The sequence below is a fragment of the Rhododendron vialii genome, chromosome 11a (genome assembly GCF_030253575.1).
Source record: "Rhododendron vialii isolate Sample 1 chromosome 11a, ASM3025357v1".
Classification (NCBI taxonomy): Eukaryota; Viridiplantae; Streptophyta; class Magnoliopsida; order Ericales; family Ericaceae; genus Rhododendron; species Rhododendron vialii.
This window is the reverse complement of record NC_080567.1, coordinates 21,357,869-21,429,788: the sequence shown is the minus strand read 5'-3', so window position 1 is coordinate 21,429,788 and position 71,920 is coordinate 21,357,869. Positions and strand designations below refer to the sequence as shown.

General features: G+C 38.0%; 3 protein-coding genes and 1 long non-coding RNA gene across 6 annotated transcripts; 2 read left to right on the top strand and 2 right to left on the bottom strand.

The window, feature by feature from the left end:
• The first annotated feature begins 13,203 nt into the window (after positions 1–13,203).
• LOC131307440 (uncharacterized) lies at positions 13,204–23,959 on the top strand. Of its 2 annotated transcripts, none has more exons than XR_009194130.1 (2): positions 13,204–14,076; positions 22,236–23,959. XR_009194130.1 is itself a non-coding variant. In XM_058333936.1 (2 exons), exons 1-2 carry the CDS (start codon positions 21,172–21,174, stop codon positions 22,318–22,320), a joined length of 312 nt encoding a protein of 103 aa, XP_058189919.1. In that variant the 5' UTR covers positions 20,907–21,171; the 3' UTR covers positions 22,321–23,959. The 2 variants fall into 2 exon arrangements, 1 of the variants encoding a protein (XP_058189919.1); XM_058333936.1 differs by lacking the exon at positions 13,204–14,076 and adding an exon at positions 20,907–21,398.
• Positions 23,960–25,536: 1,577 nt separating this feature from the next.
• LOC131307439 (uncharacterized) lies at positions 25,537–40,735 on the top strand. 2 transcript variants are annotated; one of them, XM_058333935.1, is made up of 12 exons: positions 25,537–26,030; positions 28,691–29,022; positions 31,025–31,102; positions 31,343–31,445; positions 32,602–32,690; positions 33,683–33,794; positions 36,118–36,171; positions 36,253–36,301; positions 38,138–38,238; positions 38,329–38,441; positions 38,682–39,031; positions 40,164–40,735. In XM_058333935.1, exons 1-11 carry the CDS (start codon positions 25,650–25,652, stop codon positions 39,019–39,021), a joined length of 1,752 nt encoding a protein of 583 aa, XP_058189918.1. In that variant the 5' UTR covers positions 25,537–25,649; the 3' UTR covers positions 39,022–39,031; positions 40,164–40,735. The 2 variants fall into 2 exon arrangements, with proteins under 2 accessions (XP_058189918.1, XP_058189917.1); XM_058333934.1 differs by lacking the exon at positions 40,164–40,735 and having other exon boundaries at positions 38,682–39,168.
• Positions 40,736–42,739: 2,004 nt separating this feature from the next.
• Positions 42,740–45,933, bottom strand: LOC131307437 (putative 12-oxophytodienoate reductase 11). Its single transcript, XM_058333933.1, has 5 exons — positions 45,752–45,933; positions 44,881–45,021; positions 44,590–44,726; positions 43,833–44,009; positions 42,740–43,542 (listed from the first exon to the last, which is right to left on the bottom strand). Exons 1-5 carry the CDS (start codon positions 45,862–45,864, stop codon positions 42,950–42,952), a joined length of 1,161 nt encoding a protein of 386 aa, XP_058189916.1. The 5' UTR covers positions 45,865–45,933; the 3' UTR covers positions 42,740–42,949.
• Positions 45,934–51,218: 5,285 nt separating this feature from the next.
• Positions 51,219–53,317, bottom strand: LOC131307436 (uncharacterized). Its single transcript, XR_009194129.1, has 2 exons — positions 53,141–53,317; positions 51,219–51,335 (listed from the first exon to the last, which is right to left on the bottom strand). It is a non-coding gene; the product is annotated as an uncharacterized LOC131307436 (long non-coding RNA).
• Positions 53,318–71,920: the final 18,603 nt, after the last annotated feature.

Genomic DNA, 71,920 nt, shown 5'->3' with positions numbered 1-71,920 from the left:
ACCTGCGAAAGGATTGTGGAGTGAGTCACGCCATGTCGTATGCCATTCCGTCTAATTAACGGAGGTTGGGAGCATGGTTTGCGGGACACAATGCCTTAGGTACATGGGAATGTGGCAGACGTGTCACTGCATGCTTGTGTGATTTACATTCATGCTGTCATTAATTCAGTTATTGTTATGTGGTTGTTTATTTGATAAGATTGCTATGTTTGGCGGATGTGGTGGTTATAACTAATATACTCATATGGGTATTGCAGTTATGTTGGTGGTGAATATTCTTATTGATATTCCTTCGGGTATTGTGATATCTTATCGAGCACTTCTATGTCTCACACACTCTGGTTGTCCTTTTTGGATTGCCAGATAGCAGGTGGCTTAGCGTGGGTCCACTACTGGTCAACGCCTTGGAGAGTGCTGGGACTCGTGTTGGGTGATGTCTTTAGTTAGATTGTTGTGTAGCTGATTCGTCTAGAAGTTAACCTACATGTTTTGTAATTAATTGAAGAGAGGGATATTCATTATGACTTGTGAGTTGAGTTTTTGGCGTTGACTCATTTCTATTTTATGTGAGAAGTCTTCCGCTAAGTTATATTCTGATTGGTTGTAGAGTGTGGTGTGGTCTTTTGTGTGGAATGCCACGTGGCCGCGCCGACTCGGGCCCACTTTGGGTGTCGTTTGCAGGGCGGGGCGTGACAGCTTGGTATCAGAGCTAGTACGTTCTAGTCTCTGTGTTGAGAGTCGATTAGGGGTTTTAGTAGTGGACCATAAGGTGTTGTTTCTATCGAGAAGGAGTTGGTGGGTGGCTATCGTGGGAGTATTTAATACTTAGCACTATGTTTGTTGGTGGTGGTTTGAGTTGTTAAAGCAGGTTATTGATATGGCTCAGTTCATGGAGCAGCAAATGGTAATTCTTCCATGGCAGATTGTGCTGGCACTGGCGGTGTCTTATGTGGGCCGTGTTTTGTGTGTTAGAAGTAAAGGGATTGGAGGGTTCATGACGTTATGGAGAGTATGTGCTTATGCATGTCAAGAAACTCAGACTTTGTCGGATATGGTTATGAGGTATTTTCAATATTGAATTACGTCGGGTGTAAGTAACGGTAGATGTGGTGTTAAGCTTATTTACTGTATTATCAATGCATAATGTGCACTTGGTTGTATTGTTATGTGGTATGTCAACCTTGCTAGATTGTAAGTTGGCGGTGGGAAGATTCTTGAGAGTTGGAGAGGTACGCGCCAGAGATGTTTCATTTTGAATTTGGAAAGTTAGTGTCAAAGTTGTGAGTTTTGTGGTGAATTTTGGGAGATATTGAAAAAAAAGGGGTGTGTGTGTGTGTGTGTGTGGAAGTAGCATGGTTTCATTAGTGTGTGATTGGGTACGTGTATGATTTGTGCACGCTAAGAGGATGATACTCACATAGAGATATATGTACTGCTAGAAAGTTTAAAATGATTGTTATCCGTTCATGGTGTGAAAAGTGTTAAATGTTGTAAAAACTGAAAACTTTTGGAATGTGTTAAACGTGTGTAGAGAATGTTAAACTTTCTAAATAAAGTGGATAACTTGGGTATGTTCACGTATAGAGTGGTAATATTTTGGGCATAGCACCTAAAGAAATGTTAAGGGGATATGAATACTTCTGTTTAGTTAAAAAGATCAAATACGGTGGAAGTTGAAAATCTTACAAATAGTGGTTTCGTGTTGCGTTGAGTTTGGTGTATTTGGTAACGTTATAACGTTACTTATGAAATTTTGAATAAGTAGTGAGTATGTATCTATGTACTACTTGCATCTGGTTGTGTATGCGCACATGGCTTGTATGGTATTATGGATGTGGTATGTGGTACATTGTTGAAAAGTTAAAAGCACGTATGGAAGGGTTTTGTATTCTTTGGAAAATGTTAGAAACTACACTTGATAGTCATAGAAAATAAATTCATATTTGGTGTTGGAAATGACCGAAATGAATATTTATGTATATGTGAAACATAATGGTTTAGTGTTACGTGAAGATGGTTTTATTGGTTCTATATGAACTAGTATGTGATTGTGGATATCTTTGGGGAGATAGGTGTTGGTGAGTATTTCTATGTCTTATTTCATATACAGATGAGTTGGAAAACTTTAGTGAGTTAGTTGTCAAATGTAGCGATAAGGAATGAGATGAGAAAATTTGGGGTATTAGTTGTTGGAGGTGGAGTAGGTAGGGACGATAGTGTGTTTAATGGTTGAATTTGTGAGTTGGGAATCGCATGTTGGGCGAATGAGATCAAACAGAAGGGGAAATCAGCTACAAATGGTAACTGTGAATGTTTGGATACTACAAGGGTGAGCTATGGTTGGGATTGTTCGGTTAACAAGTTGAAATGATACAAGTCTGGGAAAATACAAATCAGGTCGGGATTGAATTGTGTTGAGAGAATGGGCAATGCCTATAAGCAGTTGTAGTGGTCAAATGGGAAATTGGATAACTTCGCAGAAGTGAAACTGGGGCAGAGTGTTGGTGTTATTGAAAACCATTCGGAGAGAATGGAACAGGTATAACTTTATTGTTGTTTAATTTGATAACATGTTCATGCATTATGGCTTCGTGTCAGAGTCAGTCCAGTCGACTGGAGTATTAGTGGTGTTGTGATGAAATAGGCAACGTGCCTATCAAATCACGACACGTCTTGCATATTGTCATATTCGCATGCCATCAATGATATATATGTTGTGGACTAACCTTGTTTTGAAAGGACACGTTACAACAGAATTGAGTTTGGATTTCTGGAATAGAATTCGGGAGTGGTGCTAGGTTGACAATGAGACGTGGAACAGTGTTGAAATTTTGGTTGTGATGGAATGATGGAAAGGGCATTGGGGTTTATGAGAGAATGCATAGAGGAAGTAGATTAAGTGAAGCATAGGTGAATGTTACGGTCAGATGTGAAATTTTAAGTGATAGTTGAGCTACGATGGTAGTAAGTTTTGTGGTGAGTTGAGGGTTAAGAAGATTAGGTGGGTTGTTGATTCATGTTAGTATGTGTTGGGATGGATCGTATACTAGTATATACAAATTTCTTGAGGTGTTGTTTGTGTGTGATGGATGTGCTTGTTTGGTGTACCTAAGTGATAAAAAGGTTAGTGGAACATGATCATATAATATGCATATAATGTTGTTTTAAGGTTGATGTTCGTTGGTGTATCAAGTAGTGTGACTATGCTAATTGATAGTATGAGGTTAAAACTTAGTTCTCTTACTAGGTCATACTCATGTTTTGAGAGTGTGTGGTGGTATGGGAGTCATGAGAGTTTATTAAGTTGGTACTGATGTTGGGATTGCGTTATATTGATTTTAACGAGAGTTTGGGAGTTTTGGTTGGAATTTACCCTATTAAAGGATAAGCTTATAAATTTCCTACAGTGGAATTGTGTGAAATGATGAAAGTGGTTTTAGCATGTAGGTGTGTTGGGTGCCGTGATGTAAGTTGAGGGTTATGAGTCCTATTTGAGAGGCCGAATTGGTATTGAGTTAGTATTTGCAAGACTCTTTTAATTGGATTTGTCGCGAGTCGATGTGAAACAAGAAAGTTTTAAAATGAGAATCATAATGATGTAATTTTCTATATGTTTTGTTTGCTCTAAGACATGATTAGGAAAAATGAGAGTTTTGGCTAGGAGGTGAAGGTGAGTGAGAGTGGATTACGATGATGTATTTGAACGAGTAGCTAATTTGTGGTTTTGTGCTTATATATCGTCTGTTAAAAGGTGATGTATATATCCATGGGTTATGAAGTTGCGTAGTTTAGCGATTTACTTGCTTGTGATGACGATGTTGCTAGGATTGATCGTGAGTCAAGATTGTTTTGATAACCTATTGGTTTTGGTTGTCGCTGGTGGCTCTAATTTCGGGGACGAAATTTTCTAAGGGGGGGAGAGTTGTAATACCCGTCCCGGATATTTAATATTTTAAACTCGTATTTTAATTGAATTATGTGTTTATGGAGTTAATTCATATTTTGTGAGTATTTAGTAAAAATGCTATTAGTCGATTGCATAAGTTAGGGGTATGGTGGCTACACCATATAATTACCCTAGAGGAGATATTTTGTAAATATCCCCTCACTCTTTCTTTCCTGGCATTAACGTAGAGAGAGAGAGAGAGAGAGAGAGAGAGAGAGCGGCTGGAAGAAGAAGAAGAAGAGAAGGGAAAAACTCGAGGACTGGTCTTGATCGTCTTTGATCGAAACTCTATATGGTAATTCATGTTTTCTTGTATTTGATTTCATATTTAATTTGTTGAGATCATATGTTTGAGGGTTGAATTTGTGCCTAGAATAGATGGGCTTGGGTTAATTTGGATGTGAGTTGGAGTTCTTGGAAAGATTAGGAATCGAGTCTTAAATCTCTTGAATTTGGTGTTTAGAACTTGATTTGATTCGTGGGTTTTGATGTTCTTGAGTAGCTCTTTGTTATGTATGAGTTTGAGCATGATTTTGTGAAGTTTTGGTGAGTTTTAGATGAAATTTAAGTTGAGAAAAGGTTGGAAATCGGAGGATGAACAAGCTGAATTTTCGCTGAAAACCCAGTCGGTACCCGTACCACTTTTTGGTGGTACCTGTACCGACGGATCAGAGCTGAAACATTTGGGTCGATTTTGGGGTGGGTACCGGTACTGAGTTTTGTGGTACCCGTACCTCTCGGGTAACTTTTCAGCATTTGTTGTGGAACTTTGGACGATCATATCTTTTTCATCCGAACTCCTTTTTGGGCAAATTATATATCGAAATTGATGTACTCGAAACGTACTTTCTAATGGTGGAGGTTTCAAAATCCAATTCTAATCCTAAAAGAAGTTATGGTCAAAATATGGTGAAATGGTTATAAGTTTCCATATAGATTTTGGAGATTAAGTGCTACTCTAACTTTATGTATGCTTTGATACACATATGGGTCTTTGAGATGGACATGCTTGTATTTGTTGGGCAATGTTTAATACCTAGTTAGCTCTACAACTTGATATTAAACATTCGTTTGAATGCCTTAGGGATGTTTGGTGACTTGGTTAACTTTTTGGCATGTGTTAGCTTAGTAAAATGTTTTGGAGTGTTATCATACATTTTGTTTGATCATTCCAATGGAGAAGTATGCTAATATGAGTTAGCCTGTGACTAGGTAGCAGGGTGGTCTGATGGGAGGTGTCGAAACCGTAAGTTTGGCATACTCCAGTCGAATCGAAGGTGAGTGTGTCTGATATAGTTCTTCTCAATAAGATATTGCTATGATGGTATGTATATATCTTGCTATGGTATTTTAGCTTTCAATATGATTATCGATATGTAAATAATGCGGTGGAGGTGATTATATATCAATGATATCATGCTAATCGAGGTTTAGCTATTGATATGGATATATGTGGTGGAAATTTGTATATCATGCTATATGTTGTCTTAGCTAATGGTATGCATGCTTGTTGTATGTTGATTGTACCTGCGAAAGGATTGTGGAGTGAGTCACGCCATGTCGTATGCCATTCCGTCTAATTAACGGAGGTTGGGAGCATGGTTTGCGGGACACAATGCCTTAGGTACATGGGAATGTGGCAGACGTGTCACTGCATGCTTGTGTGATTTACATTCATGCTGTCATTAATTCAGTTATTGTTATGTGGTTGTTTATTTGATAAGATTGCTATGTTTGGCGGATGTGGTGGTTATAACTAATATACTCATATGGGTATTGCAGTTATGTTGGTGGTGAATATTCTTATTGATATTCCTTCGGGTATTGTGATATCTTATCGAGCACTTCTATGTCTCACACACTCTGGTTGTCCTTTTTGGATTGCCAGATAGCAGGTGGCTTAGCGTGGGTCCACTACTGGTCAACGCCTTGGAGAGTGCTGGGACTCGTGTTGGGTGATGTCTTTAGTTAGATTGTTGTGTAGCTGATTCGTCTAGAAGTTAACCTACATGTTTTGTAATTAATTGAAGAGAGGGATATTCATTATGACTTGTGAGTTGAGTTTTTGGCGTTGACTCATTTCTATTTTATGTGAGAAGTCTTCCGCTAAGTTATATTCTGATTGGTTGTAGAGTGTGGTGTGGTCTTTTGTGTGGAATGCCACGTGGCCGCGCCGACTCGGGCCCACTTTGGGTGTCGTTTGCAGGGCGGGGCGTGACAGCTTGGTATCAGAGCTAGTACGTTCTAGTCTCTGTGTTGAGAGTCGATTAGGGGTTTTAGTAGTGGACCATAAGGTGTTGTTTCTATCGAGAAGGAGTTAGTGGGTGGCTATCGTGGGAGTATTTAATACTTAGCACTATGTTTGTTGGTGGTGGTTTGAGTTGTTAAAGCAGGTTATTGATATGGCTCAGTTCATGGAGCAGCAAATGGTAATTCTTCCATGGCAGATTGTGCTGGCACTCGCTTCCTCTCAGTCTTCAGGTACGGTCCATCCGCTTAGTCATTTCCTTTCCTACTCACACTTTTCACCGTCTCATTTTGCTTTTATATCGACTTTGATCTAATTCTCATGACCCTACTTCTTATGGTCAAGCCATCAATCACGCTCAATGGCGTGATGCCATTTCTAAGGAAATCAATGCACTTGTAGACAATAAAACTTGGATTCTTACTTCTCTTCCCCCCGGCAAAAAACTGATCGATTGTAAAAGGGTTTTTAAGACAAAATTAAAAGCAGATGGATCTGTAGAACGCTACAAAGCTCGCTTGGTGGCCAAAGGTTATACTCAAGTCGAGGGTTTGGACCATCATGACACATTTGCGCGTGTAGCCAAGTTGGTCACTGTCCGTTGTGTTCTTGCTATCTCGGCCACTTGCAACTGGCATTTACACCAACTAGACGTTAACAATGCATTCTTGCACGGCGACCTCGACAAGGATGTTTATATGTCCCTTCCTCCGAGATACGGCCGACAGGGGGAGACGCGTGTCTGCCGCTTGCAAAAATCACTTTATGGGCTCAAACAGGCTTCTTGTAATTGGTAATCTAAATTGTCTACCGTTCTCCTATCCGCTGGTTTTCAACAATCCCAAGCTGATCATTCTCTATTTACTCGGCAAACTGGTCCTACTATACTGGTTGTTCTTGTTTATGTTGATGATTTGCTTGTTACAGGCAACGATTTGGGCTCTATCCGTCGCTTACAGGAGTTTCTATCCTGTAAATTTCAGTTAAAAGATTTTGGGAAGCTCAAATATTTTTTAGGCATCGAAGTGGCTCGATCTACTGCGGGAATTTTTATTAATCAACACAAATACATTCTTGACATCCTTACGGATGCCAGGCAATCAGGTTGTCGCCCTGCCTCTTCTCCTATGGAGCAACATCTCAAGCTCTCTACTGATTCTGGTGACCCCCTCTCCGATCCGAGTTCATACCGCAAGCTCATTGGTCGCCTGATATACCTCACTATTTCTCGGCCGGACATCACTTTTGCCGTCAATTTGCTCAGCCAGTTCATGCATACCCCTCGGGTCCCTCACTTGGATGCTACCACTCGTATCCTTCCCTACCTTAAGGGCTACATCTCACATGGTTTATTGTTTCCTTCTAGTTCGGACCTCATGGTCACCAGTTACATTGACTCGGATTGGGCTAGTTGCCCAATGACTCATCGCTCAACTACTGGTTATTTCATTACCCTTGGTGGCAGTCCGGTTTCTTGGCGTACTAAAAAGCAAAGTGTTGTCTCCTGCTCCTCCGCCGAAGCCGAATATCAGGCCATGGCTTCCACCACCTGCGAGTTATTGTGGCTTCCGAATTTACTCAGTGATTTAGCGGTCCCTTTATCCTCACCGATCAAGCTCTATTGCGACAACCAAGCTGCTTTGCATATCGCACGGAATCCAGTCCTTCATGAGCGGTCCAAGCACATTGAAATCGACTGTCACCTCATTCGTGAACGAGTCCAACAAGGCCTTCTTCAGCTTCATCACATTGCCTCCGCTGACCAGTTAGTCGATATTTTCACCAAGGCCTTAGGTGTCGAACAATTTCGCATTTTGACGTCAAAGCTGGGCATTACGTCTCTCCATGCTCCATCTTGAGGGGGAGTATTAGCGGTCCAAGATCTCCAAGGACTCTACGCAGCAATTTATCAATTAGGATCACTACTCAATCCCATAATTGTAGGAGAGTTATTCTCCTTCCAAATCAATCCCTTCCTAATTAGTTGTAATCCTTTCTTATATAATGCTTGTAATATGCCTTTGGAAAGGTAATGAGAAATAGAAACGTGTTCACCCACAAATTAGGTACGTGTTCACCCACAAATTAGGTTCTATCAATTTTATCAATACTGTTAACAAAACTCCATTTTTAAATTCATTTTCAGTGAATAATTCTTAGCTTTTGGTCTTAGTTTTTCAATACCACGCCCAAGATGAATAACTGTTAAAATTCGACAGAATTGAAATATTGGAAGTCTTGGGCATTACTTTCACTCATTTTTCTTTTTGTTTTTGTCAGTTAGGTTCACTTTCATATAATTTTGTGCATGAAAATCCACAATGTGATTATAGATGGATCTGCCTTAAAAGTTAAACCAATAAGTTTGACGAGAATTAAAATATTGGAGAATAAAAAAGACAAATAAAAATACTACTCATTGGTCTAACTTTTTACGGCAGGCCCACCCATTGTCACATGATTGGAAATTTTCATGCACGAAATGAAAGTGAAACTGACTTGACAAAACAAAAAGAAAAATAATTGAACGAGATAAAAGGTAATGACCAAGACTTACATGTAAAACCAGAAAAAAAAAAATTGACTATAAGACTTCCACGTGAAAAGAAAGGAGAAAAAAACGATGCCCAAGACTTGTTGATGATAGAATACGTTCCCATTGATTCACAGAACCCGCCCTAACTTTTGAAAGGGTTAAAGCGAAAATTGGAGGGAGGTTTTTTTTTGGACTATTAATAAGGGGTAAAAAAAAGTATGAAGGGTTCTTGAAATTCAAAAAAATTTAGGGGCTTAAAGCGGCCGCAACATCAGCTTTAACTCAGAGCCGGCTCTACTATTGAATAACAACACAGAACTTTTAATAATAAAAAATTTACTTACACCCTTTGTCTCTATTTTTTAGTCTTTTTTTTTTGGTTGGGGTGGGGGTGTGTGTGTGTGTGTGGAGTGGATTCCAATATAAGGAAACATTATTATTGCATATCTAATCACCATATTTTCCATTCTACCCTTCAATCATTGTTTTTTAAATTTTTTTAGTATTATTAATTTAAAAGTAGAAGGGTAAAATAGAACTTTCATTAACTATAATCTTTTTGGTTTGAAAATGAGACAATATTTTTGGGATACAAAAAGTGCTATCTGGAACCAAAAAATGGGACGGAGAGAGTATTACTTTTAATATGATAGAGAATCTGTTGACTAATCAATGGGAACGTATTAATCAATGGGGACGTATGAAGATCTAATAGTTCCAGAAAAATTTCGAATTTGAGACCTTTGGAGAATCACAATTTCGCATTAGATAATAGCTAATTATAAATGGAGCGTAAATGCGATCATGTTAGTGTTAGAGATTTGACAAATTCACAGAAAAATGGGAATTGACATTTTCGTTCTGTTTTGATCATTTGTACTACCTTTTTGTCTTCCTTCTGCAAATTTACAACAATACGCTTTCATATAGGAAAATTTAAACAAGTAAAATGGGTCCTAAGAATGAATCACAAAAAAGAGAGGTAGATAGATTTAGGCGTGTGAAAATCACACTCCGGACTTAAGTCACGTATTTAGTAAATATGTGTGTGACCACGAGCGTACGCAAAAACCTCTTTGAAACGCATCCTGACCTCCTAAAATTTGTGAGAGCTAAGATTGAGAGTGCGAGTACAGTGTAAATATTGATAGCGGGAACGTGGAGCATTTTGAAAGATTATGTAACTAAGCTCCAAACAAATTGAAAAAAAAAAATAATCGAATGGAGTGGCTCATAATTAAAAGTGTACCACTGCAACATCTTCCTTGAAATCAAGAATATTGACAAAATAAACTCTGAAAAATGAGAATTTATCTATGGAATTGGGCATCACAGAGTCTTTTTTTTTTTTTTTTTTTAAGAATAGCTACCATCAAGGCTCTGTTTGTTTCAAAGTAAAATATTTTTCAGTGTAAAATGTTTTACACGTAAAATAATTTCAGTAAAAAGAAATTTTTCGTTTCTATTTTATGGTATTTGGTTGGTAATTGAAAATAATTCTTGATAAACAAAACATTTTTCTAGACATGGGTTGTCTTGGAATGGCAAAGGAAAAAATTGTAATTTCAATTGTGGGATTTCAAAAGGAATTGGAGACTTTAATCTCCTGTAGACCTGTGGTCTGCGTGAAAAAACAAAAAGAACTGAGAGCTCGAGAGATTTCACCAAAAAATGGGTAAAATATTTGCTTAAACAAACGGAACCCAAATCAAGATTAAGATTAATAACAATGCTAGGCACACCCGGGGTGACCAAATTGGAAACAATCAAAGACAAATTCATGGGATAACGCTTTCTCACCCATGGTGGGTGAGGGCCTATTACAAAGTCTTGGTCAATTGGTTTTTTGGAAACTGATATTAACATTTTAAAATTGATGAAGACACTTCAAAATCAGTATAATTCTAAATTTATTTTCTTTTATTTTTTAGAATGTCTTGATTAATTATTGGAGTGCAGTGCCTATATCATTTTCGCGTTTTTTTTCCCCTCTCTCTTCACGTGAAAGTTTATACAGCAAAAAAAAGTGGAGGGTGGAGACACCTTTCTGTATCTTTTACTGTAGATGGAAGTCATCGTCAGTTTGTTGAGCGTACGCGGAAGTCTTGGACCTCTTGGTCATCTTCTTATCTTGGCTATGAGCATCTCCAACTCATGCTCTATTTCTTTGAGAGCATGAAACTCCTTTAACCCATTTTTTCAAGCCTCTTCTATTTGAGAGGATGGAATTTTGATCCTCCATATTCAAAGGATGAGAGAAAATATGGAGGATCTCCTCTATAACACTATTCACCTTTTAAAATGGCATTTGTATCGTTATGAGCTTTTGTTTATGTCAACCATATCCTTTCACCTTTGCACGTTTATATCAATTTTTTAACACTGTCTATACTTCTACAACATCAACTTAATTCCACAGGACTTGTGCTTAACTTCTAGTACATTTCACAGGTTCTACAACATATAGTGGAAGCCATGGGGTCTACAAAATTGGAGTAAAAAACAGGAGGAGAACTTGTTTTGCTGTGGCAGAGATTAATTTCGGAGGGAATTTTTGGAGGGTGATTTTGGAGGGAATTGGTAGAGGTTAATTTTAGAGGGAAAAATAGAGGGTTTGTGGTTAGAGTAAATAGAAATAGTGATTTTCTCTAAAATCACTTTATGAATAAAATAGAGTATTTTGATACTCTCAAATAAAGTATTGGATTGGAGATGCTCTAATGTTATGGGCGAAGTTTTTAAAATAAATTGGGTCATTCTATTAGCAGCCCACACTCTCGACTCAACGGTCTTTTTTGTTACAAAATGGAAAAGATTATATTTTGAGTGACACTTGTACAATTGAGTTCATTACTAATATCATGGACACAGTCAAACATAATCATCCAACTAATGTAAAAGAAGAAAAATATATTCCAGTCGATGTATTCCACCCAGACCCAGACATTGAATTTGACGCAAACAGCAGCACTCTATCGAAAATTCATACCTAGAATGAGCATTCTCAAAAAAGACAAAGTGCTAGCCAAAGCAAAATACAACAAAAATACACAGGTGTTCAGATGGACTTCAACCAATTATAAACGTACCAATAAACTTTCAAAGCTATAGATCAGACAAGTTGTTAGGAATTTGCACTATGAATTAAAATAGAATACACAAAAAAATGGGACAATATAAATATCGGAAATCAGAGGAAATATGAAAAGCTGGCTTGCGAGATTGTGAGGCGTGTCGTCATGGTTCTAAAGTCAGTGTTACCTCCCCCACGTGAAGGTTTTAGAATACACCAGTGATTTCAAGATCCAACCCAATGCTTGCGGCCACCCTCACCGAAAGTTCGCGTCCTCCAGGAGGTAAAGAACCGTCCTGGTCAAAGTTGCCCATAAAAACATGTGGGAAAGTATAAAAATAAAATGTAGGGTCAATAGACTCAAAACAATCCAAATTGATGCTAGAGGGACGAAAATAAGACTCCGTTAAAATTGGAGAGACCATTTCTATAAATTGTCCAAATAAGAATGGGGATCCATATCACCATCATGTGTGTTGTTAGAATGTTAGAGCATCCACAATGTAATAATCAAAATCAAAAAATTGTTAAAATTAGAAATGTGTGCTTAAAAAAGTGCTTACATTGTAATAATTAAAGTTAGCAACCTCCTACCAATAATCAAATTTAGACATTTGAATAATCAAAAGTAACAATGCGTGACTTCATATTGCTAACTTTAGCAACCCTCTAAATGAATAATCAAAAACTGACGTGACAAGTTTTGATTATTTACTTTTGATTATTACATTGCGGATGCTCATAGGTACACAACTCTATGTAACTCCAGCTAAATCCGGACACAATTAAGTCCGGAGTTTGTTCGATGCACATAGATTCACATGCATCGATCACCTCCGAATACCGTTGTTTCCTCTTTCTTCCATTTTCTCACCATCATGTGTGTTGTTAGAATGCTAGGTACACAACTCTTGACTGCAACTATGGATAATTCTTCTATTCCGTTTGACCAAAAAAAAAAAAAAATACTCTGGACTACTCTGGACACAGTTAAGACGGGAGTTATTTGATGTACATGAATTCTCATGCATCGAACGACCCTAAATGCTACGTTGTTGTTTCCTCTTTTCTACAATTCCTTGGAGCATCTCCAACAGCCTAACCTAATTTCTGGCCATGTGGTTAGAGCATCTTCAATTCAATACTTTATTTGAGAGTATCAAAATACTCTATTTTATTCATAAAATGATTTTAGAAGAAATTATTATTCATATTTACTCCAACCACAAACCCTCTATTTATTCATAAAGTGATTTTAGAGGAGATTATCCATATTTTCTCCCATCCTCTAAATATAAAGGATCAAAATCCTATCCTTTCAAATAGAGAAGGCTTGAGAGAATGGGTTGGAGAAATTGCATACTATCAAACGTAAGAATAGAGCGTGGGTCGGAGATGCTCTTAGGATTTACTACCTCAACACCCTAACCAAAACTCTTGAAACCCACAGATCGGAAAACCTCTCTCCCCTTCTCCGAACCCACAAATCAAACCCACCACAGCCATTTTCACTTCTTTGGATCAAACCCACAGCCCTCTTCCCTTCAAACCCACAGAGCAAGTCCCCTTGTTCCGTTTCCGTCAAATTCCTCCGTTTCGTCGCCGGTGACTTCTTTTCGTCGACGGCTTGTTCTTCCGATAGGAGAGCAAGTCCTTGGCTCTCCGGAGTTTCTCCGGCGCCGGTGAACCAACAGCCTTCCTCCGTTTCGTTGCCGGTAAACCGATAGCCTTCGACAGGCGGCAATGGCGTGAATGAGATCCAGATGAGAGAGAGGGATATATGATCAGTAGAAGAAACGAGAGAGAGAGAGAGTGAGAGCAAGCGAGCCAGAAAACCTCGCCTCACACAGCGAGGCCTCCAAGCGAATTCTTAAATGGCGACTTGACCACTGAGGTTGCTGGGTGTGGGATTTCCCCCCTTTTTCTCGCCAATTTGAGGAATTTTTGGTTTCCTCGCTACACGATCACGAGTATTGCCCTGTTAATTTTCTGCACAAGTCTTTGGGAAATGCTTAGTACACACCACATTTGCGCTGCTGTGATTCTTTTTTGATCGGTAACCCTCTCATCTTCTCCCCCCATGGCATTTCCCAACCCTAACCCCTCAAACTTCTTACATCTCATTTTTCGCCCCGTTGTGGGAGAATCCCGCAGCGTGGTGGGATAAACAGCGTCGTCAGCTCCTCTCCCCAAACATGCGATGAAGTTCAAGCTAACAAGTACTGAATCAGCACAAATTCCCATGAAACCCCTCCGTTTGAGCTTGGAGTTCGGTATTTTTCTTAATCGCATAGCTTTCCTCTGGTTTTTTTTTTTCTTCTGCTGTCGATTTCCTTTGTAGTCTTTTGTCTCATGGATGAAGTTTGTGTCCATCCAAGCAAGAAACTGATCCGGGGATGAATTGCTTCTGGTCTTTATCTTTCTATCTCATGCGTTTCTGTTGTGGATGAATTACTTGGTGCTCTGTCCATTTTAGTGTTCCTTCAATCCATTGCTTTTCCCTTTTCTAGAATGTGCAAATTTGGACAATTTATTCTTCTTGGATGAGTAAAAATAGAAAGAAAAAGGGCACCGAGTCCGGTTGAGCAAGTCCTGATCAAATGAGTGTTTGGTTTGATGCTTTCATGCTTATTCGAGGAAGCATGTATTTTTTCTTTTGGTGTGGGGCTTTTAAAGTGGTCTTGTGATCATTGTAAATTTATTCTTTATGGCGTTAGATAATTAACAATCTAAGTTATGCCAGAATCTAGAACTATCGTGATAATCACAAAACAATCATCAAGCATAAGTTAAATAATCAAGAACGGCGTACCCGGATCCAGTAATACGGAACTTGAGCGATTCTGTGATTAATTGAAATAACTCTCCCTTGCCTTTCATTCTAGCATTCTAGCTATTTAGTACACACGTTAAATTATGGAACCCTAGGCGCTATTTCATAGGCAGAGAGAGGACCAGTTTCCTTATTAAACATTGATACTAACTTTCCATCAAAGTATAGTGTATTTAGGAAACAACTTCTCTATTTGACCAATAGAATAAAATAAGATATGGAGAATCCTATTAAACTCATAATCAATATGTGCCATATAAAATATGTGGGCCACCACAATGACTAAATTAATTTAGTCTTACAATCACTAGCACCACTATATGGGGTAATTGGATGGACGTGAAAATCCACATAAAGTGGCAACTTTTCTTGCCTACTTTTTAAATATTTTTTCGGGAAGTATACCTTTGTTGTGAGTCTTTGCTTTGTAGATGAGAAAATCGGGTAAAAGGGTTAATATGGTGTTTGAATTCTATTCGCGTCATTTATGTTTTTTCAGCTTTTGATTTGTTCATTTGGGATCGCGGGTTTCGTTGCAAGGACTGAAGTTACTTTATCTTCGATTTGATGATAAAGAAAGCTTCAACTTATAACTGTGTCTCAGTATGTATGTTTGGTGTCTTACAGGTGACAGAGAAGAGTTGGTCTTTGCACTTTGGATATTTGGTGTCTTATAACTGCTGATCTTTTTAGTTGTTTCCCTACAATTTCTAGCATTTAAATTGGGTGACCTTTTTTTTTTTGGCCGTTTCCGTAAATGTCGATATCTTCCTTTTGGCCGTCAATCAACTTTATGTTATTGTCATCTACTCTTTAAGTCTTAATGCTTTTCAACTTCATGTTGTTTTGGCTCAAATAATTGTAGAATGATGCAAATTCTAGAATTTGGTGGATCGTAGCCTAACTGAATGTTTGGCTTTCTATTGGTCCATGTAACTCCTTACCTGTTGGCTTTTTGTTCAAGCATTGTTTGATTGAAGGTTGCATTTTAATCGCTCAAGTTTGCCCCATCAATGTTAGACTCGGTGACAAGGTTACGTAGGGGATAGAGGGTGAAGGACATTATTTTGCTCTTCATTTCCAAGTGGGTTAGGAAAAGTCACTATTTATGTTTCTCTTTGTGGTTTTTTGTCCTAAGCTTGATTTCAGTACCTCTTATTACTATTTTCCTTTTGTTTTGATACAGTTAGTTGGAGTTTTAGTTTCTAAGTTTTCAAAGTGATTGCGATGCATGAGTGGGTAAGTTATTGTTACCTTTAATCTTTTTCAGTTTGCTGGGTGCGAGCTATTAAAATGTAGAGTGGGCAGGAGGGGTGGTGGGTCATGGGAGACTTTTCTCAATAAATTGAGGGATTGGATGAACATTTAAGGCACATGCGTGTTTTAACTTTGTGGCATCATTAAGAATGAGTAAGGACCTTTCGTTTCAAAAAGCCAATCTTTGGTAGCTTTGAATTTGTGCGGGTAGCCTTCCAGTGATTGTTTCTACTTCTGCTACTTGAACTAGCAAAACAAAGCCTTTTATTTTTACTTTGGTGGAGGTAATGTCATGCATGAAGTGATAGACACGGAAAGGCAGCGAAGTATGATCGATTTTCAGTCAGCAGACAAACTGTTGCAACTATTTTATCCTTGCCAATAACATTCAATGCTCTTTATTGGCTTTTCATCTGTTTTGGTCTTCTCTGTGCACCTCCTTCCCCACCCCACGCCCTGTTTTGAGTTTTCTCTGTCATCATCATGTACCTCCTCAGTCCTCACCCAACGTCCTATTTTCTCTATCATCATCCCCTTGTTCTTCCCTGCCGCATCGCCAATGCATAGGTCATGGATCCAGCCATTAACCAAGTCAATAACTTTTCGTCAATAGTTCGATCTACTTTCGAAACACCTTTGGAGAACTCTCAAAACCAAAGAATTAGCAAACCTTCTCAATGGTAGTGCTGATGGATTTAGGTGGCAGCAACCGAAGATAAAGAATGAGAATTCAGAGAAGGGGAAGTGATGGAAAAGCATATGGACTAAATGTTTTGATCTTGATCTGGGTTTTTTAGAGAGGAACAAAATTTGCAAGAAATTAAAGTTTGCTGACATAAGAATTGATAGAGGGTAAAGTGATTAGATCAGAGAAGTAAACAAAAATCTGGGTTGGGAATACCTCTTGTGGTTTCTTGTAATGAATGATAGAGATGTGAAAAAAACAGAATGGAGAGAGAAAATGAGGGCAAATATGTCAGTGTGTGTTTGATTGTTGTGGCACTAAAAGTTTTGGTCGTGGCATTGTAGCCTGCCTAACTTTATCACTCCCAAAAAGCTTGCGATGGTCATGGAACAGTACAAACAAATATTCTCCCAGTGTATTTATTGCTTCCAACAAAAGAGTTACATTGCGTCACCTGCGAACTTCAACTCTAAACATGGAAGTTCAAAAGTCAAGAGATCTGGCATTGCAGCTACGCGATCATGGAGTTGATGTGCCAATATGGATGGCAAGGAGTCGGGTTTGGATTGAAGGTACTCTTTTCATACCCGATCCTCAAACTCAATGCTTGCCTATTTATCCATATCCACACCCAATTGGGCATACTTGAAAGCCCCCAAACCCATATCCATATGGATAGCGGGTAAAACCGATATGCCCAATACCCAGTTGCACATGTAAGCAAGATAAGAGATAAAAGGAACATTTATACACTAAGAAATTTTATAGGAAATAAGAGATAAAAGGAACATTTATGCAAAAAGTACTAAAATAGACCACAAAGTCATTTACTCCATACATATGAATAGTAGGAACACAATAAAGAGCAAATACCTAATAAAAAACATGATAAAACAATGTATGAAACCGAGCTACAAACTTAGGTTTGGCGGTGACAACTATGGACAAGCTCTAAAACATATGTCATGTAGAACATCAGTCGCGATGTTGAAGAAATGAAGACAATTTTGCTCAATTTCCACCCTTCTGATACACAATTTAATTAAACTACCTATTCAAGCGAGTAGACCTAGAATTCCAGCAAGTTCAATTATTTTGAACTTTATTTTTGAAAATTAACAAGAACACTTGTATAGATTGTAAATCTGCTAAGTCATTGACAAATCATACACCAATACATGCAACTAATACATAAGCAACTAAAACCATCACTAAATTAAAATTACCAACAAATTTATGAGGGTTGTTATCGAAGAAATAGTAGAGCATGCTATAGTGGAAACTTAGTATGTGTGAATTAGTCGAGTTTTCAACAAAATAGGTCAGATCACAGTCAATACATACCCAAACCTTCTAGTCCCACATCCAATATAAAAAGACCCTATATGCCATAACAAAAACTAGAATCCATTACGCTTACCATTCAAAGACCTTCTTTCTTGCAATTCATCATCATAAGCAAGGCATCCCGCCCATTCCTTGGGAATACTAAACAAATCGCTATCCACAATATAGCCGGTTAAAGCATCTTTCTCTTTGAAATATGCACGAGTTCAGAAAATAAGAATGCAAATAGAGAACTCATAAATTAAAAGTTTAGCCCTTAAACATGAACGCAATTTACCCAAAATCAGCTTCTCTTTGTCTAATCTTTGTAGCTACAAGGTAGAATGACTTTGGGATAAATTCGGGAAAAGCCTCTGAAAGCAATCTCATCGTGGTGAGAAGCCGATACCGTCGTTCAGTCGCTACCTCGAAAAAGTTGTTACTAGCTAGAAAAATGCACATTCTCAATCCAAAAAAATGCAAAAGATTGAGAAACTTACCCCTTTGGAATAATGTTCCAAAGTACTTATGTGAAACTTGAAAATCTCAAATCCTTTTTTCTTGTAGGCAGTCATATTCTTTTGATATACAGTGCTCAACACTCCAAATTCAACTTCATGTAATGTAACTTATGTTGTCAGTTCCTCATATCTATAGGAGCTTCAGTAAAAAGTAACAAAGATTCATGTACTTCAATATTTTTTACAAAAAAATCAAACAGTTTGAAAATCAATTTTATTTTCTCTTCATCATTGTAGAAGGCAGCATGTCCGTATATAAAGTTGGCCATATCATTGTTAAAAAATATCAGAACAATAAATCTAATGGAAATAACGAAAAAAGAAACAAAAGTATCAGAAAAGAAAAGTACATAAATAAATATTTTATCTTAGAGCTTTTCCGGATAGACTTTGAGCTATATCACAAAGTCGATAAAAAAGAAGCAAAATTGTTGGTTGAGGTCCTCACATTTCAATTCTCTGAACAAGATTCCTAAATAGACCAATGTTGTTCTTCAATCCCTCTTCATACTCGAAGTTTATTCAATCGTTTTGGCGTGGGGTTAGCATCATCACCTTAACTACATTGCCGTTACTTGATATTCGAATACCTTCTTCAAGATGGCCATGGTATTAATTTTTAGTAAACATCACCATCTTCGAACAATCCCCCACTTGCTTGCAAAAAACCATCAAATATTACTTAGAACAAAATAGGCAAATAAGGTGCGGGAACCTAACAAATAATGCATACTGGACAACTTGACGGACTTTATCCGACAAACCTACTACACTAGTCCCATTTAAGCTCATCTCCCATTGCTTAAAACCCGACTTGACAACTTGGCAGCACCACATGCTTTCCAAGAATGGTTAAAACAAGTCGGCTTTCCAAGAATGGTTAAACAAGTCGGATTTTAAGCAATGGGAGATGAGCTTAAATGGGACCAGTATAGTAGGTTTGTCGGATAAAGTCCGTCAAGTTGTCCAGTATGCAATTTTTGTTAGGTTCATGCACCTTATTTGCCTATCTTGTTCTAAGTAATATTTGATGGTTTTTTGTAAGTAAGGGGGCGATTGTTCGAGGACGGTTATGTTTACTAGAAATCAATACCATGGCTATGTTGAAAAAGGTATTCGAATATCAAGTAAGGACGATGTAGTTAGTGATGTTGTTGTTGAACCCATGCCAAGACAATTTAATGAACTTCGAGATTGAAGACGTATTGAACGACGACATTGGTCTATTTAGGAATCTTGTCGAGGAAATTGAAACTATGAGACTGGTCCTCAGCTAGCAGTTTTGCTACTTTTTTTGTCGACTTTGTGATATAGCTCAAAGTCTATCCCGAAAAACTCTACGGTAAGATGTTTGTTCTGTCCTTTTATTTTCTAATACTTTCGTCTCTTTTTTCATTATTTCCATAAGATTTATTGTCCTGGTATTTTTTTGTTGGGATAAGGCCTACTTTATATAGGGTGATGATGCCTTCTATAATGATGGAATGAAGATAAAATTGATTTTCAAATTGTGGGATTTTTTTGAAATAAATATTGATGTATATGAATCTTTGTTACTTTTCACTAAGTTCCTGTAGATAAAAGGAAGGCAGCATAAGTTACGTGAAGTTGGATTTGGGACCGTTGAGGAGTAGTTATCAAAAGAATAAGAATGACTACAAGAAAAAATGATTCGGAATTTTCAAGTATCATAGAAACACTTTGGAACATTATTCCGAAAAGGCAAATTTCTCATTTTTTTGAGTTTTGTGTGTATTTTTTGAGTTGGTAACAACTTTTTGTTTTGGTAGTGACGGTGCGTCGGTGCCGACTTCTCACCACATTGAGATTGCTTTTGGAGGCTTTTCCCGAATTCATCCCCAAGTCATTCTACCTTGTGGCCACAAAGATTAGAGAAAGAGAAGCTAATTTTGGGTAAACTAGGTTCTTGTTTATGGGCTAACATTTTAATTTATGAGTTTTCTACTTGAATTTTTATTTTCTAAACTCTTGCATATTTTTTAGAAAATGATGCTTTAGCCGGTAATACTGTGGACAACGAATTCGGGATGCCTTATTGTGATGATAGATTGCAAGAAAGGTCTTTGAATGGTTATCTTAGTGGATTCTAGTTTTTGTTACAGCATATATGGTCATTTTACACTGAATGTAGGACTGAGAAGTTTGGGTATGTATTGTCTCACACTTGATGCATTAACCTGCATGTTTTGTCGAATCTGACTAAGAGCCATGTATTAAGTTTTCACTATAGCTATGGAAAAGTCAAAGAAATATACAAATGAATTCAAGAACTAGAGAGAAGAAATACAATAGAGAGAGAGAAAGAGGAGCTATGTATTAGCTCGTTGTTGTATTACAAAACCCAGAACTCAGCTTATAAATGCAGCACCTCCTCTACCAAAATTCTGTTACAACTCGACAGCTGGCAACTAACTAAACTAATCACCAAACTAATCTAATGTGACTTCTTTACATCCCCCTGCAAATGCATGGGAGTAGCCATGACCATGAGTTTGTGTTTTAAGAAAAGAAAACGATCCACAGGTAGAGACTTTGTAAAAATATCAGCCACTTGAGCCAATGTACCAATATGCTGAACTAATATCTGTTTACTGAGAACCTTTTCTCTGATGTAATGATAATCTACTTCGACATGCTTGGTTCTAGCATGGTAGATGGGATTAGATGCCAAAGCAATGGCAGACTGATTGTCACACCAGATAACATGAGATAATGAAACAGCAATATGAACATCAAGGAGGAGTTGCTGAATCCAAGAAACATCAGCTGCAGTCTGTGCCAAAGCCCTGTATTCAGCTTCGGTGGAAGATTGAGCCACGGTATGTTGTTTCTTAGCACACCAAGAGATCAGATTGGGGCCCAAGAACAAACAGAAACCAGTGGTAGAACGCCTATCGACATAATCCCCAGCCCAATCGGCATCACTAAATCCTGTGATGTGCAAAGGACCAGGTACAAAATATAGACCTTGATGTATGCACCCTTTGATGTACCTCAATATTCTTTTTACAGCAATGTAATGACTCTGTTTTGGAGGAAAAGTCAAAGAAATATACAAATGAAATCAAGAACTAGAGAGAAGAAATACAATAGAGAGAGAGAAAGAGGAGCTATGTATTATCTCGTTGTTGTATTACAAAACCCAGAACTCAGCTTATAAATGCAGCACCCCCTCTACCAGAATTCTGTTACAACTCGACAGCTGGCAACTAACTAAACTAATCACCAAACTAATCTAATGTGACTTCTTTACAATAGCATGCTCTATTCTTTCTTCTATGACAACCCTGATAAACTTGTTGGTAATTTGGATGTAGTGATGGTTTAAGATGTTTACGTGTTAGTTGTATTTATTGGTGTATGATCTGTTAATTGATTGTTTAGCTAATTTACAATCTTTGCATGTGTTCTTGCTAATTTAAAAAAATAAATTAAGAAATAATTGAACTTGTTGGAATTCTAGGTCTACATTGCTCAAATAGGTAGCTAGTTATTGTGTTTCAGAAGGGTTGGTGAAAGGACTGAGCAAAGTAGACCACCAAATCATACTAACATTTGTTGGTTCTCCTATTTTCATGGTTTGCTCATCTCCTGATTTGTTCGTGAAATCTCTTTAATTGATGCTAGTTTTTTTCTTTAATTTCATAGTTCTGGATTTTAGAAAAGGTATCTCATTGGTTTCTTTTCATATAATGGTCAGGGGCTCCTTGTCTCTCTGTGTTCCTTCATGCATGTTGCAACCACTGTTGATCTACCTTTAGTTTTTCTTGTTTTCTTGGTATGCTCCAGGATTTGTTTGAAGAACCTTGAATGCGTGGTGGGTTGGAGAAACTTGACTCATGGTTGTTTGAGTTTTGGTTCTGCTTTCTGTTGAGTTCAGGCTGCTGGAATGTGATACTGAACGTGTGTGTCCAAGATTCGCCCTTGTCAATCAATGACTTGTGATGGTCTGACTTTTGCTTCTGTTTAAATGCTTCATGGTGGGTATACATTTGTTTAAGGGTCTCGTGACTTGGTTTTAGTTAACTAGACTTGTGGTTTTGGTTGAAGTAGATTTCGTGGATTACTCAGTTTCGGTTAAGTATTCGGGCTCTTGGTTTAGTTGAGAAACGAATTCACCGTGACACTATCTATGACTATGATTTGTTAGTACCCTTATTATTGTGCAGCTCATCTTGGTATATATAGCGGTTCAAATTCTGAGGTGTTAAATTGATATGAACTTTTTCATGGATGTGAGCTATTGCCTTTCTCTACTACTGCTACTTCTTACAATGTGGAGTAAATCCTACTAACACACTCTAACTCTGTTTTTTGAAATATAAAGCATAACTGCTTGTGGAACTTGTGGTATTTGGGTTGTGCAAGTTGTGTTTCACTTTCCACAGCCTTTGCTGGCAAGCTTTTTCAGATCTCTGTGGAATAAACAGGTTGGCATCGGGAAGGTGATTTCATCTAGCTACATAATGTGTTGTGCTCGGGGTACAATGAGCTTTTCATTCTCTATTATGATGTAGTTGGAAATCACATAATTTTGACTCCACCGTTCCTTCAATGCAGTGTGAGGTTTTAAATTATGAAGTTGGGAGACATCTGTCGCTGCTGTTTTGTTGAATGACTGCTGGATTGAGCAGCTTTTTGACAGGTTTTTTGGGGGGGATATGTATCCAGTTATCTTTGGATATGGTAATTTACGAGTCTTAGATATTTCTAGCTTTCCTTGGATTCTTATGTTAAATAGTAGGTATGACCAAAAAAGGGAGATACTAATTGGAGGGTTGATGTAGAAACTGGCATTTTATTTAGATCATTATTGCCTGTTTTCCTGTTTCATTATGTTGCTTTCCTTTCTTGAATGTGTTTTTCTTAATGGTTGTGCATGAATAATGCCCGTCATTATTTGCCAAAAACCAAGTTCAACATGTCATATGTTTTCTTGAAACCTCCACTGATATCATAACGTGAGGGAGTGGGCTACTGGGCTAGTGCTGTATTTAGCAACCACAACTATTCATGTTGACGGATATCAGCTTGGACCTCCATTTCACCATCAAAGAAATGGGAAGAAAGGAAGACATGGGATGCATGAAGACAAAGCCCGTTTGGCATTTAACTTTAGCGTTGAGGAGGAAAACAAAATACTGGGAAAAGCATTTGGCCAGATCCATTCGCCTTACTGGGGGGAAGAAAGGAAGAAAGATGTGCCAACATATGAACTTGTCAATGAAACATTGGACTACTTGAGGAGTTTGAAGCCTATCAGATGATGATCTTTCCAAGTTGCTCAAGAAGTTCCCTGAGGGATTGGTTGTAGTCTTGAACATTAGCTGAGGATGAATGTGAAGGTTTTGGAAACATTCTTGTTTGGAATCCGATAGTGTTGGGTTATAATGTTGATTGCAAGGGGGATTGAATGGCACAATGCACTCACTCGCTGTTTGATTCGATTATAACTGCTTTAAACTATGTAATCATACATTGGGTACATATATCACAATTGTTTTTTGTCCCACATAATTTGTCGTCATTGAACTAGCCGCAAGCCCCAAAAAAGCCCGTGTATATCTTAAAAACTTTTTAGGTAATTCTGATATGGGCTACACTCGACTAGTGATTATTTTGAATGAAAGTGATTATGCTTTCTAATGCTTGTGTCCTGATGTAATTATACTTGGAACTCATTCGCACTTTGATTAGATGAGCAAAACCAAAACTAGGGTTTTAAATCACACGGGTATCAGTGGTATGGCCAAATGCTGGCTGATATCAGACCGTACCGGTGCGTATTAGCCGATACGCAAGTAAATAACTATATCAGAGATCCGAAATCCCATACGTAATGACCTTTATTTAATCCCTGAACAAAAACTTAAGGAGGGTTTAGACTACAGCAAATTCACCTCTCATTTTTGTTATTAGTTGATGTTGGCAATCTAAAACATCATTTCAGTGGAGAAGAAGGCTGGTCCTTGAATGTATTGACATGATTTTTTGTTTTCTTTTTTGTGGCTAAGTTGGTTATTGAACTATAGTGACAGCCAAACCCAGTGCAGTGTAGTTGGTGTGAGGCATTGCTTCTCCAATGGAGGCGTAGGTTCGAGCCCTGCGGGGGGCGCGTTTGGAATTCAGGGTATAGACAGCCTTTGGACCCAACCTGCTAACTTACTAACTCCCCTAATCCCGTTGATGTATATCGTATGACAAAAAAGAAGGAGAACTATAGAAACATATGTTGGTTCCCTAATCAAGAGCAGAATGTTTTTCCTATCAAAAAAGGGGGATAGAAGAAACAGTAAAAGATTGTACAGGGTGTGATTAAATAGATTATATGAGCTATCATTCACAATTAGTTCCGTTAAAACGTCAAGAAATAACAATTTCTAAATTTCAAAAATTATTCGAGCATATAAAACAATACCTTAATTCTAGTTGAAACATTATCGTGGTCGAGTTTTTGTTTGGTACGGCAGTTTATTAGTTTTTTTTATCATGGCTTATTAGTTTACTAATGAATTTTGATGGAGTTGTGTCATGATTTTAAGAAATTATGCTAATACTAAGGCTTTGTTTGGAAAAGTTTTTATTTCCAGTTTTTGAAATAGGCACCATAAACCTGTTTTTATTATTATTTTTGTTTACAAAATATATTATCATTTTCACTAGTTTATAGAAATTCTAGAAACACAAAAAATGCGTTTTTGTTTGTTTTGAAAACACTTTCGGCACCCGAAAAAATAAATAAACAAAAACTATTATGGTCACCAAATATATATTTTTTATTTTTTAATAAATAAATAAAAATCATTTATTGTTTTTCATTTATGATGAAAAATAAAAAACTGACAACTTTACCGAATAAAGCCTAAAATTTTAAGGAATTCTTATCAAGATTTTAAGAAAGGAAACTGATTTTCAAGCTCCACTTTTTACTAATGACGTTCCAATTTGATGGTGAAGTTACTAGTAACTTAATGAACAAAATAGAGTACCATCAATAAAAAGTGGAGCTCGAATATAAATTAAGAAGAATTTAGACGGAGAGCCCAAATCCAAAATGGGGCCCGAGTTCAACATTGTGCAACCCGGTTATTTTCCCCGGACCCCTCCCAATTCTCTCTCTCTCTCTCTCTCTCTCTCTCTCTCTCTCTCTCTCCTTTTGGAACTTTTGTAGCAGAAACCAAAATCTCTCTCCTCCACGGACAAATGGAGGACGATCCCAAAAGAAGGAAAAAGAAGAAACACTTGGAAGACTCAACGACTTCTTCATCCTCTGCTTCCTCCAGCTCCTCCTCCGACGAGCCCTCTTCAAAGCGACACAAACGCAGTCACAGGCGGCGACGGAGCGACGGCAGTTCGAGGAGAGAGAAGGATGACAAGAGGAGAGAGAGAGACAGAAAGAAGCACAAGAGGAAGGATAGAAGGGATAGAGAGAGAAAGCACAGGGTGTCGCGGCGAGATGGGAAGGGAAAGGCCTCGGATTCGGAGTCCGACGGAGGTTGCTATTCGAAGTCCCGGGTTGAGCCAGAAGGCGTGGTTAGGTTTATATTGAAGGAATTCCCTGGCGTAGCTGCTGATTTAGAGCAGGTACTAACTGATTCTCTACTACATAGAATTGAACGAGCATATCTACATATGTTTGTGTTGCTATGTATGTTAGGATAAGTAGGGTTCATTGGGGAAACTATTAGGATTAAGATTTTGCTGATTATGCATCAGATGCCCCTTAATTTTTTTTGTTTTGATAATTCTAAATGTGATACTAATTAAGGGATCTCTCAAGTTTAAATTTTGGATGCACACATGGCTAATGTACATGCACATCCATGAGTTGCGGACATGAGGATTTCACAATTATGGTGAGTTTGGAGCGACCTTGGTAAAACCAATTCAGTTCCGGAGGGGTGAAAGTAGAATTTTTGAGATTTTGAAGTGGGCAAAAAACACTAAATTTTAATTTAAATGCCAAAATTTGGGTGGGAAAAATTGTGTCCGCCAGACTGCCACTATTTCCCGGTGGCCATGATTGTTTTCTTCTGGACTGTGAATATGGATATGTCAAGATTAGGAGCCGTTGTATATGTGTATTCGTTGACATTGGTATTTTGTCATTGCTTGCCTTATTTGTTGGCTGATATGGGACATATTATCAGTCTTATAGAGATAGTCATATGGTTTTTATGTAGACTTAATAAACTTTGGATGTGATATGCACACTTCCCTTGTAGGCTCCGACATTCCCCTCCTGAGAGAAGTACCAAAAGGGATTGAGGGAGGCTAAAGAGAGGGTGTCAATATCTTTTCCTTGTTATGAGTTTTTTTTTTTTTCCTTTCAAATCTTTGACGATTGAAGCGGGTGCTTTTGAACTTTATGCCAACAATGAGCCTTGTATATCACTTCTGAAATTTAGTAAATTACATTGTGGTTTGCTTCATAAGTGGGGTATGGTAGAGTGCTGGTAGTTGTGGTTAGATCCTTTTATACAGTCAAGTTGTGGAGGTTTTGTTTCGTACTCTGTGCAAATAAATTTGTATGAAGCACATCGCCTAGTTTTTTTTTATAGTTAGTATACTCTAACCCTTTTGGAGGATTACATGGTCATTCAAGAGCCCATGCCCATGCCACTAAGCCACATGGGTTTAGACCTTGCTCGTGACCTAAGTTGGTGTAAATGTAACAGGGTGTAGTTGCATATGTAATTAGAGATAGCTCCGAGGGTAAGGGACAAAGGCATAGTGGAGCATGCTTGGGTGTAAGAATACACAATTGAGCCTAATGGAATTGTCATTCACGAGCAGGAGGAGTGCATGATGAGTGGAGATCCACTTGGTGGAGCAAGAGTGGGTGCATCAAGTCCGCATAGCTGGTGTATTAGGAAGAGCTTTTTGTTGACCTGGTCACCTTGAGGACCAAGGGTCGAGGGTGGGTGTGTACATTGGCTTGAGTTGCGTGACTTGATGCAAAATAGTAGCATCAAGACTCGTGGAGATGGCTGATTGGATCACTTGCACTTTACTATCTTGGCATGGGTCCCAAATGAATATGGTCATTTGGCAAAGTAGGGGATCCTCATTTATATCCACAATGTAGTGAAGGTACAAAACATTTGGTTGGTGTCTGTCAATTTCTCAGTAACTCGTTGCTTATTGGTAGTATGTGATTGTTTTGAAACTGGAAATTGATTCTTACAAATCTTACCAAGTGTTTTAAAAAACTATGGGCGCACTGAGGCACCACGATATCTTGGTGCCTAAATGCAAGGCCGGAGGGGAGGCGCAAGTTATAGCAAGTAGAATTCTCATAGATGCGAAGTATTCAATATATCTAGAATCATAAAAGATGACATTCCAAATGTTCAGATCACCAAATACCACCACAAACGTAGCATCCATAGAAAAACTAATGTTGTAGTACGTTCAACTTTGGAATCTCCGAGATTCTATTCTAGAGTTCACGGTATGAACTAGAGGATCTCCTTTGTTTCACAGCTTGAGCTAATGACCGAGCCCTTATACATTGAAGGAATTCATTTAGCGGTTTCCAAACTTGTAATCTCTTACAAATCCATGATTGTGATGAGATTCATGAGACCTTGAATAGATCTGGAAAAGACACTGACGCTCATGCGCTTGCCTCACCACTCTTAGTCGCATGACTCTCATCTAGCTTCGGCCCTTGTTGTTCGATGTGTTTTCGCTGCAACTTGCTTCGCGTCGCCTGAATGCCCAAGCATGATCCTTTGAAAACATTGCAACTAATTGTTGCATTCTGAAGCGCTGCTGTTCTACATGGTTGCATTCTGTGTCAATTGCATAGACATTGATTAGAAATATTTGTTGTTTCATGTCTTCTATGTTTGTCATGTACCTTTAACCTCCTTGCCATGGTTGAGGCTATGGAGTTGGCTTGTTGGTTAATATGGAAGCGTGGATATTTATTATCCTTCCAGTCGACTAGTTGATGTTCGCCAAGTGTTATTTTTCAAGTTTTATTGTTTTGCCATTCAAAATCTCATATACCCAATCATCCAATAGTTGTAGCACCCCTTGACAACACTAGTTTCCAGTCTATTGGGTATGCGAATACGGGATTTTTAAGGACGGGTGAATATTTCTTTGCGTTTTCTTATTGTACATGCATAGAATCTACATATCTTACGGAGTTGGTTTCATCTTTATTAAGTATGACTTAGTTTTTATTAATGTTACATCAATTATGTTTTCTTGGAAATGACGTTTTGCCTTAGCTTTTGCAAATGATTGATGACGGACAAGCTGTTGACATAAGTGGATTATCTCAAAAGTCTTTGGTAAAGCATCTGAAGCAGCTCTTCCAGTCATTAAATCTCAAGGAAAATGGAAATCAAGTTTTCCTACTTCCTCCAAATGTTTGTCCTACTTTGGAGATTGTTGGGCCAATAATTTACGCTCAAACCAAATCCAGCCAGCAACAATCAGATTATTTAGTATCGCCACACAATATACATTCAGCAGCACCTGATGAAGAATATAGGCAAGGGGCAGATGATAATACAACAATGCCACATCCAAACGAGAATGTTGACGCTCCTAGAAGGAGGTAATCATGTCATTGACATCCCTTTTTTGCATGATTTGCTCAAATACTAGACACTTGTTGCTTTAATTATTATACAACTAATACAAGTGGCATATTTGCAGTTCATCATACAAAATGTCAATAGAGGTCAATGGTTTGATATGTTGCTTTGGATATTTTGGATAAATCTTTTATGCTTGATATCTTTTGCTGAACCTATTGCCATTATTCTTTAGCATGAAGGAACCTAATTTCATTTGTCTTTTTACTATTCTTTTAAACATAAATGTGTGTTTTTAATCAGGTACAGAAAATTTACATGGGAGTTTCTCTTTGGGGAGATTTGACGTAAGCTTTATATGTATTTTCCCTTAAACAGCAAAAGAATGCCTTGTCCATTAGTGTGACTAGAGGCTGGGGCACACGCGATGCGTGTGCAAGTTGGATTTTCAGAAAATTTCTTTCTGTTTATTGTTTGATCGAATTTACTCATGCATCACGTGTGCCCTACCCTCTATTGTCTTTAATTTTGCCCAATAGTTTGCGACTTATTTTTTGGCAGTGGAAATAAAATTACTGCACGTGAATTTGAAAGAAAACAGAAAGCACGGAAATAATCTGTATCAAAACCCCCCAAAAAAATTGTGCAAACTTTGTTAAGAAATTTGAAGGACTTACGTAAGTAAAAACTAATGGCAGTGGAAATAAAATTCCTGCATGTGAATTTGGAAGAAAACAGAAAGTACGAAAATAATATGTATCAAAATTCCCCAAGAAAATGTTGAAGCAATAGAAAAGAAGTGAAAGGTGAAGGAAATACCAGGTAGAAGACACCCTTTTTGTTTGCATTTCCTACCCTCTCCCAATTTGTGGTTTCTCTTTGTCTCCATCTCTCCAAAATGATAACAGAGGATTGGGTTCAGGAAAAAACCGAAACGGTTCCCAAATGTGAAATCGTGCAAGTTAATTGAGAAGCTTTACTTTCCAAATATACCCACATACGTAAAGTTTGGAGATCTGATTGACAGTTTATATTTGAGGGTATTTTAGGGTTCAAAAGTGTGAGCCAGCCTCAAGAAGGGATCCACACCAAGTGTTGCTCTCGGCTCTCCCTTTATATATTAGAATAGATGATTGCGCAGGTGTGCCAGGACCGTGTTTGGTCCGAGTGTAGAAAGACTGACTTATGAATACACGAACAATGTGTGGCAGATGAAATCCACAGCCGTTTGTTTTTTTACAATGAAGAGGACTTCATGATTTTTTCAGGCGATGTAGAAAGAAAACAAGCGTGGGGCCTGGGGAACAAATTTAAAGAGCGTTGTTTAAAATTAAATGGAAGATTATTTGAAAACCATTGCGAAAACATGAACGTTACACCTGTGGAGTTGCTGGAAATGAGATATGCAGAAAAATAGACGTAGTGCTGGACTTTGGAAATTGAAATTGTTTAAGGAGGAACATTGTATATGTGGCCAGGGACCCTTTTTCTGTGTTCGTCTCCTATTTATACTGCCAAGATGGCAGTTGGAATCTAGGAAGCCCGAACTGATAGCAGTAGTCCACTTCCCCATTGTTTGCATCCATTTCACGTGTTCAACAAAAGATAATAATTTGATATCATTAACTCCATAATTACCTCAATGGCTGCCATGTGTTTGCATTCTGCAGAAGATGGGTAATTGGGTACTGTTGCCATGTGTCCCATTTCCCAAATGAAGGCCACAACTACCTGTCTCATATGCCCCTATGTAACAGCACCTTAGTGAAGCAAGTTCCATGTGATTTGCTCCCTTTTTACCCAAGTATTCTCCATGCACCACATTTTGATTGGCTGCTATTTTTGGGTATAAACAGTATGTTCCTCTTCGTTTTTTTTTGAAAAGAACTCTGTTGTTTAAATCTCCATACCACTTGCATCACGCTCCATCATTTGTGGATGCATTAGCCATTAGTTTGTAAAGTTCTTTTGCTTCTTATTTCTGATGACATCTATTCACTGCACAAGTGTTCGCTGTTGCAGGGTGATTGGCCCTGAAATACCTTCTGCTGAGCTACTTGCTGCTGCAGCCAAGTTAACCGAAGCCGAGGCTGAGTTAAGGTACTGTCTGATGAGTCAGTAAGACAATATATGCTTTTATGTATTCAGGATTGCTGGATTGTTCACATGCTACCCCACTGATTTGATTTCTGGGTTGTAAATTTTGTGTCAACATGTAATTGTCTGATATGCATATTTTCTTACCCAAGAAAGATCAGGATTTCAGTTACCCTGCAACTATGGCTTTGTTAGATAGTTGCAAAGTCTAATCGATGTGACAATTACCTATGATTTATCTAGGGAGGCTGAGGTGGAGGAAGACAATGCAGTGTTCATAGGCCCTCCACCACCCGCTGTGGTTACAGAAGCTGAATCAGCAAATGAGGCGGAGCGTTTTGAAGAGGTCCCTAAGCACTCTTTTTTTCAATTTATTTCTCAACAGAACTTTTTATCAAGATTGAGAAAACTTATTTTATTTTTTATGGTTTGGCTGTCTCACTAGCGTTAAATGGGCCTAATAACTTTGGAGTATTTCACTTGCGAGTTTTGGTTTAAAGCAATTATTCTTTCTAGCTTTTTAATCAGGTGAAAGTACACAGAGACCCCCTAAACTATCACTTTTTTTCCATGGAGACCCCCTAATGTTTAAAATCACCCATACAGACCCCTCACCTCTAATTGTCAACCAATCAGCACCCTTCTGTCAAAAAAACCGTTAAGATGAAAGGGTCAGCGTGGACAATTTTTATAGATGAGGGGGTCCATGTGGGCGATTTTTTAAGAGTAGAATCGTCATTTCCCCTCATTCCGTTAACAGAGCTAGCCAATTTTTCAATTTATATAGTTGAGGGGGTCTGTATGGGCGGTTGTAAACATTAGGGGTCTCCATGAAAAAAAGTGATAGTTGAGGGGGTTCACCATGTACTTTCACCTTTTAATCATTCACAAATGGTGCTAATGTTCTGCATCATTATTTATTTTGTATTGTTTGTAACTGTTGGAAATTGATATGCACTGATAATATGGAATAAAGAGGGTGGGTTTGTATGTGAATTTCAGAGATATCTTTTTTGAGTGCATGTTATGTCCGTGGACCTTGATTATCTGTATAGTTCTTGAGCGAAGACATAGGTCCAAAAGTTATGTCTGTTTGTTACCATTATGTCTTTGTTCAATCAGTAATCTTGTCATCTCCTTCATCTGGATAATATTCTTGTATTATTCTAATACCGAAAGGAAGGAGGCAGCGTGATATTTGTGAGTAATTGGTCTTGAGACAGGAGTAGCAGACTGCAAAGGAATCTAATTAGAGCATGCCTATTGGATTGTCATGCTTGGAGTGTTTAACCTCCATCACATGGAATTTTGCAAGAAACTCTAAACAATTTCTTAAGATTTATTGTTTTCACGAATAGAGACTTGTAAATGATGTTCCTATAGTTAAGATATGAAATTCAGAGAATTAATTAGTGGAATTATTTTTTAAATTGTTGAATGTAAAAGAATTCTTCATCAATTGTTGCATGTGAATACTACTGAACTTGCTGAGTATCTGTCAGGTTACAAGAATACTTGGAGCTGAGGTTGATAGTCCATATGATGTTCTAGGAGTGAACAGGAATATGTCAGCTGACAACGCGAAGAAAAGGTGAAGTTGCTGATAGTTAATTGAAAGTTAAATGTATTGTCTATAAGCTAGATACTGTTAGTGTTCCATGTGCAATGTACATAGTTAGCAGGTATTTTCCATATGTTCTGTAAATTATCATAGTTTGCACTGCGATTGGGTGGTTTTGGCCATACCCGCGTCCCTGTCATTGAACATGCAAAAATTTCCCCTGCTATTGGGTTCCAGAGACACTTCGGTCCATGTGGTCTCAAACAAAAAATGCCCTCATAGGAATTCTGGAACACCTGCTATATGTTTTGCGACCATGAACTAATGGCAGATTCTTGTGACCTTGCATATTTCATCACCAGTGGTTTTCGCGACCTTCCCCTTTTCCTTCATCTCAATTTATGCCTCTCTGTGTGTGTGTGTGTGTGTGTGTGTGTGTGGTAATCTGAACTGTAAACTTGACATAGCCATACCCATTGATTTTTGCAGCGAGTTCGTAGAAGTTTGGAAGTAGGCCAAGGCAAACAAGATTTCATACCTTTTCCCATTATGTTTAACATATATTTACAAGTTCTGCATGACCAACAGTTATTAATGGGGTTGTACTTAACTGCTAACCCAGTAGGCATATGCAGATTCTTCATTACCAGTCTGTATGTGTTTTGGGAGTTTGGGCATTTCTCTACGCTTAACTCCTGCTACCACTGTAAATTGATCCTCAAACGAATCATGTTGATCTACTCCATTTAAGTTTGTAGGGCCAATATGTTTGCTTCTGAGTTGTGACTTGAGATTGCTAACTGATGTTGTTTATAAGTGAAAAAAGAGAGTGTAATGCTGTGCTAAGAACGTGTATCTAAATTCTTCATAACAATCTCATTCACTAGTCATTGCTTCTTTTCTTTTTTTTTTCTTTTTCTTTTTTTCTTTTTTTTTCCGGTTGTCAATTGGTAAAACATTGGTGGTTTTGTATTGCTTAACATGTCTCTTCATCTTATTTCTTTCTGTTTCAATGGCTTTAGGTACTGGAAGCTGTCTCTAATGGTACACCCTGACAAATGTCCTCATCCTCAGGCCAACCAAGCATTTATCAAACTAAATAAAGCTTTTAAGGATTTACAAGATCCGGAAAAGGTGTGTGGTATATTTTGATGCCTTTTTTCAATTTGCTTTTTTTTATCTTGTATGTCGATGATATATATGCGTAGACAGAGGTATATATGTATGCATATGTGTACAAGGCCCCATATACGTGGTTATTGTCTGGAGATCTATCCTTTTTTTAAATCTATTTGCATGATGGAACTGACGATAGCAGTTATAGGTTTAGGTGTATAGCCAAGGACAAAGAAAAGGGCTGATAAGAGCTTGCAACTGACCGAGCTTTAATGAAGTTCTACTTTTGTTGGTCATACTAATGTTGAGTTGCGCCAAAAGCTTAAGTAGTTTGAGGGAGAGAGAGGTGATTGTCTTATTTATATCTGCAACATGCCCCCTCATGTGTGGTCAAGTTCGCTTCCATATGCGGGCCAACCACCACATTCAAGTATTTTAATTCTTGGTTAGGCAGTTAGGTCCCAACACATGATTTATTGTTTGTATTAGGGCTGGTCCCACATCAGTTACTTATTTTTATCCAAAACAAGTATACGAGTCCATCGACCTCTCACTCATTGCCAATTGGTTTTGAGCTGGACTTTTAACATAGCATAAGCCTAGGCTTTGGAGAGTTTTGTGCAAATCTCTTAGATTGTTACTCCTCCGTTTGTGCCATAAGTGCACTTTTTTCAGTATAATCTCTATGTTCTGTATCCTTTGCATACCTCTCCACATGCTAGTGGAGGCTCAAATGTTCAAAGGAGAGAGTTAGAGCTTGTCTGACATCAATTAATTATCACCTCCAAAACTATTGTATGATTGTCAATTGATTTTGAGCACTGATGCTAATTTTTTATTTTTTTTTGGCATGCACTGATGCTATTCAACAACAAATTAGAGATGCACCTAGGATTGATTCTACAGTGGTGCTAATGTATCTGTACCAGCGTATACAAACCCTTTGTGGACCAGTTTTGGGTCCCAAAAAAATGATTTAAGCTGCTCATTTTGTTTAGAATACTTTGTTTATGGTCCTTGCAAAAAATAAACTCAATCCGGTATCGGTTAGGGCATCTACGAAACGTTCAACTTTGTCCCATGATTCAGGCCTGAATTCTAAAACAAAGTTGGATATTTTGTAAACGTCTTTACCGTTTTCGGATTGAGCTTATTTTTCGCCAAGATCGTAAAAAAAATATTTTAAATAAAATGAGCCGCTCCGATCATTTTTGGGAACAAATGGTTTGCTATGCGCTGTGCTGTACAGGTGTATTATCTGTACCATTATCATTTCGGTTGATTCTATGGGCATAGCTCAGTTATCGCAAGAAAAAAGAATTGGAAGCTAATTGGAGAGAGAGGGCTGCAAAATCGGGTGATCAGACGATGAGAGAGAGGGGCGGATTAAAAAAACGATGAGAGAGGGGCAGCCTGAGCAATCTCTAGAGAGAGAAACTCAGGAGGGAGAGACGAAATGTGGGAGGAGGAAGACGCATGCTTTTTGACTGAGATGTGTCCCCTTTTTGGTTTTTTGTTGGGTTCATGACTTATTGGGTCTTTTAGTTGACCCAATTAAAACTCAATTGAGACCCAATTAATAAATGGGTTAGATGGGTTGGACCCATTCTAACAAACTAATAAATGGGTTGGGTTGGGTCTATTTTTTAGTGGGTGGGTTTGGGTTCAATTTGCCACCCGTATCAAGCCATCTATGCTTCTAAAAGCATAGGAGGTTAGAAAATGGATCTAACAGATATGGAGCTGTCCAACTAAATTGAAACTTCTAAATGCCCTCCTCATGTTGAGATGCACCCGAAGCCTTGCCTCATAAGGAGCAGGGAGGGCAGTTAGTACTATTTTCCGAAAAGAGGTTGATCGCTGACCTTTTTGCTCCATAACTTAATGTACTTTGCTCCATCGCTTCACTTGATGCATTTGAATGATATAAAGCCTATGGTTGGTAACATGGTATGGTCCTTTTTAATTTGCAATCTTTGGGACTTCACAAACATTCTTTCTCTAGTGGCTTTATATCTTCGAGGATTCTGTGATGCACCCAAAGCCTTGCCTCATAACGAGCAGGGAGGGCAGTTAGTACTATTTTCCGAAAAGAGGTTGATCGCTGACCTTTATACTTCATGTACTTTGCTCCATCGCTTCACTTGATGCATTTGAATGATATAAAGCCTATGGTTGGTAACGTGGTATGGTCTTTTTTTATTTGCAATCTTTGGGGCTTCACAAACATTCTTTCTCTAATGGCTTTATATCTTGGAGGATTCTGTATTCAGAACCATTTAATTTTACTCAACCACTACTTTCGTCTTCGGATTTGTTTCTAACTCATTGTTCTGTACAGCGAAAAGCACTTGATGAGAAAATCCGACTCAAGGAGGAACAAGAAGAATTCAAGGTAAATATTCACGCAATGCTTGGCTCAGTCATTGTTAGTTTTTAACGGCCAGTTTCACTAATATGTTTTCTACTTTTGTAGGCAGAGTTAAAGGCAATGCGTGAGGCTGCACAGTGGAGACGCTTGCAAGGTTAGAGTTTTTTTTTGCTTTTTAAGTTCTACGCTTTAAAACTCGAATACTCTCTCTCTCTCTCGATCGATGTTAGGTTGGACTCATTTATCTTCTACTTAAAAAAGAACTGCATTCCTGATAACAACTCGAGATTGAGGAAGAATAAGTTATTAATTAATGTTTGACTGAATACTGGGGGGGGGGGGGGGGGGTGAATCATCTTACAAGGATCCATTTGTTGAGGCAGTGGAGTGGAAGTGTTGAACTTTATCATATGTGCTTTTAATTGGAAAGGGTACAGGCATCGTTTTTTGTAAAAGTACATATTGGGAACTGTAATTGAACACGCCAAGTTTTGAGAGAGTTCTTCACGACAGCATCTTGTACTTTCCATGCAAGAGAGTTGTTCTTCACGACAGCGTCTTGTACTTTCCATACAAGCCAAGGGTTTTTGCTATTCAACCGCAAATATCCCTAACAATAGAACCTAGTTCTGTAAGAGATGATTTACATAGGGTAACATTCACGTATTCCCTGATTGCTCTAGGAATTGGTGTTAAACACATCGTGTGGCACATGGTAAAACAGGATAAGTTGAGACTAGGTTTGATGTGAACTAAGGTGATCTTGGGGAATGCGAGAGAGAGTGGGAGAGCTGAAGCCATTTTCCTTGGTGAGCCAGTAATCTATAAGGTTTGAAATTGAAGGAATCACTTAGTTGGGCGAGAGGGCTGAAATGGAGGAACCTCACTCCTCTGATACATTGATGTTGGGAGTTCGATCTGCCTGAGGTCCTTCCGTGTGTGCCTAGGCCCAATCCGTTGGGGAGTATCCACCAAGTCCAGACCGCATTACATGGACCCAATATACATTGAATGACCTATATCCACTTAAAAGGCTAAGCCTTGTAAGTGGTGAGACATCCAATTGTATGTTAAGGTCCAATCCTTTTTCTATTTATCCGATGTGGGACTCAACTTTTCACACATGTTCCTAACAATCTCCCCTTCATGTGTGAACCATATACATTGGGCCTTAGCTCCCCCTCGATCTGATCCGCTTGACTCCCCCTTAATCCTTATCTATTTACATTCGAACCGGATTTATTCACCGCACCCACTCCATCGAGAGCCACCATACTCCACAAGAGCCACCTAGCTGCCAGCCACCCGCCGCACGCACTAGGAATTTTCTTGCTCCATCTCCACGAGAGCCACCTTGCTGCCGGCCACCTACCGCACGCATTAGGAATTTCTCTGCTCCATCGAGAGTTACAATGGATTTTCCGCTCCACCAAAAGTCTCCGTGCAAGCCCCTGACCACGTATGCTTTCAGGAGAGTCTGCTCAGATCGTCAGCCATCGGCTCTGATACCACTTGTTGGGAGTCCGATCCGCCTGAGGTCCTTCCGTGTGCGCCTAGGCCCAATCCGTTGGGGAGTATCCATCGAGTCCAGACCACATCACATGGACCCAATATACATTGCATGACCCATATCCACTTAAAAGGCTAAGCCTTGTAACTGGTGACTGGTGAGACATCCAATTGTATTTGAAGGTCCAATATTTTTTCTATTTATCCGATGTAGGACTCAACCTTTCACACATGTTCCTAACATATAGTTATCATGCTCAATGATTATGGAACACAATATGTATGCTCATATCTTTTGGAGGCATTATAACAACTTTGCTGCAGATCTTGAAATTGAGGAATTTAATGTAATGTTTACACATCACACACTTCCCAATTGTGTTTCAGATTACAAAGGTGCTGCTGTGTTAGTGTTGTCATTATTTCTAGGAATGTTAAAGCTCCATTGGACATGATATTCAGAAATCTGTTTCTTTGTCAGGTATATCCATGGAGGGAGATGATGTCCTCCTGGCAGAGATGGATGTGAAAGTGGGACCAAAAAGAGATGAATGGATGACAACATTACCTCCAGAAAGAAAAGTAAGGCATATTTGTTGTGAAATGTTTTCCACTGGACATTAGAATTTGTTGCTTACTTGAGTTACTTTAACTTTGAATTCTTTTCATCAGCCTGGTGTAACTACTCAAACAACAACGTTCAGCAAGACCTCTAAAGATGGACGTGGAGATACCAGTATGTGGACAGATACCCCTTCAGAAAAAGCTCAGAAGGCAAAGATGAAGTATGTAATAGGATCAGTATGCCCTAGGTTGCATAGTTTACTCAGGTTTGATCGATGATTTCTGTGGCAATTTGTCTAGGGAAGAGGGTATTAATGGTAGCAAAACAAGGATAAATATGCACTTTTTTTTTCCTTCATCTTTTTCTTTGCCTTGATAAATCCCTCTGCAGAAATCATGATCCGAACATAGCATGAGCAATATGTATTACTCTGAGACCTCATTGATTTTCATATTGGCAGTTATTTAGAAGCCTACAATGAGGCGGCAGCACTCGCTTCTAAGCAACAAGAAAAGAAAGAGACAACTTCGGATGCGGCATTGGTGGACGAATATAACAAAAAGAAACGATCAAAGTCTTTGGTAGAAAAGCATCAAGAGACTGCACGCGGTAGTTCTAAAAGAAAATCAAAGCAGGAGCGGGCGAAAGAGGAGTGGGAGGGCCAACATCCCTGGAAGCCTTGGGACCGTGAGAAGGATTTGACAGCTGGACGGCAATCAGTAAAATTGGATGCTGAAAACATGTCTCAGGGTCTGTCTTCCAGATTTTCTTCCGGATCATTTCAGAGGAACTTCCTTTAGGCTTCAAAAGGTCTACCCTTGCACATGTTCAATTGCTTTGTTTTATGTTGAAAGCTAGTCTCAATCATTTAGAACCCTCTATTTTTTTATTTGGAATATATTTTAGTTGGGAAGTACAATTTTTAAGTACCAATTTTGATGTTGAAAGCTAGTCTCAATCATGTAGAACCCTCTTTTTTCTTTTGGAATCTTGATTAGTTGTGAAGTAGAAGTTTTGGAAGTACAATTTTTAAGTACCAATTTTGATGTTGAAAGCTAGTCTCAATCATTTAGAACCCTCTTTTTTCTTTTGGAATCTTGATTAGTTGTGAAGTAGATGTTTTAACTTCCATGTTTGCTCATATCGGGCAACTTGTGTAAATCATATTGAGCTGTTTGGCCCCAAATCAGGTGGATTCTAGGAGATAGATTTGACGAAGCTTGACTTTACCATCTATGTCAGTGATTATGGTTTGAGTTTTTGTTTTTGTTTTGGTATAGTAATATTCATATTCATGATAAGTTTCTCTCATACCTCGTAAAGCAGTCAGATCATTATATTGTACTAATTGTCCTAACTTCCGTCTGAGGGTTATTTGGTTATCTGGAATACTGCACCTTTTTGATAAATGGCCAGTGTTGATTTCCTTGTTCTTTTATTAGGAATTAGTTGATTTTTTCCCTCTCTTTTTCCTAAAAATTAAGGAAAAGGAAAATAAAATAATGAAGACGGGCTTATATGATCATTGAAATGTAGAAGAGGAGTGCAGTTTGTAGGAATTACTTGTAGTTCAACACTGGCTGAGTAATATTCTAGTGGAACTTGAAATTCAAGCTTTGGCAACTGCACTTTCCTTCTTGTTAGAAACCAAGGGTCAGCAGTTCCAGTGCGACTATAGTATCGAAAAACTGGTAATTACACTGACCTCCCTATAGGTTTTTGACAGTTACAGGAACCTCCCTGCTTTGTGAAACTACAGTACACTTCCCTGCTTGGTGGTCTTGGAGACTTATAGTCGGACCACCGGAGATAGTTACTCTAATCGGTGTATTATTTATGTTGTTAATGCAGCTTTTACCCAGAACTTTTTGTATTATGGAAAGGTAGTAGGTTTTTGGATACATTGGTACTCATTTGAGCCCTTCATATTATTCTGTTGCAGGAAAAGTACCATTCTGTAGGTTCTGTCATATGTTCATCGTGACGGAGGATCAGCTTGGTTGAGTATTTCAGGTGCCTTCTCCTTTTCAGAATTAAGCTGGGCATCTGACAACTTGATCAGATAATCTATACACTTTTTACAATAATCGTGAGATAGTTCTACAAGTTGGATTTGTGCCATACTATTATCTACGTGTTGCCGACAAGCCAAGATGGCCTGTTTGATAAGCAAGCAACCGTCAAAAAATGGCATTTAGGTGATCTCATTGTGTAGTGTGGACTTACCGATATCGCCTGCAATTCTAAGGATAGTCCTTTTTTGTGGGTTGTAAATAAAAATTAAGGGATTGCCTTTGAAATGTGTTGTATACTTGTATTGCTCCCAACTCTTACCGTATCGGACTTTTTTCCCTTCCATCATCAGTAGGAAAAAGAACGAAAAAAGTGGAGCCTCAATAGGATAGTTTAGATAATTTCATTGTGGACAGTTTAAGCTCTCTTGTGTTTGTGAATCTATTATGATGGGACAGAGTAGTTATTTGTTTGACAATTTTACTGTTGACAACTTTACAAGTCTGAGTGTGGTCCCTAGTTGATAATCATGCTGAATCATTTGTGTCAAAAATGCCTCGACTCACTAAAACGCTCTGTGAATTTTACGGTCAAACAAGGAAATAGAGTTTTGCACTTTAAAATTTACCATTTGCACCTCAAAAGTGGAGTGCGAAAATACACTGTTTATGGGGATTGATTTTTCGAACTCCACTTTAGGATTTGAGATGGTAAATTTTAGAGTGGGAAAATCACTGTCCTTTAAACATTTAAACAAACACGAAGAAAAAAGATTTTTGCTCACATCTGGGCTTTCTTTTCGCCTAGGGCAAAATGCAATTTGCCTCCCAGAGATTTGCCTCTTTGGCACCTCACCTCCCTATCATTTAGAATTGGCCAATCCGTTTTGGTACTCAACAGAAAATGTCACATAATTTGATACCCTCATGCTTTTTCCCCAGGGTCACATAATTTTGATACCCTATCTTCTTAACCCTACCTCCTTCCTCTTCTTCTCTTCCTCCTACACCAAAAAAACTAAATAGAAAACATGTGAAATTATTTCTAGTACGGTTCTTCTCAGTTTAATAGTAGTAAAATATTTACGTACTTAAAACTAATGTTTAAAAATTTAGGAGTAATGCTATGCACAGATTTGTTGTGGGGTATGGGTTCCACACAAACGATCCGAGTCGCTCATTAGATAGTATAAAACATGTTTTCTATGGTCTCCGCGAAAAATCAGCTCAATCCGATACTTATAGGTATTTGATTTAATCATCTAACTGTCATTCGGATTTCAGGATTGAATCGAGTACCTATAGGTATCGGATTGAGTTGATTTTTCGCAAGAGCCCTCGAAAAAATATTTTACATTTAATGAACGACTCGAATCGTTTGTGTGGGACCCAAAGCGGACCCCGTACACGGATCTATGCGTGATCTGTGTGGGGTGTGGGAAAAGTCTGTGTGAACAGACATACGAAAAATTTAGTCTCTCCCTCCGCTTCTTTCTCCATGCTACACCTCTCACGAACACCACCACCAGCTAGTATATTTCTGCTTGAAATTGTGAACAGCCTAAATTCCACCAATGTTAGCAGTCTCTTTTATGTTCACCCCCAGTCAGTCACATTCGTTGTGGGAGAGCAATACAAGCATCGTGGTGGTATCTGTTGACAAGCTAGCAAGAGAAACAACCTAAATTCCACCAATGTTAGAAGTCTCATTTATGTTTACCCCCATTCATTCGCATCCTGGTTACAGTCTGCCATAGCTCAAATAAATATTTTGGCCCACAAAAAACAAACTTTTTCCGGAGCATTTTTTTTTTCCAAATTGAGTTGTTCAGGTCCGCGAACTAAGATCATTCAAAACATGATCTTATTAAGCAATATATATATATATATATATATATATATATATATACACAAAACTTCTAATAAGGGCGCCCTTACCGTATTACGGTAAGGACGTCCCTTTCCTGACCAATTTGTGATGATCCGAGCCGTTCAATGTGTTCAGAACGTGATTTTAAGGGTACTCGCGAAAAATCAGCAAAAAAAAAGACCGAAAAGGGCTTGATCCGAGCAGTTTTTGTTTGTATTTTATCGAACGGTTCAAATAAAAACTGCTCAAATCAAGCCCTTTCCGGTCATTTTTTTTGCTGATTTCTCGCGAGTACCCTTAAAATCACGTTCTGAACACATTGAGCGGCTTGGATCATCAAAATTTGGTCGGGAAAGAGAAAAAAAGGGGAAGCCCTTACCGTAATACGGTAAGGGCGCCCTTATTAGAAGCTTACTGTATATTTCTATTACAACAGGGTCTATGTACTGATTGTTTTTCGATGATAAGCATAAACAACTGGAGTTACACAGAGTTGAGAATTGAAAACTCGCTTCCCATCAGTTCTATCAAATGATGCAGCAATGCAGAAAGAACATCAAAACCCAATCTCAACTTCATGTTTTCCAATCATCAAAAATTTAGGTTTAATAGCTACAGAGAAATTGACACTACAAATAATTCTATCGTGCCAATGCACAAGGCGCTAAATACAACAGGCTCCTCCCGGCGAATAGCATTATAAAAAATGCAGTTCGGTACCCATTCATGAGTGTCTGGAGGGTTATTCTGAAACAACAAAATAAAAGCTACTTAAAGGAGAACTTCATTTCAAACAGTGAAATCCGAGATCAGGACAACAACTAGAGTGATCCTACCATTGTGCTTCTAAGCAGTGGTGTCAAGAAATGGATAATCAGTGTAGCCAATAACAGGTTCAGGAGTGTAGAAAGTTTCCCTGTCGTACTTGTTAAGCAGCGCATTGAGCTCAAACCTGCGAGGCAAATCTGGGTTGGCCAAGAACAAACGGCCAAATGCAACAAGATCCGTGCGATTCTCTGCAACAGCTTGGTTACCATCTTCTCTTTCATAACCACCCGCGGAAATGAAAGTGCCATTGAAAGCCTTCCTCATGGGCGCAAGACTCTGGGGGCTTTCCCATTTTTCCCCAACCTTTTTCATTCTAGGCTCAACCATGTGACAATATAGTACACTGAATTTACTCAAGGATTCGGCCATATAAAGACCAAGAGCCTTTGGATTTGAGTCACCTGATTCCATGTAATCAGCAAACGGAGAAAGCCTGATTCCAACTTTATTGGCTCCTATCTCATTAACAATAGCTTCAACGATCTCTAGGGCAAATCGGCAACGGTTCTCCAAAGAGCCTCCGTATTTATCAGTTCGGTCATTGACTTGGTCTTTTAGGAACTGGTCTATTAGGTAACCATGGGCTCCATGGATCTCAACCCCATCAAAACCTGCATGTTAAAAAGAGATTGTAATGCAAGAAACATAGCATACAAGTATATTCCTGCTCAAGACTGAGAGACTTTTAATGAGTAGGCAAGTTGAGAAAGAGTTGGCAGAGTCAAACTAATTTTGTTTAAAGCTCCACATTTGTCAGCAGGTATTATTATGGAAGTGCTATCACTTTCGAACAACACACTGAAAGGTTTCTACGACATATGTGGTGTTTACAAGTCTGGCCTTGGTTTTGATTAGCAGAGACTTGATGTCACCGTATAAAGTGAATTAGCCCCAAACTTACCAGCTTCCATAGCATTCCTCGCAGCAAGTCTAAAATCATTGACTACAAGGGGAATTTCATCAGTTCTTAGCCGTTGTGGAGGTGAAAATTCTGCTACATCAATACCATTAGCTTGAAATTGAGGAGTCAATTCCTTGTCTGTAGAAGAGATTGGAGCCTGGCCGTTTGGCAGGAAACCTACACACAGTATAACCACAAATAAATCAACAGAGAACCAAACTGCTACAGGGCCTTGGTATCTTGATCTAGAAGAAGAGGCCAATACAAAAGATTACAATGACTAATGAGAGGTCACATCAAATATTTAAAAGCCATGTAGAAGGAAATTCCAATTCCTCGAAATCTATGTAGAATGAACTAATGTGTTTCAATGAACCTAGTAATAGATGCCCACATCAAATATGACATGTCATGAAACAAGTTACAAATGTGTACAATGAAAAACAAATGTGGTGAATGGACCTAACAATAGCTACATGCAATGAATAAACACGTAGTTAATGTATCTAAATCCATAGTAAATACATCTAGCAGATCTCCACAATGATCCTTGGCCCTTCTTGTTGATTTCATCAATAGCTGCCCTCAATACAGATATTGAGTCCATAAAACATTGTCAAGCATACCGAGAAACGTAAATAGAAATTAAACTAGCACTCATATTCTTTTAGTATTTGAAAACACTTGAAGTGGAATCTAAACATTATCTTTCGATAAAAGATAAAGGATGAAGCAGACAAAAATATAAACAATATACCCTGTTTTGTAACTCTTCCCACATGCCAAATCTGACAAAAGAAGATACCACCTTTCGCATGAACAGCGTCTACAATAGGCTTCCAGGCTTCAACTTGCTCCTTTGTCCAAATACCAGGTGTAAAGATAGAAGGACGCCTTTACGTAAAATTAAGATCAAGTAGTTAACGAAACTATAAGAGAAAGATCGAGACAATCATTTTCAGCAACACATGCATACACTCACCTACATAATTTCCTCTAAACCAATACAAAAAATACAGAACTTTGAAAAAGCTAATGTTAGAAGTACCCTTGTGCAGTATCAGAAACCCCTGTGGCTTCTGAAATGAGAAGACCCCCTTTAGTGGCCCTCTGCGAGTAGTACAAGATAGCGTGCGGTTGAGGAACGTTATTGAAAGATCTCTGTCTAGTCAATGGTGCCAAGACAATTCTGAAACAATATGGAGAGAGAAAATAGTTATAACTGCGCGCAAGAAGGTTTGAAGTTTATCAGAAAGAAGGAAACAAATTGTCTGAATCCCAAACTCCGCTACGCGCACCTTGTAAAGTCTAAAGGAGAACACCATAACAAGATTTAACTAAATGAATTAATGGCTTCTAAGTTCTACCAAAATTAAATAGCTCAAAACAAACAAAAGGTTGAACGAAAGAACCACCACTAGCAATGAACATATGTCTAAAATAAATGTGAGATACACGTACATCTAAAGAAAATTTTGATCTTTGATTGACTACCTGCATGCTCAATGCTTGAAGAATAAAAACATTTTTTTTCCAATCAAGGTCACATTTTTATTAAAAAAAAAAAATACTTAGCATCACAGTAAATCATAAGATATTCATTAACTAAAAAGAAAAGAGACTTCTGAACTCAAAGGAGGGCTGTTGACGAGAGGAAAAATTATAAACCACACATAAATATACAAATATTTACACACACGCTCACACACGTAAAAGTGGGCCCACATACTGATACACATGAGGGTGGGCGTGGGCGCACACACTGCACCTCATGAGTGTGCCAGTATTTGTACAGTGTGTGGGGTCCACCTCATATGAGTGAGTGTGTACAAGGTTTCTGTATTTGTGTCGCGGTAGCAATGTTGGGAAAAAAAAAAAAACCAAGTGGCCGGGTAGTGTCTTGCTCGATCGATCTATACCTGTGAGAAAGTTGGAAGTTCCCCATTTTGTAGGGGGTGAGAAGAGGGATTTGGAGGTGCGTAGTACTGTCTTCCTGCCCTGCTTCTGCTTCTGCTTCTGTTTGTCGTTCCATTTTTTGTTGATGACAATTGGAAGAGTTACGTTATTGGAATGAGGATTGAGGAGTACTATGATATGATATGATTTTCCCTAATATTGGCGCGAACTGGGGTGGTATATATAGGCCTGAGTATATTATATAGACAAATACTACTGTACTACTCCAATGGGGGAAGCCAAATCAAAATTTGGGACGGCTGGGACAAAAACCTCATTCGTGACACATCCAATCTGTGGTGGTGGTTCACATTTGAATGTTTCGTATATGAGTAATAATATGGAAATTGATTTTCACGCTCCTCTTCTAATCACGTGCACTTTTTTTTTTTTGTTGTCTTTTTGCTCGTGAATTTACAATATTTTTCCTTGATGTGTGAAAAAGTATATTAAATAAAGGGCAATGTAGTAAATTCAAGTGAATAATGACAAAAAAAAGGAGTGTGAGTGACTAAAAGGGAGAGTGTGAAAATTATTTTCCTAATAATATATATCTATTTTATTAGTAATAAAAGAGAATATATTGATGAATTTTTCAGTTATGCTATTAACAGCTCAATAGGTTGTCAATAAGGTGAAAAGAATACAAATATGATGCACTTTATGTCAAGGAATTTTAACACAAAATTATACTCCCTTCGTCCCAATTTTTTCCTCGAATTCTCCATTTATTGAAAAGTGTTTAAATTTTCACAAATTCCCTTTTACTTGGTTTTTGTTTAACTTATATAATTTTTTTCACCTCAAAACTAAAGGGATAAAATTGAACGTTGGCCTTTCGGTGGTTGCTAATTTAGGAAAATTGCAAACAATTTGACGTAGATCAAAAAGAAAGTGTGCACACAAAATGAGGTAGAGGGAATATATATTTTTTAATCATTTTCCTATCTTATTGATAGCTGTGACAACCCGTTTTAAAGCTTTTAAAAATTCGGAATTCAATAGAGATTTTTGTTTGAAAAATTGACTTCACGGTTAATCTCAGATCATTATTCTAAGATTACGGTGATTTTTGGGTATTTTTCTGAGATGAAAACCCAAACTGCGCGGAACGAACGAGACTCGTTTTCGCGTCTGCGTGGGGTTTTTTTCCTGCCGATGGTCTATTGTGGTGAGCTTCTGGAAATGGGCTTGGCTCCCACCCCGTTTCTTCTTCTACCTTCTTTTGTTATTTCGCCAGGAGAATTTTCCTCCTTCCCCCTGCCAAAAATCCACGCCACCCACTGCCGCCGATAAAAATACACGCAATACATTTTGGTTCACGCATCAAGTGTGAGTGACGAATATACCTTGGTTACATAATTTGTTTTTAACGATTTGAAATTATTAAATGTTGAGTTTGTGAAATTAGATGGCTTGTAAAAATGCATCGTAGTGCATAATGAGCACATCTTGAAAAAAATGAAACGTATTATGCGTATCGTAAAGAAATTTGGGCGTTGAGATTTGGCCGTCATGAGGAATATTGCCGGTGTTCCGCTCACGATTGATGCATCGTATTATGTTGAATATTGAATATTTTGCTCAAAGATTTATCTCATGCTAATTGTGTAACCTCTGTATATCATAACTCACTGAATTGGTTTTGTGTTTATGAAACCCTTTCACGGCAGGTTCGTGACGACTGGATAAAAAGAATTGAAAGAGTTGTCCTATTTTATTTCAAGACTTGTATAAGAGGAGATTTTTAGACGCTTACAAACTATTTGTATTACTCAGAGATTTTAGGGCCCACCTTCATTTGTACGGAGTATATTTTTTGGTAAAGCAATGGCAGAAGAATGTTTTTAGGCCTCTAGTGATTTCTTTTCACTGGCCAGTCATGAATTTGGGTTGGGTCGTGACAATAGTCCAATGAGATGTTATTAACATGATTCATTTGTTTTTTGCCCTCCTCTTTTGAACTTGAGTAATAGCTCTTATTTTTAATAAAATAGAAAATATAAAAATTGTACCTTTTGAAGTATGGAAAATTGTGTCAATAGACTCAAGCCCATATAACACTTCCCCCACCCTCCAAACTAAGAGGTCTTAGGTTTAAATCTCATTGTAGGCAAGGTACGTAGTGTTGCAATGGTGGTTTAAATTCCACTTTGTGGTGATTTATTCCCAATGTTCCCTTTCCCTTTCCCTTTCCCCTTCCCCTAGATATAGAGTAGAGTAAGATTCTCTTAATATTCAACAAAAAAAAGTATAACGAAGATATCTTTTTAAATAGTTGAATTTTCAAAAAGAGACTTAAATTATGGAGAAATAATAGGCTCTGTTTGTTTGGGCGTAAAATGTTTTTCGGTAAAATATTTTCTCTATTTTCCGGTGTTTGGTTGTGTAAAAATTAGAAAAATATTTTACATGTAAAATATTTTTCATCAATTGGATGAAAATGATTTATCATTAAATCTTCCGTAAGTTATTTTCCGAAATGAATCCGCTGCCTTTTGCTGCAATTCTCACTGCTTCGTTTCCTCGATCGTCAGTTCTAATCCACGTTCAATTCCAATATTCTCAGATCTCTCTATCATTTAAACACACCCCACCCCCCCCCACCCCACACACACACACACACACACACACACACAGAGTATTTTGTTGCTTCTGAAAATATTTTCAAGTTCTAACCAAACACTGACAAATAAAAGTTTGAAGTTTGTTTTCTAAAAAAATATTTTACATCAAAACAAACGGAGCCATAATGTCAAAACTGTTTTTGTTGGTGCCAAAACTTTAGTACATAAAAAAAAAAGTTTTCTACCATGTGCAGTGTACAAGACTTTTATGCGCTAATGTTTTGGCACAAACAAAACAATTTTGACATTTTAAAAATATTTATGTGCATAATTGTTGGATGAATTGTTGGAAGAACCTAGACGTAATTGAGTTAGTTATGTGCATAATTTTTTGATGAACCTAGACCCAATTGAGTCCAGAGTCAATTCAACAAATAGGAGTCAAACTCTCTCTGTAGGGAAATACCAACCCTTACATTCCGTACATATCGGTGTCTCTCCAACGTAGGAGTATCGGGTGTGTTCCACTAAAATAAACATTTGAATTAAAGATAATATATTGTGAGAAAATAATCTATCTCGTAAAACGAAAAATAAATATTCCACTTAAAAATAAGAATATCTGCAGAACAAAGTCTTGATTGATGGATCTCACAAGCTTATATAGATATTAGGTTAGGGATCCTTTTAATCTCGTTAAAACTTTTAGTTTCCTTCCATTAAAAAAAAAATGGAAAAAAAAAAAACTTTGACTAGTATAGTACTGGAGAAAGTTGGCAAGCAAAGAGCTTCATCATCTCTAGCCACCGCTACTACAATGAAGCAATTGGGCAAGCAAAGAGCTCCTTTTAACCATCACTAAAAATTATGAATTTTTTTTTTGACACGACCATCACTAAAAATTATGATTGGAATGAGCAATAAACATATTAATCGCCCAGGTGAGGCTGCGTTCTTTTAAATTTGTCTTAAAATAAGTTGGTTTATCATTATTTGATTTTTTTTCGCATTTGTTAGTTTTGCGCCAAATTTTTGTAAATTATTGATTTGTCTTGATGAAAGGAATTGGAAAAGTAAAAAAAATTTACTTTTACCCAAATATTATGAGAAATAACTACTTTTTAGCAGCCAAAGTGAAATAAGTTGATTTATTTTGAGAAATAAATGGTTATTTCCCAAAATATTTGGATAGAAGTAAAAAAAATTTACTATTACCCAATTATTATGAGAAATAACCACTTTTTAGCAGCTAAAGTAAAATAAATTGACTTATTTTGAGAAATAAGTGGTTATTTCCTAAAATATTTGAATAAAAATTAAAAAAATTTACTTTTACGATTCTTCTTGAAAATCCAAAAGTTAAAAGGGAAAGCCATGAGGTGAATAAGACAATTCCATTGTGTAGTTTTGTAGGCTTTATTTGAAAGGAGATAGGAAATTAAGAGAATTCCATTGTAGTTTTTGTAGACCTATTGGAGAGTAGCTACAAAGGAGATAGGATCTTCCGCTAAGATATTCAGCAGAAATGAGGCTATAATTGGTTCAATATTAACTCAAAGTGATTCACAGAATCACAAGATAAAGATATCTGTACGCATGATACCAAAGAGATTGTTTTGTGCCCTTGGAACCCCGTCACGAGTACACAGACTCCTTTTCTACCACACGTTGAAGTGGGACCGACACACTTGTTTTAGGCCCCGCCCCAAAAACATTGAATAATCCTGATATAAGCAAATACTTGCCAATGCACGTACGTCTAAAATAAATGCGAAAGATACTCCAATATCACATATATACAAGCAAACAACAAAAGAAAAAGAAAGAAAATTCTAATCTTTGGTTAATTACCTACTCAACCTGTAAAGAATAAAATGAGTTTTGATACAATCAGCTTTACGATTGGATAATAAAAATTAACCTCACGTCAATCATATAATATTCATTAACTGAAAGAAAAGTGACAACTGAACTCAAAGGAGTGCTGTTTTTTTTTAAAAAAAAAAAAAAAACCTCCAAGGAGTGGATTTTGGACTTTTTCCAGACTCCTGTGGTGAATAAAGTTAAATTAATAAGCATTGCGATGATAAATCCGTGCAACAAGAGGAGTCAAAATCAAAGGATAAAAAACAACAATCAACTTGGGATTACTCATAGTGGCAGAATTTTGATCTGAGGGGAGTCGATCGGCTTAACAAACATATATTTTTTATCAGAACGTATACTTATTATATCATAAAGTTTTTGATTTCTAATATATTAAATTTGCACATTGAAATGATTCTAGCCTAATAAAGTTAAAGTATACCAATCATTTTGTTTTTTCTTTACGCTACTTCAACAATCACATGTTTATTTTTTATTTATAAAATTTTTTGAAAAATGAGAATGTAAAATAACCGATTTTTTATCAAATCAAAATTATTAAGATTATAAGTATTTATACATGAATAACTATCGATAAAATTCAAAATTAGGTATTTAAAAAATAAAATTTTTAAAACTTTGGCCGGGGCCCCGAGCCCAACGTAGCTCCACCCTTGTTATCTTTCCACCCACCCACCCCCATACTTATACATGAATAATTATCGATAAAATTCAAAATTAGGTATTTAAAAAATAAAATTTTTAAAACTCTGGCCGGGGCCCCGAGCCCAACGTAGCTCCACCCTTGTTATCTTTCCACCCCCCAAACGTAGCTCCACCCTTGTTACTCCACCCTTGTTATCTTTCCACCCCCCAAACGTAGCTCCACCCTTGTTATCTTTCCACCCACCCACCCCCGTTATCTTTCCACACCCCCTAAAAATAGCTCCGCCCCTGATTACCCAAGCTGATTAATGAAAGAAACTTTGGCACGAACTAAAACAACTGGGCCAACTCCTTGAAGAACAACAGTCAAAACGAATTTATTTTCAATATCACGATGAAATTTCAAAGATTGCCTCATAGAATTTCAAAGATTATCCGGGCCATAGCACTGCAAAAATGGAACAGAAGGATCAGTACCTCAAGAAAAATACTGTAGCATACTAAGGTAGCAGGATCAGTACCAACTTGGGGGAAAATTCTCATTGCACTTTTTGAATCCAAAATATATGACCCTGCTTAAGATTGAGAGCAACTTTACATCGAAACAAGCAAGGCCGGCTCAAGATTTTCGGGGGCCGGAAGCACACTTCGAAAATGAGACATTTATGCATTTTCTACTCCTTCCGCCCAAATTTGTTTGTCCAATTTTTGACTTTTACTTGTCCCAAAATATTTGTCAACTTTAAAAGAACAAGGGATCAAAAGCTACAAAATTTCCTTTTTGTCCCTTACCATATGAACTAAAGTAATTTTTTTCAAAAAGTTTGGAGGGCAACTTTTGGAAAGTTGATCATTTATTGGTGCAATGATTGTGTTCCCTTAAAAAGTTCTATTTCCCAAATTGAACAAACAAATTGTGACGGAGGGAATAGTATTAAAAGAAATCAAAATAGCAAATTCGAAACAAATAAAGAATATGTATTTGTTATGGAATACGTCTTATTTTCTTTCTTTTTTTTTAATGCCTCAATGTTTCTAATGAGTAATTTCACAATTTAGGCCTGTTTTAATTGTGGCTCCTAAATTTCAATTGGGCCTATTTTGTGTAAAGGAGACTCTATATATATATATATATATATATATATATATATATATATATATATATATAGTCTCCTTCTTCTAAGGACCACCTTAACTTAATAAAATAAGGACCTCCATTTTCCGATAGAATTTCGATGATCCAAGCCGCTCAATGTATTCAGAACGTAATTTTAAGGGTACTTGCGAGAAATCAGCCAAAAAAAATAACCGGAAAGGCTTCATCCGAGCAGTTTTTGTTTATTTTTTATCGAACGGTTCAAATAAAAACTGCTTGGATGAAGCCCTTCCCGGTCATTTTTTTTGTTGATTCCTCGCGGGTACTCTTAAAATCACGTTCTGAACATATTGAGCGGCTCGGATCATTGTAATTCAAACGGGAAATGGGAGAAATGGAGAGGTCCTTATTTTAACTCCTCATTTGAAAATGACTGTATATATATATATATATATATATATATATATATATATATATATATATATATATATATATATATATATATATATATATATACAGGGATCCTAAAAATTTGGAGCCCCTCGTTTTTAATTTTTTTCGGGGGTCAGAAGCGCCGTCTTCCCCGGCCTTGGCCATAAGCGGACTTTGGGGGGCTGCTCCCCCTTCAAGGGACAGCAGCGTGCTGTCCCGGCCCAGGGGACCCCGCTCCGGTCTTAGTCCGACGATCGAAAACGTTCACTTCGTAGAGCTCGTCGAGTTGAACAAGTATGCAAAAAATCAGTTTGACCAGATATCTTTAAGTGCCTGATTAGAATATATATAACTTGCCAATAATGGGTTCTAGTAGATTTGATCCAGTGTTTCGAATCCATTCTTTTCAAGACAAAAAGGTTCTGATCAGGCAATTAAAGATATCCGATCAAACTGATTTTTATATACACTTGTTCAATTCGACGAGCTCTACGAAGTGAACGTTTCCGATCGTCAAACCAAGCTCGGAGCGGGACTCCCTGGGCCGGGACAGCACGCTGCTGTCCCTTGAAGGGACAGCAGCCCCCCTGAGTCCGCCATAAGCCGGCTCTGGAAACAAGACTTCTACGAGGCACATGGTGTTCACAAGAGTCACAAGATTGGCATTGATTTTGATTAACAGAGACTTGTTATCTCGGTAGAAAGTCAATTAGCCCCAAACTTACCAGCTTCCATAGCATTCTTCGCAGCAAGTCTAAAATCATTGATTGCTGGAGGAATTTCATCAGTTCTTAGCCGTCGTGGAGGTGAAAATTTTGCTACATAAACACCGTTAACTCGTATTTGAAGAGTAAATTTCTTGTCTGTGGAAGAGATTGGAGCTTGGCCGTTTGGCTGGAAACCTACACCCGGTATAAACAAGTCAATAGAAACCGAACAGCTACAGAGCTTAATTAAGTGTCTTGATCTAGACGAAGAGGCCAATACAAATTAAAGATAACAATGACTAATGAGTCACTAGACATGTTCGAAATGAGAGGTTACGTCGCATATTTACAAGTTATGCAAAAGGCTATTCCAATTCCTCGAAATCTAGATGCCTACATCAAATATGTCATGTCGTAAAACTAATCATAAATGTGTACAAGGAAATAGAAATGAGGTAAATGAACCTAACAATAGCTACCTCTGCAATGAATAAAAATGTAGTTAATGTTTCAAAATGCATAATAAATCCAATGGCAGATCTACACATGACTAAAAAGTCCTGGACCAAGATATTTGACATGACCGCAATATCTTTGGCCCTTCTTGTTGATTTCATTAATACTTGCCCTCGACACAGATATTGAGTCCATGCCACATTGTCAAACATACCGAGAAATGTAAATAGAAAACTAGCACTCGTAAAATTGGCACAAATTCTACCACATATTTTTTGGTAGTATTTTGCAAAACAATGAGAGTGGAATCAAAATATTGTCTTTTGATGACAGATAAAAGATGAAGGGAAAAGAAAAGCTTATTAACCTTTTTGGTCCCCAAAGTATTGATGCCATCTCATTTTCGTCCCCAATATAAACATTGGAGACATTTGGTCCCCAATATTCTAATTTTGTACGAATTAAGTCCCTGAGTTTAACGCGGGTGAGTGTCATCCATTACAACGAAGGGTATTCTTATCATTTTCCATACGGCTTATTAACATTTTTGGTCCCCAAAGTATCATAAAAATCTCATTTTGGTCCCCAATAAACACATTGGAGAAATTGAGTCCCCAACGTTATTAAATGTGTACCAATGTAGTCCCCCACCTCTCACGCTGTTACCCCAGACTTCAAAACCAGGGGCATGTTTGTCATTTACCCTCCCCAACCATTGTATCCTCTACAGCCCATCCTCTTCCCCTTCCCCCAAAACCCACCACTCCATGGGCCGCTCCATGCGCACTATCCACTCCAACCTCTCCGAAAACCTAACCGACTCCGCCGCCGACTTCCGCCTCGACCAACTTGCCGCCACCCATTACCGGTCCGACAACTGGGTTTTAATCGCTAAGTTGGGCGTTGTGCCAGCCCTAATCCCTCTAATGAGGAGTGCCGATCCGTGGGCCCAGGAGCACGCTGTCACAGCCTTATTGAGGGGTTGTTCGGCTAAATAAGCCAAGTGATTTTTTTTGTCCTTATTCAAATTTTTTTCACATTTGTTAGTTTTTTGTCAATTTTTTTGGGATTATTGTTTCGTCAAGACGAGATGAATCTAAAAAGTAAAAAATTATGATCGAAACCTAATTTTTTTAAATAAAGACAAAAATAAGCCAATAAGCCAATTTTTTTCATCTTTATTAAAAAAAAATGGATTTCGATCGTAATTTTTACTTTTTAGATTCCTCTTTTCATGATGAAACAATAATCCCCAAAAAATTGACAAAAAACTAGCAAATGCGAAAAAATTTGAATAAGGAAAAAAAAAAAGCCACTTGGCTTATTTAGCCGAACAGTCCCTCAGTAGGGCCGTAACGGCGTGCTCCTGGGCCCACGGATCGGCGCACCTCATTAGAGGGATTAGGGCTGGCACAACGCCCGACTCGACTATTTTTGTCTTTATTAAAAAAAATAGATTTCGATCATAATTTTTTACTTTTTAGATTACTCTTGTCATGAAGAAGCAATAATCCCAAAAAAATTGACAAAAAACTAACAAATACGAAATTTTTTTTTGAATAAGAACAAAAAAATAAGTCACTTGGCTTATTTAGCCGAACAACCCCTCAGTAGGGCTGTGACGGCGTGCTCCTGGGCCCACGGATCGGCGCACCTCATTAGAGGGATTAGGGCCGGTACAGCGTCCGACTCGGTTATTTTTGTCTTTATTCAAAAAAAATTAGATTTCGGTCATAATTTTTTACTTTTTAGATTCCTCTTGTCATAAAGAAGCAATAATTCTCCAAAAATTGACGAAAACTAAGAAATGTGAAAAAAAAATTGAATAAAAAAAAGAAAGAAGCTAAGTGGCTTATTTAGCCGAACAATCCTTGAATCTCTCCCTCCACGAGGAGCAAGTGATTTTCCCAACCCTTATAGGTGCTGCGGAGGATAAAGATGTTGGAGGAGGGGAAATGACAAACATGCCCCTGGTTTTGACGTCTGGGGTAACGGCGTTAGGGGTTAGGGACTACATTAGTACACATTTAGGGCCCGATTGGATGCTGTTTTAACTGAGTGTATTCCACAATACACCCGGATAAGGGATGATGAGACTGATTTTGCTTGCTTTGGCAAGCCAATTTCCACCTGTATTGGACTCTCCCCCTTCTTCGCTTATACACCTCAATCCGGTGTATGAGGTGTTAAATTATTGCCACCTCTTGAGCTCTCCATAATTTAGCCGGCCTAATACACCTGCTTTTTGACCAAAACACCCTTTCTCATCCCTCTCCCCAACGGTCTCTTTCTCTGTTAACAGAGAAGAAGAAGAAAAAGCTGATCAAAAAAAAAAAAAAGAGAAGAAGAAGAAGAGGAGGAGATCACCACCACACATACACAAAAACACACACCCAAGCCATCAGAACCACCACAAACCGCCACCACCAGAAACACCCAATTTCGAATTTCAAACCCTAAATTTTAGAGAGATGAACAGTAAAAAGAAATAAGAAGAAGAAGACGAACATCAACAACAGATCGAGGAGAGAGAGAGAGAGAGAGAGAGAGAGAGAGAGAGAGAGAGAGAGAGAGGGGTTCACCATGATCGGAGAGCAGCAGCATCAACAGCTTCTTCTCTATCTCTTCTGCCGTTTCTTTCTTTCTCTCTCTCTCTCTTTTCTTTTAAAAGACGACTCTCTCTCTCTCTGTCTGTCTTTTAAAAGACAATAAAAACAAGAAGAGATGAAGGAAGAATGATTTGGTGTAGGTGTGAGTCGTGTGACCAAGAAGAGAAAAATGATTTGGTGCAGGTGGAGTCGTATGACCAAGAAGAGAAAAATGATTTGGTGCATGTGGGAGTATTGCTTAATTATGAAAAAGTAATACTAATAATTGACAAATAAAATAACTTATAACAAAAAATTAATTCAACTTAACAATTGTAATACCCCTAATCTTTAATTATGTTTTAAGTTAATTATGTGATGTGTTTTGGACTTAATTAGCTAGCTAAATGAAATTGGAGCATAAGTTGGCATGTGGCATACATACACTCAATAATTTTTCCTCAGCCTAGCAATACAAATTAAGGGTTCTACATTCTTCTTTTATTCCTACCAAAAAACGTAAAGAGAGAGAGAGAGAGAGGGAGAAAAAGAGAAACGGCAGGAGGAAGAAAAGAAGGAGAAAAAGAAGGGAAAATTTGGGGAAACCTAGGATTGATCTTGCTTGACTTTGATTGAAGTTCCAACTTGGTAAATCATGTTCTTCACACTTGAATTTATATTTCTGGACTTGAATATCATGCTTTACTTGCTGAATTCGTGCTCTAGATGATTGGAACAAGTTGAATTTGGCCTTGGGTTAGAACTTTACTTGTTTCTTTGAATTGAGAAGTTTAAAGTTTGTTTTGATGCATGAATTTGATGTTTTTGGAATAGCTCTTCTATATTTATGAGATTGAGCATGATTATTGAGGTTTTGATGTGAGTTAGAAGTAGTTTGGATGGGTTTAATGGTTGAAAATCGCAGGAGGAACAGGCTGCGTTTTTCTGGAAAAATCTGCAGAATTGAAATCTTGAATCTGTCCTGATTTTGGGGAATTTTTTTGAGGCAGTTCCTAAACTCCAAAAATTATGAAATTTTTATTGAGAGTTCCTCTATGAGTCCTTTGTCTATGGTAAAAATTTCAGGATCTGAATCAAAGTATTAAATTCTGTAGAAATTCGTAACCATGCAGCGCTCAGTTTCGGACTGTGCTGACTGCTCAGACACGTGTTGGGGAAACGGTCATAATTTTGAGCTCGGGCGATGAAATTGCGATCCGATTTCTGATTTTGAAACTAGATTCATAGACCTAAAAAAATGCATGAAGATTGTATCTTAATTATTTCGGTGCAAAGTCAGTTTTTGCGTTAAAGTTTATGGAACTGCAGTTTCTGAGATTATTTTCTTGGGCTAGCTATCTAACTTCACATGTCTACCTTAGGCCATCCACAGTGGTATAACCAAAAGACAATTGTTGTTAAAGTTAACAATATTTGTGCAAAAAATGGCTCACAATGGTATAATCAAACTTAGCAACATCCTTAGAAATAATCAAATTTTGGGCTTTGGATAACCAAAACTAGCAACCTTTTTCAATAATCAAATTTTGTGAGCCCCACACTACATAAGTTAACTAGTTCCAAAATTTATATACACACGTATTTCAACTACTATTTTATTCTTCTCTTCTTCACTTGCTTTATATCTTCTTCACTTCAACCACAAAATGTTTCTCTTTCTTTTCCTCCAAAAGTGAAGCTCATATTTCTCGATCATCTATAATTTAACTCATCGTTGCTAGATTAAGATATTTTACTCTTCTTTTACGTTTCTATTTTAGGCTGCATTCTTATGAATTTAACTTAAACTTAACTTAAATCTGAAAATTGTCTTTATTTGAATTTTTTTCGCATTTTTTAGTTTTGCGCCAAACTTTTATAGGTTATTGATCTCAACGAGAGGAATCGGGAAAAGTTTTTTTTATTTTATTTTTACTTTTACCCAAGTATTTTGATAAATAATCATTTTTTAGCAAAAAAAAATTGATTTTTTCGACTAAAAAGTGGTTATTCAATTTTTTGTTTCTCCCCCTATGGTTGAGTAAACAAAGAACCTTGCAAAAAAAGAGAGAGGAAGAACCTTGCATTCTTTTCTAAATTTAAAAACACATCTGATTTTTTTTTTTGAAAGATTAAGAGAGTGGTGGATTTGTGATATAGGCTATAGGAATAGAAAGAAAAAAAAATCGGTGTTATTTTGATAGATAACACTAGGAAGAACACCATATATTCGATATATTTTTGCCAAAAAAAAAAAACGTAATGGAGGGAAGTGAATGGCGGGAAACAAAAGGGGAAAGAGAGATTGTCTGAAATTGTATTGGACCTCTTATTTTGGTTATAGACTAGAAGTGACCATTGTGAACCTCAATATTGTTAAGCTTAGCAATCTCTTAAGTGAATAATCAAAAGCTGATGTGTCAACTTTTGGTTATCCATTTTTGATTATACCACTGTGGATGGCCTTAGGACCTTAAAAATAGGCTTGTTTAGCATCATCTAATCATGTTTTTATTGCCTAATTGTTTTAGGAAGCTCGGGTGGTTCGTAGAGCCGAGGTGAGTGATTAATACCCAAAACACATGGTTTGTTATAAGCTTTACGCTTCAATGATGTTTTATAATTTGATATGAACTCCATGGAATATCAATGGAATTGGTGGACATGTTTTATATCTATTAATGGCATCCTCCCACGTCCCAGCTTGCTAGGGGACACGTGCTAAAAGGCTAGCAAGGCATGGCTATTATTTCGGATAACGAAAGACGTCTTAACTTATCCACTACCAGGGACGCCTGGTAGACATGAAATGAATAGAGGATGTGCATTACTATGGTATGTTGCTATGAGAAATGATTTCGTTTTTAAATGGTTTTATCATTGTCCATGGAAAGCATGTGAATTGCGTATTAATCATTCATACGAGCTTTGGCTTATGAATTTTCCCACCTTTCAGGCAACGGGGAATAGAGCGGTGACATGCAGTCTCCTTTTGGATGTGCTATGTAGATGTATACTTGTAGATAGAGAGTTGCTCTTGGTGAACACTTTTGACATGTAAATGTGCACAGCTCTGGGTGGTTTGCAATGTAGAGACCCTTGTAAAGACTTCTACTTTTGGCATATGTAATAAAATGGGGTTTTACTTCCGCTATTCATACTTGTGTCCCTTTTAGTCATTTGCTAATAAGATGTCTAACTTTGAAATGGCCTTAGTGATTGAATCACTGGCGCTTTGTTGTGACTAGAGCCTTTAGGGGCGGGCTAGGGTCGTGACAACAATTGTACATTTTCATATTAAACAAACCACAAATTGAATTAAATACAATTGAAATTGATTTTTTATTATTTATAAATATTAAATTAATTATTTTTATTTGTAAACTAAATTATTGTTCCTTAAATTGTGAAAAGTAATTAATTTTATTGAATTTTGTTATTATATAATGAATAACCTAATTTCATACTGCATAAGGGCAAATGAGTCATTTAACAGCTTTTAACATCATACAACCTTCTTTATACCTCCAATTTATCCTTTATCCAAATCACGTATTATTTTATCCCCCCTCCATAAATGTCACATCGATGTGGGCCATCTCTTCTTAACTAATACCCCTTACTATCTTATCCCCCTTCATAAATAATACACTCAAAACTTATATGTCATCCAATCGGGCCCTTAATAACGTTGGGGACTTAATTTCTCTAATGTGTTTATTGGGGACCAAAATGAGAGTTTTGTGATACTTTGGGGATCAAAAAGGTTAATAAGCCTTTTGCATACCCCAAATTTATAAGGGAAAAAAAATCAAAAAAAGGAAAAAGAAAACCCAAACCACCGCCACAGCTAGCTCTCTCTCTCTCTCTCTCTCTCTCTCTCTCTCTCTAACCCATACCACCGCCACAACTTCCCACCACTCACTCACACCACCAACGCAAACCCGTCCCTCTCGGTCATCGACCACAGCGGAACCAAGACCGGGTATGATTGTGGGTCTTGTTGCCGAGGCCGTGGTTGGGGAGGTACATGCAAAAGTCGTCGAAGAGAGTGTAGTGGGAGCAGTTGGAGAGGAGTCAAGGTTGGGGTGGGGTGGGGTGGGATGTAGATCCAGCTCTTGGCGCATTCTGAGGGGGGTTGTGGTGTCGGTGGATTTGATGGCCCTTTGGGGGAGGTGGGTGCAGGTGGAGAGAGTGGGGGGAGGAGTGAGATAGGGGATAAGGGGGTTTGGTTTGATTTGTTTCATTATTATAGATGTGAATTTTGGATTTTCTGGGGATGGGGATCGTCCGTGTACTGTGTCGTTGGTGTTTTTTCACTGGGTTTATGCTGTAGCAGCTTGTTGGGGGGAGATTTGGAAAGGGAGGAGAAAAATGGCGTTGAAAGTTCAGACAACAGAGAGACAAAAAGAAACTAACTTTCTGGCCACAACGGTGGCATCGGCCATGGCTGCCTCTGCAAGCAGACCTTTTTTTTTTCTATGACCGAAATATGAGATGGCGAAATAACGAGGATGCCCCTCATTTTAACGGATGAGACTAACGGTGTTAGACTAGGGGATTCGATTAACACGAAATTAAAACATTGGGAACCAAATGTCTTCGATGTTTTGTATTATTGAAAGGTAGTAGTAGTTTTTTGGATACATTGGTACTCATTTGAGCCCTTCCATATTATTCTGTTGCAGGCAAAGTACCATTCTGTAGGTTTTATCATATGTTCATCGTGACGGAGGATCAGCTTGGTTGAGTATTTAAGGTGCCTTCTCCTTTTCAGAATTAAGCTAGGCATCTACCGACTTTTTTTTTTTTTTTTGTAAAGAAAAATTTTATTACCAAAAGAGACGAATACAAGTGAAACAAAATGGCATACCCCTGAAACCAAAAGGAACTACACAGAGATTCAACACAAAAGAAACAAGACAAATAGCCCTATACATCATATCTACAAGATTTTTATCGAGATATTCCAAGCTTCACACAAAACCTTGTTGCCATGGCTAACCCCAACTTCCTTCCAAGAATAGACCTTGTCCCTCACATCGTTTATAATCCGATCATAAACTACCTCTGAGAATGGATGCTTGTTGCAAAAAATACACTCATTTTTAGCCCTCCAAATATGGTATACTGACCCTGCCATAGCCAACTTATAGAGAGAAGAAAGAAAACCTGACTTCTTGAGGTGATGAATAGCCCAATCAATCTCCTGAGACCAGCTAGCAGGACATCTACAAATATCAAACTTTTGCAAAATTTTGGCCCAAACCAAAGCTGAAAAAGGACACTCAAAGAATAGGTGACTATGAGATTCAGTCCCGCCACGGCACAAAACGCAAATGCGATCCACCATTGAACCCCAAGAAAGAATTCTATCCTTGGTAGAGAGTCTACCCCAACAAACAAGCCACATTATAAAAGCCCATCTAGGAATCCTTTGTTTAAACCAAACAATATCAACCCACAGAACCTTAGGGAGAGGGGTTCTAAAAGCCTGCAACGCAGAGTTAACAGAGAACATACCATGACCGGCAGGGATCCAGATGACAGAATCAGCAACCAAAGGGTTAGGCTTCAAAGTGAGGGGAGTGCTCCTCATTATTTGCATGATGGCTCTGTTACGCTGCCTTGGCTATTGCCACTCACCTTCATGAATAATAGAAGAAACTTTTGCCAAAAGAGAGCTTCCGACATTCCTAACTATACTGTCACCAAACACCTTGTATAGGGGACCAACATTATGCCAATGATCCAGCCAGAGGAAAGTACTATCCCCATCTCCAATCACATGCTTTATCAAAGGTTGCACCTTGTCTCTAAGCTTGAATAATTTCCTAATAGTCCACGAAGAATTCTGAGGTAATTGCATCATCCAAAGACATTTCCCTTTGATAATATAAGAGTGAATCCACCTGACCCATAAGGAATCTGCCTTCTTACTTAGAGCCCACAAGTGACGTGTCATAGTTGCTTTATTCCAGAGTCTTTGAGGTTTGAAGCCCAACCCCCTTTCCTCTTTCGGAGAGCACACCCAATCCCACTTAATTTTTGCCCCAGTCTGCTTCATCTGAACCCCAGACCACAGAAAAGCCCTAATCATATCTTCAACTTCCTTTAAAATCTTTTGGGGAAGAATAAAGATAGAACACCAATAGACTTGCATGCTCCACAACACTAACTCAATCAACTGAGATCTTCCCCCAAAAGACAAAAGTTTCGTTGACCAACTCCTAATTCTTTGCAAGATCTTCTCCTTGAGCTGCACACAATCACTGTAGGATAGCTAGCCTAGATGTAATCAAAGGAACTCCTAAATAATGAACTGGAAGAGTACCCTGCGGAATAGGAAGAATAGACTCTAATTCCCTCGTAAGGTCACAGCCTACTCCAGAATAAAAGATTGCACTTTTTTGAAGATTCGGTTGGAGCCCAGAAAAATAATAGAAATCATCCAAAGCCAACTTGACAATAGAAAAAGAATGCTTGTCAGCCCCACACAAAACAAACAAATCATCCGCAAAAGCAAGGTGGTGGATTTGCAATGCTTTACATTTTGGGTGGAAATTGAAGTTGCTCCCTAAGATCTTGGCTTGCAAAATAGAATAGAAACCTTCCATGACTAACAGAAAAAGGTAGGGAGAAATCGGATCCCCTTGCCTTAGCCCCCTCTTCCCTTGGAAAAAACCTTCCAAATCACCATGTAAAGCTACTGAAAACCAGGCACTAGACACACAATACATTACCCATTTAGTGAACTGACCTGAAAAATGCATGGCATTCATCATTTCTCGCAAGAACTCCCATGAAACAGAATCGTAAGCCTTCATAGCACATTTTGGAGGGCCATCATCCCTATGATAGTTCCTGACTAGCTCTTGCATAAGAAGAATGTTGTCGGCCATAGATCTTCCTTTTACAAAAGCTGACTGACCATGGTTAATGATAAGGAGCAAAATGCCTTGCATTCTATTTGCCAGCACTTTTGTAATGCACTTATACAGAACATTACAACACGCGATAGGACGAAATTCCTTCATACTAGTAGGAGCTGAAACTTTGGGAACCAAAGTCAATACAATTGCATTCCAACCTTTTGGCATAGAACCAGTGACAAAAAAAGCCTGAATAGCCAACATCACATCTGGACCTACCAAGTTCCAATTTTTCTGGAAAAAACCAGCATTGAATCCATCAGGCCCTGGAGCTTTATCCCCCCAATAGAGAACATAGCAAACTTTATCTCATCAGCAGACGCTAGGCAAATAAGACCATCATGACATTCTATAGGAACTTTTGCAGACACTAAACTATTCATGATAGTAGCAGAATCAGCTCTATAAGGGAAACTAGTACCCAGAAGCTTCTCGTAGAAGGAAACTACTTCCTTCCTAACCTCAGCAGGATCGTCAAGTCTCTTTCCATGCTCATCATTAATGGACAGAATCTTGTTCCTCAACCTATTAGCAGCCACTTGATTAGATAATCTATACATTTTTATAATAATCGTGAGATAGTTCTACAAGTTGGATTTGTGCTAGAGTTACTATTATCTACGTGAGATCGACAAGCCAAGATGGCCTATCTGATAAGCAAGCAACTTTGTCAAAAAATGGCATTCCGATGATCTCATTGCGCAGTGTGGACCTACTGATTGATATTGCCTGCAATTTTAAGGATAGTCCCTTTTTGTTGGTTGTAAATACAAATTAAGGGATTGCCTTTGAAATCTGTTGTATTGCTCCCAACTCTTAAGGGATTGCCTTTGAAATCTGTTGTATTGCTCCCAACTCTTACCGTATCGGACTTTTTCCCTTCCATCATCAGTAGGAAAAACATAAAAAAATGGGGACCCTCATCGGATAGTTTTGATAATTGGAAATAGTCAACTTTGTTTATTTTACTTTTTGAAAAGTATTTTTCAAAAGATTCTTCCTATTTTCAATCATTTTTTTCTATATTTCTCTTCATTTATTATCTATACTACTCTCAAATTTTTTTTTTTTTAAAACTCTTCCAAACAAATCATTGAGCTCTCTCTTGTGTTTGTGTATCTATTATGATGGGACAGAGTGGTTATTTATTTGACAATTTTACTGTTGGCAACTTTACAAGTCCAGTGTGGTCCCTAGTTGATTATCATGCTGAATCATTTGTTGTAAAAATGTCTTGACCCAGTAAAGCTTTCCGTGAATATAAGGGTTCAATCAAGAAAATAGATTTTCGCACGTTAAAATTTATCATATGCACCTCAAAAGTCGAGCGCGAAAATCAACTGCACGTAGGAATTGAATTTTTGTATTCCACTTTTGGAGTGTAAATGGTAAATTTTAGAGTATGACAAGCACGGGCCTTTAAACAAGGGCGCAGCTATTCACAGCTTTTTATTTTCTCTCATAGCCTGTTAAAAATTTTCAATTATACTCGACAGTTAGTTACCGAAATTGAGATATATTTTCAGCATCCAATTACCGAAATATAATATTTTTTCAACAGCTATTTACTGAAAATATATGTTCGGCAGTTGTTTACCGAAAATTGAACATATTTTCGACATGTAGTTACTGAAATATAATCTTGTTTTCAACAGCTATTTACCGAAATATTATGTATGATTTTCAACAACCATTTAAAGAAATATAGTGATCTATGAGAGAAAATAAAGGGCTGCGAATAGCAGCGCCCTTAAACAAACACCAAAGAAAAGGATTTTTCTCACATATAGGCTTTCTTTTCCTATAGGACAAAATGCAATTTGCCTCCCTGTAATTTGCCTCGTTGGCACATCACCTCCCTATCATGTAGAACTGGCCAATCCATCTCCTTGTGGTTTTGGATTTTTTTGCAATACAAACTCCTCATCTATCATAAAAACAGAAAAATCTTATGCTAATTGGAAAACACTTTACAGAGCTAATATTCTACCGTACATGTGTACTACTATACATAAACATGAGTTTGTGTGTGTTTTGCTTTGTATATCCACTTACATATAGAATTCATGATGCCAATCCCCACCCAAATCTGAAACACTTAATCTGTTCCTTCCCCTACAGCATTCCACACCGCTACAGCGCTACCGACCACATCGGATGGATCCAGAAACTTTATTAGTGGGGGCACATACACAAATTAGTAACTTAATCCATACGTTTATAATTCCTTAATTAATAAAATACACTTTTTTCGGGTAAAGTAAAAAATTGGTATACATATGCTTGCGGCCACCTATTCTAATTCGAGGCACATACTTGAACATTGCGGTCACGCACTCGAACCTTGCTGCCACATATAATTGAGGTTTGAAAGTACCATTCAGAGTCGAAGCTCCATACAAACTGGGCTATTCAAAATGGTCTGCACTGGTCCTACTTTCGGGCAGAGGCATAGCCGTGGATTTTGCTTGAACAACTGTTTAGATTTACAAATTATATGCTTGGTTATATGATAGAAAGTGATCATAGCTCTTTGGAATGATCTATCAGACTGTTTTGTCATTTGATTTTTGGTTGAAGTTTAGGTGCAGAACTAGATGTTGACTTCATATGTGTATCACTTTTGTCTCAAAAAAAATTATCTGGTCTGCAAAACGAAAACTTAAAAAGGATATATTTTTTTTTCAAAAAATTCAAACCTTTTGTCACTATTTACTAAATATTGATGAGCTCCATACAAACTGGGCTATTCAGAACGGTCTACACTGGTCCTACTTTCGGGCAGAGGCATAGCCGTGGATTTCGCTTAAACAACTGTTTAGATTTATAAATTATATGCTTGGTTATATGATAGAAAGTGATCATAGCACTTTGGAATGATCTATCAGACTGTTTTGTCATTTGATTTTTGGTTGAAGTTTAGGTGCAGAACTAGATGTTGACTAAATATGTGTACCACTTTTGTCTCAAAAAAAATTATCCGGTCCGCAAAACAAAAACTTAAAAAGGATATTTTTTTTTTTTTCAAAAAATTCAAACCTTATGTCACTAGTTACTAAATATTGATGAGTTCTTTTTAATTTATGGAAAAAAAAAGGTTGGAACTTTTCTTGGTAAAAAGACATTTACTATTAAAGTTATCTTTTGCGAAATGAAACATCTTTTTGGGAGGAAGAGAGCAAATTTTTTTTGAATGACCTGCAATGAAGTCTGTTTAAGAGCGCGTGTAACATACGAACAATCAAATTGGATGGAAAAATTCCTTGAATCACTTTAGTCCAAAACCAAAGGGGGTGAATTGGTCATTTCTAATTGATAGGGAGGTCAATTGCATTTTGCCCCCACTCCCTCTCCAAACTTCACTAATCCTTTTTTCTTGTTCTGAAAATCTGAAGGCTTCTTTCTCCCCGAATATGACAGATAGGAGTCGGTTCGGACCTTCACTTAGTTCACCCAAGCTTCAGGCGTAGTAAGCAAATAAATGATTTAGGTAGTGGAAAATTAGCATAGATTCGGGGATTTCCGAATTGTTCAACCTTTTGAAGTGTTGTTGAATTCTTGGGCAGACAAGAGACAACTTGGCAAACTGAAACATCTTAGTGGCAAGAGAAAAAAGAAAGCAAAAGCTATTCCCATGGTAGCGGCGAGCGAAATGGGAGCAGCCTATACTGCACTTAATTTTTCAACCTGCAGTTTATATATTAAAAAATATAGTTAAAAAATTAAGTGTTCCAAATTTCAATCCGTTTGAATGGGTGAAAAGATTTTATTTTTCTAATTATTTAATTCTAAAGGGTCATAATTAAATTTTGACTCTAGGGCTCTCGTTGGCACAACATTATGAAACATTTGTTTAGGTGCATATTTCTTCTTAATCCCATGAATATTTGCTCCCTTTCATTATGTTTCCTTATCCTTAACATATTACTTGAAAAAGAGTGAACATCAACATGGCATAGAAAAAAGAGCTGAAGGAATGTTTAGGTATTCACTATTGAGTTCACAGGACATTCGATACATTTGCAATGCTAAGGAGCATCTAACATAGAAATATTTAATTATTGTGATTGTATTAAGCCAATAGCTGCAATTTGGGAAATAACTGTAGGAGGGAAAACTCCGGCTTTTATGGTGGTACTAGATAAGAAAAAAAGAAATGAAAATTCACTAAAAAAACCAAATGCTTTTGCCTATGGTGTCCCATGAGCTACGACGGCTAAGATATTTAGCAAAATGAGGTTATTAGTTGGAGAAATCGCAGTGATTCACAGAATCCCAAGATAAAGATATCGTACACCCTGATATCAGCACATGTACCACTAGCAACGCACATTTGTCTAAAATAAATGTGAGATATAAATCAAGACAGAAGTAAACAAGAAAAGATAAAGAAAGAAAATTTTAATCATTGATCGACTACCTGCTCAACGCTTAAAGAATAAAAACATATCTTCCAATCAACGTCACATTTTTATTAAAAAAGAGAGCTACTTTTCCCCCCTCCCCTGACACCACCCCCCTCCCTGACCCCACCCCCACCCCCACCCCCACAACAGAAATACCATCCACCCCCAACTAAATTCTTTTTTTCATTTACTCAATTGAAGAATTTATTGTTGGAATGAGGAGTAAAATGACACTCTATGATTTTCCCTATTGGCAGGAACTGGGGTGGTATAAATAGGGAGAATTTATAGACAAATACTCCAATGGGGGAAGTCAAATATTCCAATGGGGGAAGTCAAATCAAAATTTGGGAGACTGGGGTTCTACAAGGCCGGCTGTGGGACAAATATCTCATTCGTGTCGTGACGCATCCAATCTGTGGTGGTGGACAGAGTGGGAGGGATATGCATGATCTGCATCGTTGATTGGAGTTCTTTAAGTTTCCAATAGTATCCCCATACGCAACTCTAAAATTTATTGGAAAATGATAATGTCAAAATTGTTTTTGTTGGTGTCAAAATTTTAGTGCACAAAAGGCTTGTATCATGTGCAGTGTATAAGACTTTTATGTATTAAAGTTTTGGTATCAACAAAAACAGTTTTGATATTATCACTATTCAATTTATTTCTTTACATTCTTTTCAAAAGAAGATACACTACATAAAAATAGAAAAGAATAATAAAAGCAGTAAACAAACAATAGGACGGCCACTACCACGTATCATCCTCCTCAACCTCATTAACAAAAAATGAGGTCCATAAAAAATCATACAAACTAGTCCCTCCATTCCAATTTGCTTTCCCATTCTAGAAAAGAGAGTTTTAATAAGTAGAATGATGGAAAATTTAATTGGTATTGACTTTTCCAATTTACTCTTATGCTTTGTTGGTATGACACTCAATGTAAAAATGGTAAGATGAAATAATAATGTTGCACAATTTTTATGTTAACTTTTCAAAATGAACATTCATTTCGGGACATCCATTAAAGGAAAGAAAGACCAGTAATTTGGGACGGAGAGAGTAATTCATTACAACCAATTGCCCCCCTATACTAACCAAAAGTCATTGATGAATCAGCTTTGTTGTTAGCTTTGACTTGATACTGCAAAACAAAGCAAGAGCTCGAGTCACTAGTGTGGTGGCTTGCCAACCACCCTCGATGCCTAAGTTAGTAGGGTACTTGCTATATGTTAAGAGAATTGCGATTCTCGGTTTATATGTTGCATACCTTTTATTGGAGCTCTACCGTCATATTTATAGGTATTTTGATAGGAGGTTGAGTCCTTGTAGGATTGTATCTTGTAGATTCCGGATTACCTCTTTGAGGAACGTGGAGTCCTGCCTTAGCTAGGAATCTTTACCCGTCTTTGATCATGTATATCTTTGGCATTTTATGCTTATCTTATCGTCAACATTCCTTTATCCCTTAGGATTTAGGTTTCTCTGCATGGTATCCTTATTGGAATAAGTATATTCCGTGGATAATATTTATGGATATTATCCACCTCGTTATAGCTAGGGACCAGAGCTGGTCCTTGGACCTAAGCTGGCAAATCTTGGCTCTGTTCCAGGTAGGTTCCTAGAGGGGTCCTGGTGAGGTTAGCTTATACTCCCCAAGTCTGTAGTTCTTGTAGTGCTGAGCTGCTTAGGTCTATCCTACTTATCAAGTACTCCACTGTTTCCAAGCTCCAGCTCCTTCTTGGAGTTTGGGAACATTGGTTAGACCTGAATTGCAGTTACCTCTCTTTCTCTTTTGCTGAGGATTTTAAACGCATAAGTCACATCATGGGACAGGTGTCGAGATCCCTGCCCTTCTGGTGCTTTAGAGGTGGACGCCAAAGATTAAGGAGTGTTTCTCGGGATTGATGCTCATCGTTTAAGCTTCTTCTTGCTCTGATCAATCTCTAACAGAGAACCATCCAAGTCTACTCAGGCAATTTTTCCATGAGATCTTTCTTCATCGATTTTATTCACCATTCTCCTAGAGCCCATTTTCCTTAGGTACGTTCTCCTTTCTTGGCTGTTCTTTCTGCTATTTTTATGCTGGATTCTCCCTCTAGCGTTGAGATTTCGGGCCCAATGTGGGTTGCTCCGGGGGAGTTGTCTGTGCAAGGTTGGTCGGCTTCGTTTCCGTCAACCTTTACTCTCCTATCATAGAAGATTTCGCCCCTTATTCTATCGTTCTTCAAAACAGGGTCTTCCGGGACCTCTACTATCTGTCTATTAACTTATACCATAGGTTCTCCATGGGAACTGTAATGTCAAAAAGGTTTATCAATTTTTCCTCTATTTTGAATGTTGAGGAGTCGTTTGAAGAGGAAGAAGTATCGTTGCACCGTAGTGGCAATGTTAGGGCTTCGTTTGACAAAGGTCAGTCGAGCAGTATTAAACCCTCGTCGCCTCCCGCGTTTTCATTGAGGGATCCCCGTAGAGTTCCCGCTTTTTCTGCTTCTAATATCTCGTCTACGATCACAAACGAAGAATTGGCCATTCTTAGAGTTAGATACTCGATTTCGGCCTACGTTTCCATAGGAAGCCTTTCGGGTTCGAACGAGCTTGTTCTTCTGTTGAAAACAAGACTTGTCTCTATGTGGGTGCTTTAGAAGGAGGTTTACGCCTGCCCTTTCCTACCGTGGTGAGGGATGTCTTGAGTTTTCTGGGTTTGGCTCCTGGCCAAATCGTACCCAATTCTTGGCGCCTCTTGATAAGTTGTGCAACGCTTTGGGGCGCAATGTCAGATGGGCAGACTCCTTTGACGAAGGGACCTTTTCTCAACTAGTTTTTTGTTAAGGAGGCCTCAGGAGGTGTTGGGTGGTACTACTTTACAAAAAGACCTAATGAGGGGGAGCTAATTACGGAGCTCCCTGCTCTGAATAAAAATTGGAAAGATAAGTTCTTTTTTGTTGGTGGTGATGGTTGGAAGCTTCCTGGTTGGGAGATCGAGACGTATACTCCTCGGATCCCCAGTAGGTGGGGGATTCCCATCACAAATTGTAAGCTATTGCTTTTCTTTAATCTTGTAATTCCATGAATTGATTCCATATCTTTATGCAGTTCTTTTGTGTAGCTCGAGCTCCATATTCTCTGAGCCCTGCTTTAGAAGCTGAGCTTCAACAAGCTCGAGGCTACGCGGTCCATAGTTGGGAATTACTTGTAACTCCAGAATCGTTGGCCACTTACTTGCTGGGCCCAAAAACCACTTGTGAGGCCTTAGCACTCTCTAGAGGTAGTTTTTGGTTCTTCATTTGGCGCCATACTTTTAGCTGACTTTTACATTGCTTTCATTTCTTTTCTTTTCAGGAGACGAAAGTGAAAGTAAGGACATGGCACCGAAAATGGACAAAACCTTGCTGGCCCAACTCAGAGCCGAGAGAGCAAAGCAGTCATCTGGAGCCGTAGCTCCAAAAAGGAAGAGTTCTCGTCTCCAAAAAGAGTTAAATGTTGACAGCTTTCTGGATGCCGATCTTTCTAATGACCCTACTCTTGACTTAGTGGTTGAGCGAATTGTGGAAGATGAGGCTAAGAGATCAAAAAGAAAAGCGAAAGGGACAGTTGTGGAGGGGACCCTTCCTGCTAAAAAGTCAAAGGCTTCTGTTGGCCTCTCGGTGTTGAGTAACTACCAAGAGGCTCTTGAGCGTGCTTCTGGGCTGCTAAGCGCAACTGATACAAATCTGATGGCCGAGATGTCTCTCCAGGCTGTAGGGGAGCAAATATTGGTCGAGTTGGCCAAGGTATGCTCTCTTCTTTTCTCTCTTTTTTTTTTAATGACTTACTGATTGTTTGTTGTTTTCCTCATTGATTCTTTTTCTCTTTTTGTAGGCTGCGGCTCGTGGCCGTTATCTTACCTCCCAAAGCCTAGCCTGGGGAAGCAAGTGGTTACTCTTACTGAGGCCAACATGAGGCTCACAAAGCAAGGTGCTTCCATGGCGGCAGAGCTTTGGAAGGTGACGGATGAGAGAGATGCTGCTCTAAAATCAAAGAGAGGTTTGGAGGAGGAGAGAGATGTTGCCGTGGCGACCGCTCGAAGTTTGGAACAAAAGATTTTGGAGTGGGATGGGAGCTAGAGAAGTACAAACCATGAGCTTGAGGATGGTGGAGAAGGTGAAGAATTCTCACAGAGATGCTATTGAGCTTTTCCTGCAGTCCCCTGAATACCGTCAAGACATAACCCAGCAATACTTCGATGGGTTTGAAGCTATGAGGAGCCGGGCAGCCTTAGCATACCCAGATTTGGATTTCTCCAAATTTGAAGATGATGATGATGACGGGCTCTCAAGTCTGGACGGGGGATGGAAGATTAGGGAAATAATTAAAGAGATCAATATGGAAGATTAGGGTTGGAGTCTCCATCTCACATCCTTATAAATAGAGGT

Excerpts from the sequence above, each read along its gene's own strand:
- LOC131307440 (XM_058333936.1), top strand. The coding sequence starts at position 21,172 with ATGAACATCAAGGAGGAGTTGCTGAATCCAAGAAACATCAGCTGCAGT. Across the intron at positions 21,399-22,235 it reads TGTGATGTGCAAAGGACCAG|GATTTGTTTGAAGAACCTTG; the intron begins GTACAAAATATA and ends GGTATGCTCCAG.
- LOC131307439 (XM_058333935.1), top strand. The coding sequence starts at position 25,650 with ATGGAGGACGATCCCAAAAGAAGGAAAAAGAAGAAACACTTGGAAGAC. Across the intron at positions 33,795-36,117 it reads ATTTACAAGATCCGGAAAAG|CGAAAAGCACTTGATGAGAA; the intron begins GTGTGTGGTATA and ends TGTTCTGTACAG. Across the intron at positions 38,239-38,328 it reads CATTACCTCCAGAAAGAAAA|CCTGGTGTAACTACTCAAAC; the intron begins GTAAGGCATATT and ends TCTTTTCATCAG.
- LOC131307437 (XM_058333933.1), bottom strand. The coding sequence starts at position 45,864 with ATGGAACGACAAACAGAAGCAGAAGCAGAAGCAGGGCAGGAAGACAGT. Across the intron at positions 44,727-44,880 it reads GTTTCTGATACTGCACAAGG|GCGTCCTTCTATCTTTACAC; the intron begins GTACTTCTAACA and ends TTTTACGTAAAG. Across the intron at positions 44,010-44,589 it reads GGGAAGAGTTACAAAACAGG|GTTTCCTGCCAAACGGCCAG; the intron begins GTATATTGTTTA and ends TACTGTGTGTAG.